The sequence below is a fragment of the Diplotaxodon limnothrissa genome, linkage group LG23 (genome assembly GCF_057381915.1).
Source record: "Diplotaxodon limnothrissa isolate DT_005_m linkage group LG23, D_limnothrissa_male_GT1.1, whole genome shotgun sequence".
In the NCBI taxonomy this organism is placed as follows: domain Eukaryota; kingdom Metazoa; phylum Chordata; class Actinopteri; order Cichliformes; family Cichlidae; genus Diplotaxodon; species Diplotaxodon limnothrissa.
Genome location: NC_140617.1, coordinates 8155138 through 8224679, shown reverse-complemented (window position 1 = coordinate 8224679; position 69542 = coordinate 8155138). Strand labels below are relative to the sequence as shown.

General features: G+C 41.6%; 7 protein-coding genes across 11 annotated transcripts in view; 3 read left to right on the top strand and 4 right to left on the bottom strand.

Annotated features, from left to right (window-relative positions):
* The first annotated feature begins 15354 nt into the window (after positions 1 to 15354).
* Positions 15355 to 20222, top strand: cracd (capping protein inhibiting regulator of actin dynamics). Of its 4 annotated transcripts, none has more exons than XM_085348386.1 (8): positions 15370 to 15411; positions 15497 to 15652; positions 15942 to 16154; positions 16254 to 16604; positions 16752 to 18816; positions 19371 to 19561; positions 19653 to 19815; positions 20062 to 20222. In XM_085348386.1, the coding sequence occupies exons 1-8, from the start codon at positions 15370 to 15372 to the stop codon at positions 20220 to 20222; spliced, it is 3342 nt and encodes a 1113-aa protein (XP_085204512.1). The 4 variants fall into 4 exon arrangements, with proteins under 4 accessions (XP_085204514.1, XP_085204512.1, XP_085204513.1 ...); XM_085348387.1 differs by having other exon boundaries at positions 15939 to 16154; positions 16254 to 16550; positions 16749 to 18816; XM_085348388.1 differs by having other exon boundaries at positions 15355 to 15411; positions 16254 to 18816.
* A 2207-nt stretch (positions 20223 to 22429) lies between these two features.
* Positions 22430 to 31320, bottom strand: aasdh (aminoadipate-semialdehyde dehydrogenase). The gene is made up of 14 exons (XM_085347965.1): positions 30981 to 31320; positions 30001 to 30121; positions 28941 to 29224; positions 28666 to 28858; positions 28348 to 28589; positions 28150 to 28256; positions 27892 to 28064; positions 25166 to 25502; positions 24957 to 25069; positions 24164 to 24863; positions 23899 to 24062; positions 23653 to 23778; positions 23112 to 23243; positions 22430 to 22865 (listed from the first exon to the last, which is right to left on the bottom strand). The coding sequence occupies exons 1-14, from the start codon at positions 31289 to 31291 to the stop codon at positions 22470 to 22472; spliced, it is 3399 nt and encodes a 1132-aa protein (XP_085204091.1). The 5' UTR covers positions 31292 to 31320; the 3' UTR covers positions 22430 to 22469.
* Positions 31321 to 31753: 433 nt separating this feature from the next.
* hjurp (Holliday junction recognition protein) lies at positions 31754 to 36669 on the top strand. Its single transcript, XM_085347884.1, has 8 exons — positions 31754 to 31831; positions 31933 to 31996; positions 33452 to 33507; positions 33604 to 33637; positions 33736 to 33761; positions 33838 to 33886; positions 34460 to 35977; positions 36623 to 36669. The coding sequence occupies exons 1-8, from the start codon at positions 31754 to 31756 to the stop codon at positions 36667 to 36669; spliced, it is 1872 nt and encodes a 623-aa protein (XP_085204010.1).
* Positions 36670 to 37436: 767 nt separating this feature from the next.
* ppat (phosphoribosyl pyrophosphate amidotransferase) lies at positions 37437 to 51215 on the bottom strand. 2 transcript variants are annotated; one of them, XM_085347113.1, is made up of 11 exons: positions 50947 to 51215; positions 43423 to 43489; positions 42899 to 43105; positions 40686 to 40798; positions 40435 to 40580; positions 40136 to 40211; positions 39314 to 39465; positions 39103 to 39230; positions 38785 to 39006; positions 37742 to 37862; positions 37437 to 37659 (listed from the first exon to the last, which is right to left on the bottom strand). In XM_085347113.1, exons 1-11 carry the CDS (start codon positions 51072 to 51074, stop codon positions 37487 to 37489), a joined length of 1533 nt encoding a protein of 510 aa, XP_085203239.1. In that variant the 5' UTR covers positions 51075 to 51215; the 3' UTR covers positions 37437 to 37486. The 2 variants fall into 2 exon arrangements, with proteins under 2 accessions (XP_085203239.1, XP_085203240.1); XM_085347114.1 differs by having other exon boundaries at positions 40136 to 40208.
* paics (phosphoribosylaminoimidazole carboxylase, phosphoribosylaminoimidazole succinocarboxamide synthetase) lies at positions 43979 to 54975 on the top strand. The gene is made up of 15 exons (XM_085347112.1): positions 43979 to 44348; positions 44583 to 45080; positions 45160 to 45219; positions 45313 to 45924; positions 46576 to 46653; positions 46903 to 47060; positions 51730 to 51769; positions 51848 to 52045; positions 53002 to 53180; positions 53267 to 53446; positions 53558 to 53671; positions 53758 to 53841; positions 54038 to 54218; positions 54305 to 54463; positions 54684 to 54975. Exons 1-15 carry the CDS (start codon positions 43979 to 43981, stop codon positions 54848 to 54850), a joined length of 3078 nt encoding a protein of 1025 aa, XP_085203238.1. The 3' UTR covers positions 54851 to 54975.
* Positions 54976 to 58998: 4023 nt separating this feature from the next.
* LOC146607489 (GTP-binding protein REM 2-like) lies at positions 58999 to 66568 on the bottom strand. Its single transcript, XM_085348369.1, has 5 exons — positions 66524 to 66568; positions 63039 to 63348; positions 62847 to 62920; positions 60872 to 61049; positions 58999 to 59291 (listed from the first exon to the last, which is right to left on the bottom strand). Exons 1-5 carry the CDS (start codon positions 66566 to 66568, stop codon positions 58999 to 59001), a joined length of 900 nt encoding a protein of 299 aa, XP_085204495.1.
* Positions 66569 to 69459: 2891 nt separating this feature from the next.
* Positions 69460 to 69542, bottom strand: part of nrl (neural retina leucine zipper) — a 2835-nt gene continuing 2752 nt past the window's right edge. Inside the window, exon 4 of the mRNA XM_085348443.1 lies at positions 69460 to 69542. This exon is cut by the window's right edge and continues 79 nt beyond it. Coding sequence (XP_085204569.1) covers positions 69460 to 69542 — 83 coding nt within the window.

The following is a 69542-nucleotide window of genomic DNA, read 5'->3' as shown; positions in this document are numbered from 1 at the left end:
CAATAGAACATAGAAAATATATTAAATGTTTAAATTGAGAAAATTTACCATTTTAAGAATAAGAAAAAAGCATTTAGCAATGATGATGCCTTTGCAATTCCACAAGGACTACTGCACCCCTTTACAATCAGAGGCTTTTAAACTGAGTGCTGATAGCAAACTGGACTGTCCTCCTCCTCTTTAGTCTGAAAATAAATGTAATCTTTGCCTCATCTGAACACACAGCAGTATTAAACTGAGTTTTAACAGAGGTTTTTCCCCAGAGCCGACAGTGGTTTTTCTAGATCATGTTCAGATATGGCTTCTTATTTGCATGATACAAGTTTAAACCTGCATTAGTGGAATGCACGGCTGTGTTCACAGGTGATTTATGGAGGTGTTCCTGAGTTCATGTCCATTTTTAATGCAGTGTCCAATATTGACTTTCAGCCTTGTCCTTTACGCACAGAGATTTTTTCAGTTTCTCAGACTCTTTAATAATATTGTGTACTGTAAACGATGACATGTTCAAAGTTGTGGCAATTTTACTTTGAGCAATGTTACTTTTAAAAAGTTCCACAATTTGTAGATCAGTGTTTTTGAAGATTGAACCTCTGCCCATCTTTACTTCTGAGAAATTCTGCCCCTCTAAAATGCTCTTTTTATACCTGTTTTTTCAGTCTTTTGTTACCTCTGTTGCAAAATTTTTGAGACATGTTGCTGCCATCAAATTCAAAATGGGTTAAATATTTTTTCATTAAATAGTAAAATGTCTTAAGTTTGAAAATTTTGTACGTTTTCTATGGTCTATCAAAGATAAAATATGAGTCTATGAGAATTGTAAATCGCTGTATTTATTTTGTACCCAACATTTTTTGGAAGTGAGGTTGTAAATATCGGTGCTACTGCATCATCCATAAGAACGTTTCCTTATGGCAGTTTTTTATCTTTTGTCAGTAGATTATGCCTTAGCTCTAACTCAGGCAAAAGTAGGTTTAGATCTAACTCGCACAACTGAGTATGTTCACTAACTCACATGGGGCTCTGGTTTCATGGCAGCAGAAACAGCATCAGCACATGTTGGTGTTTTGATGTTTATGTTTGTCTTCCTTAAGCCCTGTACAGCAAGTGTGGTACAAAGGTTGTAAGACGGGAGATTTGCATTAAAATTAGCTGCAAAAAAAGCTTAAAAAGACACATGTGGACTGAAATCAGCTTAGAGCATGGAGCTAATGGTTAATCCACCTTTAAATGCAAGTGAAAATGTGCAGCCCTGACAATAATGAAACTGCTAACAAATAATTTGATGAAATACTTTGCATCATCTTTAGATATTCAGGTTAAATTTAAAGTTGACTGTGACAGTAGAAGTCAAATGATCTGTAATTAACTCTGAATCCATCAGTGGACGACTGGATGGTCTGTATGAAAACCAGCCTGCTGCTGTAAAACCACTGCATTAGCAGGTGTAAGTGCGTCTGTCCACAGATATAGAAGACTGAAATAAAAAATAACAAATCAAAATAAGATTGTAGTACAAGTCACCAGCAGGTATTGATAAGCCATAGTCACTAGAAGTGTCAACAGTTTATGACCCTGGCGCCTTTTGCAGCATTTTCAATGCAACTGCCTAGCAAATTATATCTTTGCATACATATATACAGTGGGGCAAAAAAGTATTTAGTCAGCCACCGATTGTGCAAGTTCCCCCACTTAAAATGATGACAGAGGTCAGTAATTTGCACCAGAGGTACACTTCAACTGTGAGAGACAGAATGTGAAAAAAAAAATCCATGAATTCACATGGTAGGATTTGTAAAGAATTTATTCGTAAATCAGGGTGGAAAATAAGTATTTGGTCACATCAAACAAGGAAAATCTCTGGCTCTCACAGACCTGTAACGTCTTCTGTAAGACGCTTTTCTGTCCCCCACTCATTACCTGTATGAATGGCACCTGTTTGAACTCATCATCTGTATAAAAGACACCTGTCCACAGCCTCAAACAGTCAGACTCCAAACTCCGCCATGGCCAAGACCAAAGAGCTTTCGAATGACACCAGGAAAAGTATTGTAGACCTGCACCAGACTGGGAAGAGTGAATCTACAATAGGCAAGCAGCTTGGTGTGAAAAAATCAACTGTGGGAGCAATCATCAGAAAATGGAAGACATACAAGACCACTGATAATCTCCCTCGATCTGGGGCTCCACGCAAGATCTCATCCCGTGGGGTCAAAATGATCATGAGAACGGTGAGCAAAGATCCCAGAACCACACGGGGGGACCTGGTGAATGACCTGCAGAGAGCTGGGACCAAAGTAACAAAGGTCACCATCAGTAACACACTACAACGGCAGGGAATCAAATCCCGCAGTGCCAGACGTGTTCCGCTGCTGAAGCCAGTGCATGTCCAGGCCCGTCTGAAGTTTGCCAGAGAGCACATGGATGATACAGCAGAGGATTGGGAGAATGTCATGTGGTCAGATGAAACCAAAGTAGAACTTTTTGGTATAAACTCAACTCGTCGTGTTTGGAGGAAGAAGAATACTGAGTTGCGTCCCAAGAACACCATACCTACTGTGAAACATGGGGGTGGAAACATCATGCTATGGGGCTGTTTTTCTGCCAAGGGGACAGGATGACTGATCCGTGTTAAGGACAGAATGAATGGGGCCATGTATCGTGAGATTTTGAGCCAAAACCTCCTTCCATCAGTGAGAACTTTGAAGATGAAACGAGGCTGGGTCTTCCAACATGACAATGATCCAAAACACACCGCCCGGGCAACAAAGGAGTGGCTCCGTAAGAAGCATTTGAAAGTCCTGGAGTGGCCTAGCCAGTCTCCAGACCTCAACCCCATAGAAAATCTGTGGCGGGAGTTGAAAGTCCGTGTTGCTCGGCGACAGCCCCAAAACATCACTGCTCTCGAGAAGATCTGCATGGAGGAATGGGCCAAAATACCAGCTACTGTGTGTGCAAACCTGGTAAAGACCTATAGTAAACGTTTGACCTCTGTTATTGCCAACAAAGGTTATGTTACAAAGTATTGAGTTGTATTTTTGTTATTGACCAAATACTTATTTTCCACCCTGATTTAGGAATAAATTCTTTACAAATCCTACCATGTGGATTCATGGATTTTTTTTTCACATTCTGTCTCTCACAGTTGAAGTGTACCTCTGGTGCAAATTACTGACCTCTGTCATCATTTTAAGTGGGGGAACTTGCACAATCGGTGGCTGACTAAATACTTTTTTGCCCCACTGTAAGAGGTGTCTTTGTTTTTGGTATGCACCTATACAGCCTACGTCTGACTAGCTGGTGCTGTTTGGATTTTTTGGAACCATATTTGCATATTTGCTGCACCCATACTGTATATGGGTGCAGCAAATACGTACATGGAAAGCCACCTGCTAATTAATACTATGTAACAGCAACTAATAAAATTACAAGAATTTCCTTCACCAAAATTAAAGCACAAACTTCATAGATGAGCTGTACTTCTTAGTGGACCATGACATTTGCTCGATAGTTCCATTAAAAATTCTTCAAAAGGCGCCAACGCTACAAACGCAATAGCGAGGTCGTATTCAGTTATTCAGATCAGTGGAGTTGAGGCCTAGCAGGCAGCTGCTGTCTGTCTGTTTGGCACACCTGTCAAAGCTTTATGAAAAGTGCAATTGTTAAGAAAGGGGAAACTACACATAGAGATCAAAGCTATTTTTTGTAGCAGGCTGTAAATGTGATGTTAATTCTGTTAAACTGGTGATTTTATCATGGCTGCAAATTGCCACACCGCAAACTGCAGTTTTTGTCATTTCTGTGGCTTTCGGCTCACTTCATAGAAACATTTAACATGAGGAACTGATTACACCATTACACTTGCTTTGCCACTGATATTTATTTTAACCAATATAGGGTGCACTAGATAGCAAGTGCACATGCATGCTCCTTTTACTATCATTGCTTGCCACTTTGTGCTGCTCTGTGCAACTGTTCTTAAAACAACTACATCAGGAGAACCAGGAGCAGTGTTTGCACATATGCAGGTGTGCACCTAGAGAACCATTTCAGTCTATTTGTAGTGATAAGCACTTGTTCTGTGTACGTTCTCGGTCTCCTTTGGCCCTGCCTGTTTCTATGATTAGTATAGGCTGAGACACGATCGAAGTCCAAACCCTAAGGGCACCTAACAGATCTTGGGATTGCATCTCCTTCCTCATCCATCGCTTACCATCTCACTTTCCAATCCATGCTCCCATTCTTCAGTCTACACCTGATGCTTATACACCTAACAAACCCAGACCTGTTGTTTTGTCACTGCACTGTATTTATTTCACCGTTTTTCTCCCAAAGACACAGCGGAGGCAGCAGGAACATTCATCTGGGTAAAACGAGCTTTGTGCAAAAGGGCAGATCGATGTTCCCTAAGGTTTTACTGCAGTGGTGCGCAGCCATCTCGAGCTGCGCAGCTGAAATAGGTAAACTGTTAACACAGCTCCAACACGTTCGTCTGTCTGCTTTGTCAGCAAGCTACCTGTGCTGTGCGATTATGGCACATAGCTGCTACAACTCTGAGCTATGCCATCAGGACACTGGTAGCTGTCTGGCCTGAAGGATGTTGAGCTGCTGAGTCGTTCAAAAGCGCTGAGACGCAGCATCGTGTTATGCCACCGCCATACTATGATGCAGCTGTATCCTTGTCAAAGGCATTTCTCTGCTTCTGTAGAGCACATGGCTGCTCCTCGTGCTTCTCTCATCCCATCTCTGTCCTCTGCAGCAATCGGACTACACATAAACACGAAATAAAAGCTTCTCGGCACACAGACACTTTCTCAACATTGGCACAAGCAGCCAAACAGACAAACAATAAAACAAGATTCCACAATATCTCCGTTTATAGACACAAACACATGCAGTCTCTTTCCTCAAAACACGCTCTCTCTGTCTGTGTTCACACTCCTACTTCCAAACATGCTTGTTTGCTCCTTGTCCTGTGCTGGCTGGAGTCAGACAGGACAAAGAGCCTTTTTCTGGAGCGAGACATTTCTGAGAGAGTCTGTGCAGCTCTGTCACACTCAGGAAGGAAGCCCACGACATGCTGATCCCACTGGAGGCAGCGGGCTTCTCTCCAGCTCTCTCAGTACTGTCTCTGATATTCTCTGGTTTTATCCTGACCACTTGTGGTTTTTTACAACACAACACACATTCTGCTGTACATCAGAAAACCTCTGGCTCGGCCGGCGTGCTGCAGACAGGTGTTGACCAGAGGACGCTGGGGTTTCAGGGTTCAGGAAGCCATCTGTGGTGTGTTGGTTCCTGCCAGTTTAGGAGTTGCAAATAAGAGGTGGTTTGTGTGGATCTCTAATTATGAGGCAACTTATAATACCTGCATCTTAGCTGAGAACTGTTACTTTGGATAAACCTGAGTTGTTGGGGGTTTTAATCACTATTTTTGCAGCCACAGCAGAGAGACTTCAGAGAGCTCATCTTGTTTTTATCATACCCCAGGAAAGCCAATCACAAGAGCCATTCTGCAAGAGCTAACAAAGCCGACCTTTCTGATGAGAGTAAAATGGAAAGCGCACAGGCCCTTTCCTCTTCCTCCTTTTCCCTGAATTAAAATCTTAATAGCAGCATCCCCATGTTCACTTCCTTTTTTCTCTCATCACAGCCAAGGTGGGCAGTGATCATAGCAACGGACACCATGGAAACTAAGCATGACATGGTCCTAGAGGTAACCGAATCCAAAGGCCCAGGTAAAGTAGTTTTATAGACATCTTAAAGAGACGGCCTTTTAAAAAAACATGTTAGGTTCATCGCATCATGACCTTTTTTTTTTTACTGTCTCTTTAAGAACTGCATGGTGTGGTGATGGGTTTGACTTCATAGAAGAGATTTACTTCATTTGTGGTGTGGTGTGTCCACATTCTGACTTCTTTAATCGCCTTGTTCTTGCTTGTCTGTGATCCCTGCAAGGGTCACGATGACCCTCATGGAGAGTGAGTACAGCATAGTGCAAATTGAACAAAGTAACACATCAATGTTAAAACATCATGAAAACACATTTGTGTTCAGGAATTGCAAGTGTACAGATTCTGTACATTTATTGGTGGACATAATCGATAGCTGTCTTAATGATAATGTTAACAGATTCGACTATTTGACATATATGCTGTTTCAGTGGTGGATACTTTTACTCTTGGATCTTTGTGATGTCAGTGAGACTGGATATCCCTAATAAGGTCATCTTACAAACATGCAGTGCAAACCTTTTAGTTGTGAGGGGCAGCCAGTCAGCTGACAGGTGACTTTAAGTGAGAGCAGATAAAATGTCACATTTCAGACAAAGATAGAACCAAGAATGAGGGGGAAAGGGAGCTGAAAAGGCATAATAAGTGTATATAATAAAATATTATGGACACAAAATGAAAGAATTATCATGCCCTTTTTGCATGCACTATTTCCTGGCAGCGATCACAATTTGAAACTGGTTGTAAATAACATGTCCAGGAGTTTATAGTGGCTGTAAACCCCATCCTCTATAGGCAATTTGGGAGTTTTGAATGTTGCTTATTCTGAGAAATATTTTTTAAAAATGTCCCTCATCAGTTTCATACCGCTTATTAGTGACTGTAAGATGAAAACCATGGCTTTAATGGTTCACTGCTCTGCTGATGCTTTAAGTAAAAAAGCTACAAAACTCTACTTTATACTACCTGCCCAGCTATAGACAGTGCATATTTTTGCTGTTGTTATAAAAGCATAAAAACATTTGAAAAGATTAGACACTAGTTGGGTTTTTTGTAGTTTTTTGAATCTCCCAGCCTTCGATCAGGTAATTCATTTACAGCAGTTTGAAGCTTACAGATAAAACAAAAACAACAACAAAAAAGAAATGCACAGGAAAAAACTGAAGAAGAGCTGAAGAAACCAACTATTTAAAAGATGAAAAAATAGGAAAATAACTCATTAGATTATATATGGGAGTAAACTTTTCATCTTAAGGGTCTAGTGAAGAGATGGCTGCGGACATTAGGGAATGTACTAGTGTGAGATGATGTAAAGGGTGGGAACAATCAGACATGATGGGTTTTGCTTTCTTATGTAACTGCAGGGTTTTCAGTGCTGTTCCAGTTATTTTGCTGCAGATATTAATCACCTTATTCAGTATGTTTTCTGTTTGATCTCGAGAGACTGATTGCAAATGACAGCTTGGAAAGTGAGTTCAAATTCAATAAAAGAGAGATAAAGTGTTGTCACCAGGGCCCTGTCAACCTGGAGCTTGAGGAGTTTGTCGATATAAAAGAAACACTGTAGGTTTTCTTATTCTCATGTCAGTATTAATATTACTATTAGAGTGGACCTGTGATGCTTCATATTTTCTGCATTAGTGGTTAAACTTATATATATTAAATATGACTATATGTGTCAAGTGATGTACATTTTATTTCAGGTTTAACTTCAATAAACACTTAAATTAAAAAAAAAAAAAAAAAGGTATTATCACCTGAATATTACACAGCTGCTGTGTTTTGGTTTCCCCCTTACATTTATGGATCAAGGATCACAGACTGCATACTGCATAAATAGTTATTTTTAGCTTGCTTCCCCCTGCTTTGTTCTGCTTCCGTCTTTTACCTTCACCAGATGTGAAACAATCCCAGATCGAATGGCTAGAATGAAAAAGCAGCAGGATTTTGAATCCTGGATTACCAGGGTCAAAGCATCCTGCATTGCGAGCACATGGGAAGCAAGACGTAACCCTCAAAAATAGGTTGTGCTGCTGCACAGTCTTGTTCTCTGCAGAAAAAATGTGTCCTGCCTTGTTTCATGCATGAGTGTGTGAGCATGCCCATGGCGGTGTATTATGAGCTTTGTACCACTGGATTGGCCCTCATGCTGGAAGAGCGTGCTGCAGGGAAACAGAGCATCACCGTCGTACCCATAATATGAGTCGCTGCACTTGCACTGAGAGTGAACAGGTCGATGCCACCAATTTGATCAAAAAGAGACACAAGAATGGCATGAAAAGAAACAAAGCCAAGATAAAAAATATCAGAGGCCTCCTCATAATCACTCTGTAATATATCCCAAAAGTACTGCTTTGAGATTATCCACAGATTAGGCAGTCCACTATTCTGTCATTCAGTGAGCTGTTTTTTACCAAATTTAACCTGATTCCAAACTAGGGTGTTACAATAGTGGAAATTTACACTCAATACTGATAGAAAGGAATGTATTTGATTCTATTTTGAAAAACCACAGGGGACAAATGACAAAAACATAAGGTATTGCACAAAAAAAAAAAGATAACATCAGTGACAACACTTTTTAAGCTGTCTGGCGCAGTGCAAAAAAATGCTGTAACTGTAAGGTATCTTATTCTTTCGGCTGCTCTCTTTATGCGTCATCACAGTTGATCATCTGCCTCCATCTCACAGTCACACTAACCCTCTGCATGAACCTCCGCTCAGGTTTTCTCATTTTTCTCCTGCCTGGCACCTTGATATTCAACATCCTTTTTCCACCATCTTTGCACCATCCCTCCTCTGTACACGTCCAAATCATCTCACTCGTTCCTCTTTAACTCCCACTTGAGCTGAGCTGTCCCTCTGATATATTCACTTCTAATCTTGTTCATCCTGGTCACTCTCAGCGAAACTCCTAGCATCTTCAGCTTGGCCTCCATCTCCAAACTATACATCACAGCAGGTGTCTCTATCACCTTGCAACCCTTCCTTTTCATTCTTGCTTCTATCCTTCTGTCACAAATCACCCCTGACACTCAACTCCACCCACTCCACCCTGCTAGCACTCTCTTCTTCATGTCTCTTGCTTTTGATGTTTGACCCCGGGTATTGAAGCTCATCAACCTTTTCTTCCTCTACTACTGGCAGCTCAAACAGCTAACAGATCATCTGCAGAGGAATGGCTTATTTGAAGAGTTTCAGTCAGGTTTCAGAGCTCATCACAGCACAGAAACAGCTTTAGTGAAGGTTACAAATTATCTTCTTATGGCCTCTGACAGTAGACTCATCTCTGTGCTTGTCCTGCTAGAGCACGCTGTAGGTATTACAGATATTACAGGTACTGCAGTGGTTTGAATCATATCTATCAAATCGACTCCAATTTTCTGCACGTAAATGGAGAGTCCAATGGTCCTTTGGAGGTTTCTGTTTACATTACATATGCTTCCCTTAGGCAGTATCATTAGAAGACATAGTGTACATTTTCACTGCTATGCAGATGACACCCAACTATGTCAATCCATGAAGCCAGATAACACACACCAATTAGTTAAACTGCAGGAATGTCTTAAAGACATAAAGACCTGGATGGCCACTAACTTTCTGCTTCTTAATTCAGATAAAACTGAGGTTATTGAAAATCTTAGAAATATGGTATCTAACCAGATTCTTACTCTGGCATTACCTTGGCCTCCAGTAACGCTGTGAGGAACCTTGGAGTCATTTTTGACCAGGACATGTCCTTCAATGCACATATTAAACAAATATGTAAGACTGCTTTCTTCCATTTGTGCAACATCTCTAAAATTTGAAATATCCTGTCTCAGAGTGAAGCTTAAAAACTAGTTCATGCATTTATTACTTCCAGGCTGGACTACTGCAATTCATTATTATCAGGAAGTCCTAAAAACTCCCTGAAATGCCTTCAGTTAATCCAAAATGCTGCAGCAAGAGTACCGACAGGGACTAGAAAGAGAGAGCATATTTCTCCTGTTTTGGCTTCCCTTCATCGGCTTCCTGTTAAATCCAGAATTGAATTCAAAATCCTGCTCCTCACATACAAGGTCTTAAATAATCAGGGCCCATCTTATCTTAATGACCTTGTAGTACCATATCACCCTATTAGAGCACTTCACCCTTGCACTGCAGGCTTACTTGTTGTTCCTAGAGTATTTAAAAGTAGAATGGGAGGGAGAGCCTTCAGTTTTCAGGCCCCTCTTCTGTGGAACCAGCTTCCAGTTTGGATTCAGGAGACAGACACTATCTCTACTTCTAAGATTAGGCTTAAAACTTTCCTTTTTGCTAAAGCATATAGTTAGGGCTGGACCAGGTGACCCTGAATCCTCCTGGATTGAATTGTAACTGCTATTGATCTCTGTCTCTCCTCCACAGCATGTCTTTATCCTGTTTTCCTTCTCTCACCGCAACCGGTCGCAGCAGATGGCCGCCCCTCCCTGAAGGAGGTTTCTTCCTGTTAAAAGGGAGTTTTTTCCTTCCCACTGTCGCCAAAGTGCTTGCTCATAGGAGGTCAAATGATTGTTGGGTTTTTCTCTGTATCTATTATTGTAGGATCTACTGTACAATATAAAGTGCCTTGAGGCGACTGTTGTTGTGATTTGGCGCTATATAAATAAAATTAAATGGAATTGAATTGAATCCACTGTTACAGATCTCCCTCCCACTAACACACATGTATTCTGTCTTTAATTCCTCTTTTCTCTGGAGCAAGCCTCCAACTCTCCAGATATCCACCTGCTCCCACCACACTCCTACTGCTTACTTTAACTGTAAGGTATGACAAAATTATTGGACCACTTGTCATAAAAAACAAGAAAACACAAAGATTGTAGAAAACTGTTAAAAACCTCATGTTTTTATTAGGCATATAGCAAACTGAAATCTTGTTTTAATACCCAAATTTGAGCCAGCACTGGACTTCTTTGAGAAATCAAAAAGTAATTAAACATTCAACCGTTAAAACTAATTTTTCTGTTCAGGAATGCATTTAGTTTTAATCGCTAGCTTAACAGCTGTAACTATTATTATTATTAACAATAATAATAATAATGATAATAGATTTGTATAGTGCCTTTCAAAGGGCGCTTTACACAAGAGTAGAAAAAAAACGAAGGTTTTGTTGAAGAGGTGAGAATTTGGTAGCCTAATAAATAAAAAATACTAATAATAATGATGATGTGCTTTATGTCATGAGCTTTTTGGAAAACACAGCATTAAAATTTAGCATTAAAATGCATAATTTTGATTGAGGACCTTGTGCATATACTGGTGGTTGAACCTTAATAGAAATATTAAAAATTATTGCTTGATTTCTGGCAGCTGGGAATAAACCTTTCATTTGGTGGTCTAACAAATTTGTTGTCATTACTATATATTCTTATTATTTTACTTTTGCTTGAGGCAGTGCTGTACTTCTAGACCCTTACCTCCATATGTCGTTGCTCATCAATTAGAGCTGTTAAGGTAGGCTGCCAACGTTTCTGTCTACTTGCTGGTAGGCTTTTATCAGCTTCAATCTTTGACTTCAAGAGAAACACAACACTTTTTAGCTTAACAAAATGGGTTATTTTGTCAAATTCACGCTGTTTATTACCGTTACAGATCTGCAGGACTGATAACGCTTGCTACCTAACGTTCACATTAAGGTTTAGCCATAGCCGCTAGCTGCTACCGTAATACACGCTAATGTGGCTATCGGGTAATTGCTAGTAGTTAAACGGCTAAGATTAATATTTATAATTCATGAACTGTTTCACACTTAAAAGCATTAGTGACCTCTCGAAAGTTCTCGTATGTTTTTTTTTTTTCAGTGTTGTGAATCTAAACTACCTCAGCAGCTGTTGACAGGAGCAAAGACAGCGCTGTCAGTCTGGATGCAGATACAGGGACTCATGATTTTAGTTATCAATCCTATTCCACTTCCTCAAATATAAGAAATACCTAATACTTGTTTATTTTACGATTTTAATAGATTTGCGTATTGCTCAGAGTTAGATTTAGATACTAATCTAACTCTAATGTGTGTTTTGTAACCATTTTATCAAACGCACAGTTTAAACCCAAATCCATTTGACTCGTGTGGACATAATGTCTCGATTGATTGATTGATTTTATCAATTTTCTTCCATTTTGGTCATTTTAGGGTGCATTACATAACAAGAAGCCACGTTAGGCAGCAGAAACACAGATCAGCCACAATATTAAAAACAATAATTAAATTATTTATTTAGAGTACAAATGTTTTGTGCAGTAGACCTTGTTTTGTCTTGAATCCTTTACAAATCTTGACTTAAAAATTTGTTTAGGTTGAAAATTTATTTTATATTGAAGGGCGGTTTCGTAGCACAATGTCTGAAGGTGTTTTCTGTTCCTTCCTGTTTGCCTTTGGAGTAACATATGACAGATTGCACCTACATGTGCTATATCCATAAGAAACTGGGAAAAAAAAATACAAATATGATACAAAGTCATGTAAGCTCATTCATCATTTTCATAATATCATCGCTGACCAAAGACAATGACTGCTGGTGATTCACTGCTTTACAAGCAAACATCTACCTACAGGTTTTACACTTAAGTATTACTATGACAGAAGCAAATAAATATAAAATGCTGATTTGTGTGCCATGGATTTGCTAGTTATTATTATTATTATTATTATTATTATTATTATTATTATTATTATTATTATTATTCAATTTGGAAAGAGCCATGGTGGCAGTTTCTCCCATAGATTTAAGCTAAGCTTCACATTAAGTCATGAAAGTAGCTAAGTCTCGAAGTCTCTGCAAGAAAAGGAATGAACATGTTCTTCTTTGGGATCTGGGGCATCACAATGGAAGGTAACCCTGTCACATCCATGTTTTGAAGAAAAACAACAGTAGTTTTAAGTTTTTATAGAAAAAAATGGGAATAGTTTTTATCTTGGCTGATACTTGTGAACATTTTTCAAAAAGAAAATGAGGGTTATGTTTTTTAGGTAAGATTTAAGCTAGGGGACAGGGTAAAAAAGATAAGGTGTATATATAGATCTTTATATAGATCTTTTTTGGAATGATGGGGGACTTCAGCAGAGTCAAATATAAGATGAACAAGATGGAAACATCTGTCCCTTGACACTGAGTTTCTAAAATATTTTTTTGTGTAAACATGTCCTCTTTCATACACAAAAAAACCCTCGAGTTCTTCAGGGTCAAGGAGTGGGGAAATTAGTTTACTGTATCATTTCCCATCATGCCTTTCGTTTAGTGAGCAGCATGCAAAGTGAAATCCCACACCGGTTTCTACTTATAGCACTGAAAGGGATACCCGCAGAGCCCAGAGAATGCCTGTCTGCACAGTGGTGTAGAGTAGCTTTGTAGCTTTGTAACCTCACTCACTTAGTTCAGGGAGTGGACCTTCACAACTACACAAACACACAGAAGTAAGACACACAGCTGGGTAGCTGCTGTAGTTTTGAAGGAGAAATGTTCTGCAGTACTTGTTGAAACACCTCAACCAAGGCTGAAAAGTCCCTCCACTCTGTGGACAAACTGAATCCCTGGATCAGGAGAGAGAATCCAGATCCAGATTAGTTTGTGATATTAGCTTAAGAACATCAGGGGATGTCTCCCAATTTCAGTTAGGTATGTATTTGTGATGATATCACATAAAATGTCAAAGTTTTGCTCTATATCTCAATGATAAAGAATCTGCTAAAAAACTTCCTGGATCTAGCAAGAATCCAGGAAGTCTTTAGTGACTGGATTGACTCCAGAAGTTGAAGCAAGCCAAAACTCTCGTAATTTGTTTTTAACTATTTGATCCTGGTAACCAAGAGGAAAAAAAACAGGAAGCAATCACATTATTTTCTTGGAGGAGATCATTAAATTGTTTGTCTACAGTTTTAGCCGAAGAACCAATGAGCTCCTGCCATAATGTGTCATCCGTCCATGTTCAAATAGCAAGAATTGCTTCTCCTGCTACAGTAGTGGTCAGGATTTAATCACACTTAAACACAATTATCATCTAATGCATCTTCAATCAAATTGTGCTTAAGGTCAGAATCATAATTGTTTTGTTTTTTTATGCGCAATAAGCTTTGAATTATGATGGATCGCGAATTGCACGAGCTACTGTTTCAATGAGGTTCTGTTAAATGTTTTCAAGCAAACTTTTATTGTTATGTTATTGTTTGGATCCTGAGAAGAGAGCGCACAGACACGTTTTCGCGTTTACACATGGGAAAGTTTAGTGTAAGAGTTTATAACTTACTGGCATGAACAATGACGAGGTGGTAAAGATACCTACTGAAAGTCCAAAGTTAAATTCTTCGCTTTTGTCAAACACTTTCTCATGAATCAGCACTGATCTTGGTAGCAATAGCAGGGTTTATGACAGCTGCCCTGTTTTATTGTGTCTAAATCGACACACTTGAAGTGATTACCTCACAGACTGATAGATTAGCAAATCTTCCAGTGGTACCTGTGATATGTGTAGCCTTGAACTTTTATATTTACTGTAGTGCTGCACACATGTGGCTAGTTTGTAATAGCTTTTGGAGTTGTGACGATAACTGAGCTTTCCCTACTTTCAGTTGTGCATTTATTTTCAGTCTGTAAGTAGGGGAGCTAGTGACCTCCTCCTTTTTTTTTAATTGCTTTGGCTGTTGGTGCTCTATTTTTTATGTGTGGTGTCGATCTTTCACACTTCCTGTAAATACAAGTATGAACCAAAGAGCCAAGGTTTTCTTCTCATTCCATCTGCTGTTTTCTTCGTTTTCTTTTAACTCCGTCAAACACATTTCATTAAGTACACGCGTGTAACAATGAATATGCTCATAGGCACAGTCCTGCTCGTTATCTCGCCCGAGGGTGAGATATAAAGATTAATGATGTGATTGCATGTGGCTGTGGTTGTCATCCATTCTCCTTTCTACCGCCAGAGAGAAGGCGACAGGGCAAGTTCCAGCCGTTCAGACGACTGTTTGGGAAGAAGAAGAAAAGACAGGCGAGAGAGGGCTTTGATGGAGCAGAGCTAAAAACCAGTTTTTCCACAGGGGAAGTGTGCAATGGTGTTACATCTGATGAGGAGTCCGATCAAAATCTGAGGTTAGTACATGGATCAGTTTTTTTTAAAACATGTATTCATCTATACTATACACACAGAAACTGAGCTTATTGTCCATTCACTACACTACCAAAGGTTGGAATTTGTTGCTTTTTTAAAACAGTACATTGTTTTTTTTCTCTGCTAAAAGCAACTCAGCTTCTTATTCACTTCTAGACAAATGAAAGTGTTAAATCACGCGGTTGCAAAATGCTGCAAGGTGACATAATCTGTAAAGACAAAGGTGAGGCTGTGCTTTGAAATGACTTTAAAGGCAAAAGGCTTCACTGACAATACGAGCTTACCTGTAACGACTTGTAACAGGACTGCGGGGTCAATCATTTCACTGTGTAAAGTTTTTTGCTGCTGCAAGTTTGTGATAAATGCATGAATGACTGACAGATGACACGCTGCAGCACTGAAGAAAATCTCCTTCTCCTGCAGGGAGTTGAATCCCATCGGATCTCGAGCTCTCTCACACGACAGCATCTTCATTCCAGAGGAACCGGTGAAGGAGGCTGGTCTGGATCACAGCATGTCCCAGGAAAACGTGTCGGATAAAGTTAGGAATCTGCAGGTGGGCCGTGCAGAGGTGTACACTCACTTCTCTTTTTGCTCCAACTAGATATGTTGTAATCATTAATTGCTTTTTATCCTCACAGAGGCAGATAGCACAAGGTATAAAGTTTGGCCAAAGGCCTCCTTCTCTGAGAAGAAGTGAGGGAGATGAGGGCAGCTCAGATGAGGAAGAGGTTCCGCGTAGCCCTCTGAAAGTTTTGGCCCAGGTAGAAGCGGAGCCACCAGGAACAGAGCCAAAGGTATGAGTTGACTGACTGGTAGGTTTTCTGTTTGTTTTAAGTTTGATTAATTTAACACAACATTTGTTCTGTTTAAGTCTTGGGTAGCACTAAACATGTGAAGAAGTTGCTTAGAACCTTTTGTGATTCTGGTATATCACTCCACATCAGGGGATTGTATTAATATTAAATAAACACATAAATAAATAAACAACCTTATCACACCACGGACACCTCTGCTTTCTGTGTACTGTGTCTACAGAGATCTCTTTAAGTCGTAGTTTAATTGCTCTTACTGTGACATAAGCAGGTGCAGGGAGGTCAGCCATTTGGACCACACAGCCCCCCTGTGAAGTCTCCAAGGTCCAAACGAGTTCTTCCACTCACTGGCACGATTGAGTCCATCAACCTTGATGCCGTCCCTCAATCAGTTCCTCGCTTAGACAACGCTGCCGCCAAACATAAACTCTCCGTCAAGCCGAAAAACCAGAGGATTTCCCGCAAGCACAGACGATTCACACAGGTGAGTTTCTTTTAATGTGGGTTTGCATGTTTGTTTATTCTGTGACACCCTTTGTTATTGTTAAAAAAAGCTGACACTACTTGGACTTTTGCATTCCAGGACCTCCAAGAGGTATCCATTCCTGGTTTGGTCCAAGATGACCTCGAAGCAGCTGGCATCTCCACAGACGACCAGCGTAGAGCGTCTGTTGAGTCCCCTGAAAGCTTCAAGAAACAAAGACTCCATGAGGAGGAAAGACAGGAGGCGAGGAGGATGAGAGAGCTTGAGGAGCTGAGGTTCAGACAGGAGGAAGAAGAGAGGAAGAGGAGAGCAGAGGAGCTGAGGCTGCGTGAACTGGAGGAGGAGAGATATCGTATGCAACAGCAGGAAGAGGAGGCAAGGAGGCTGCGCGAGGAGGCAGACAAAAAGAGAATGGAGGAGGAGGAAAGGAGGATCAGAGAGGAAGAGGAAGCAAGGAGACTGCTAGAGGAGGCAGAGAAAAAGAGAATAGAGGAGGAGGAGGAAAGGAGGATCAGAGAAGAAGAGGAGGCAAGGAGGCTGCTAAAGGAGGCAGAAAGAAGGAGAATGGAGGAGGAAAGGAGGATCAGAGAGGAGGAGGAACGGAGGTTCAGAGAAGAAGAGGAAAGGAGGATCAGGGAGGAGGAGGAAAAGAGGATCAGAGAGGAGGAGGAAAGAAGGCAAGAGGAAGAGCGCATGAGAAGGCTGGAGGAGGAAAGGAGGATGCGAGAAGAGGAGGAGCGTCGGCAGAGGGAAGAAGAGGAAGAAAGGAGACGACTAGAAGAACAATGGAGAAAAGAGGAAGAGGACAGGAAGAGGCAAGAGAAGGAGGAAAGGAGGAAACATGAGGAAGAGGCAAGGAGGCAGCAGGAGCTTGAGGCTGAGAGGAGGAGGAAGCTGGTAGAAGAAGAGGAAAGAAAGAAAGAGGAGGAAGCAGAGAAACTGAGGTTGTGGGAAATGGAAGAAAAGAAGAAAAAGGTAGCAGAGGAGAAGAGGAAAAAGGAGGAAGAGGAGCAAAGAAGGATGTCATTGGAGGAGGCTGATGGGAAGTTTGATCCACAAGAGATGAAGAGAAGAGCTGAAGAGCTACGCTGGAGGGAGATGGAGGAGAGACAGAGGCCATTTACTTTTAAAGTGTCCTCTGGTGAGAAACAGATTCTCTTCCAGAAGGTCAATCTGACGCCTGTTACGCCGGCCTCCAGCCACCAGAGCGCTGCTGTCGCTTATCAAAGAGATGGAGCAAAGGCTTCCTCCTCTGAAGGACCAGACTCCCCCAACCTGCCAGCATCTCCATATGTCCCCCATACAGCTATCCTAGTGACAGGCGCCCAGCTATGTGGGACAGCTGTCAATTTAGACCAGATCAAAGACACCGCCTGCAAGTCCCTGCTGGGTTTGGGAGAGGATAGAAAGGCCCAAGGAACACCGCCAACAAAGAGCAAGACTTCCCCAGAACGCAAGTCTGGAAAAACCAAATCACTCAATGAGTCTGTGCTCTCTACCGATCAGTCCAATGCAGCTGTCCTGGCAGAATGGGCAAGCATCAGATCAAAGATATTCAAGGGGGTAGAAGAGGGGAAGTACGACGAGTACCCAGAGCCGAGCAGGAGCCAGTCTCAGTCCAGCGCTGAAGAACAGCCTCTGTTTGCCCACACGAACCTCAGGAAGACCATGTCTGCTAGCGCCAAGTTCTCCATCACCCCTGCAAGGAAGAAGTTTGGAGATTCAAATAGGAACTCTGAGGTGTTTGGTGCAGAAGATAAGGAAGCAGGAGAGGAGGTTGCTCCACCTGGAAGCCCCACTGTAGCCTCTCCTTCTCCATCAAGTAAACCTCAGAACAGGACAAGTAAAAGTGTCCGCATCATAGAAAGAGGGTCAGATGAGTGTATGTTTGCCAAAGACCTTCCTTCTTTCCTCGTTCCCAGTTCTGAAATTCAATCTGAAGAGGCAGAGTCGAAGAGCAGGGTTCAGAGTGAAACAGAGACATCTGAAAGCAGAGTGGAGGGAGAGGAGCAGGGCCAGGACAGTGAGGAGAAGCCTTCTCCTTTTGGCATAAAGCTGAGGAGGACCAACTACTCTCTGCGTTTTCACAGCGAGCAGTCCACAGAGAAAAAGAAGAAGCGCTACAGTGCTGGGGACAGCTTTGATGGCGTCCCCTCGCCTCTTACCCCCATTGAGCCAGACTCTGATGCCTCTTCTGTCTTTTCTGACAAATCAAGCCCCACGTCACCTCAGAAAGAAGGCGCGGTCAGCAAGTATTTACATGCATCTGCCTCTCCTGCATTCCCCCGGGGTAAACTGACTAAGTCTACCAGCCCGACTCCACACAGTGAGGGTGAGAAAGTGTTTTCCAAGCCACCGCTCTACCGCAGACCAGTGACATCACCTAAGCCTACAGGTGCAGCCCCAACACCTCCCCCATCACCACTACCTAAGGTAGCTCATGAGTCTCCCAGTGATGATTCAGTGGAGAGTACAATGGGTGTGGATTCATCCATCCAGGAGCAAGCCGGAAGGAGTGAGGAACCTTCAGCCCTGCTGCACAAGAGCAGCCAAAGTCATGTCCAAGGGGAAGAAGAGCCCAAGGAGAAGAGGTCATTCTTCCCCTCCATTAACATACCCTGGAGGGAAAAGGCAGACAGAAAGACAGAACTCATCAGGAAAGGTCAGCATCTTTGTTAGTTAGCTGAAATTATCACGTGAAATAACGAGCTTTAGATGAACCTGTAAGCTTATCTTGATACTTTTAGACAAAACTGTGTAAGCTGCTTCATCCCCAAGCATCTCCAGACCGTAGCTTCCTATTTAAGTAAAGAGACATAAGCAACAATCTTCTCATCTACATAATGCAAATCCATTTGATTTGCCAATACCTTGGCAACATTTACTGCTTAAAAGGATGTTCCATACCTAAATCAAATTACCATTTATCCATCTAGATTGTTTTGGCATGAGTTGGTGATATTGGCAGTAGAGATGTCTGCCTTCCCGTGAATATACTGGGACTAAATGATAAATCCGCAAGCAATTATGTGAATAGTTTTTATGTAAATGGCTATTTTCTTTCTACTAACCTACACGCATTGTCGGACAGAAAGAAAAAAAGGTCCTGTGGAAAAATTTGGAATATGATTTTGAGATGAATGTTTTGTTAAATTAAAAATAGTGTTTTGTAGTATCAAAGCTTTCCAACAACATCTATCGTGTGTTCATCTGCAGAAAAACCATCCCTACAGAGCAGGCACTCACTGGACAGTGCGAGGGTCCAGGAGAAGGAGGCTGGACCTTTGTGGATCACACTGGCTCTTCAGAAGCAGAAAGGCTTCAGGGAGCAGCAGCAGAACCGGGAGGAGCGTCGTAGCCAAAGAGAGGCCAAGCTGGCAGAAAAACAAGCTAAAGAGCGAGACAGTGTATGCCCCACAGATAAACGTTTACACACTTTCTCGTGATCTCCGTAACATACTGTCCATCTTCTGAATGGATCCCAAATCTCTTTTGCAGGTTACACTGGTGAGCCCCACAGACAGCAAAGGAAGTGGAAGCACCAGTCCTTCTTCTAAACCTCAGACGCCAGAGGAGCCCAAGAGACCAGAGAGCCTCCTGGGAAAATTTGAACGCCGGGAGCACCTAAAGAAGGCCAACACTCTACCGAGCTCTGTCACTGGTAAAATTGTCATATATCGTAGTAAAGTGAATATACTAAGTAGCTATTAGCGTCACAAACAACAGGATGAGCTCTTTTTCTGCGATTTCTGGTTATTCTGATTACAGTTGCTGTTATTAGTCAGGCAAATTTCTTTATTTCCAGAAGCTCTTCTTCAAAATTAATCTGTTTTTTAAAATGAGTTTAATAATGGGATATAGAAAGCAAACAGATTAGTAACACATTTTTACATGTTTGTTGTTGCAGTTGAGATTGCAGACTCTACACCGTCGCCACCTGCTGTCAAAGAGGTGTCAAAGCGCTTCCCCTCCAGTGACTCTCCGCAGGTTTCCACAGAGCCGGCCTGGCTTGCTCTGGCCAAACGAAAGGCCAAAGCCTGGAGCGACTGTCCTCAGATCATCAAATAACACCTCAAACCACCAGCTACACACGACACTCCCGCCTGCATCAAGAGTGTACACTGCCCACAGACTCTGAAACACTTGGAGTGTCACCATTAACTGTCCCCCCCCTCTGAGAACTCCACCTCTCACTTCTCACAATAAAAACTCTTCCCGACTGTGAAACCAGTAAAGCTCTCCATCTCCTCCTAACCCCCCCACATACACTGGTTGGTACTATTATCATGTTAAAGTGCGCTTCACATTCACTTAATCCGATACAGCCACACAGATATAAACAATTGATGCGAGCATGCACATACTGTATAAAAACATAAATTATATGTCTCTTAAACTCCTGCAGCCAATCGCAACCATGGTTGGCCACTGCAATAGCCAACCTTTTTCTTTTTTTTTTTAATTGTGTAGCCAACTGTGTCACCATGGTTGTAAATAAATCATTTGCTCAACACAATATAACACTTCTTTATTATAGAGGTGAAGCTCTGATCTATGACAGTGTTTAATCAACAGAGGATAACTGTCTGAATCATGTTTTAAGGGCTACCAGTTTAAACTCAGCACGAACCTGCTTCTGGAAGTGTTACAGGCATCCCCTCTGTCCTTCTTGGCGTTATTTATGTAAAGCAGCAGCTCTCCCTCTCCTGTGTCTTTTCTCTGAGCCTTGTTTTTCATCCACAAGAGATGCCTTTTTTTTATCAACACATACTGGAAAATCTTAGCTTAACAATTCTCACTGTGCCCGTGACGACTGTGATAGCTGTCCAAGGAGCTATTGTACAATTTTGCCATGATTTAAAAAGAAAAGAAACATGGTGGGTGCACCTAAACACAGCACTGAAGACCACAAGTGTTACTGGGCATTTATGGTGAACCTGCACCTCATCCTCACAGCTGTGTGCCGATGTAATTTGGATTTTTTATTTTTAGGCTTTGCTTATTGGAGACAGATGTGACACCTCCTAGCTGTAGACCTACGACTCTTATAGCTGTCCTCCTGTAACACGCTCGTCTTAGTAGGCTTGCGCCATCACTTTCTCTTAAATGTGATATGATCCTACATAATGTAAACATTTCCTCTATGAAGAAAAAAAAAACTTGATTCTTATTTCCTGCCACTCACTTAATGATCTGTATCTATGTAAGTATGTACTGTATGTAAGTGAAAGGCATTGCCGGAGGTTCGGTCAAAAAGAGGGCCCTAAAAGAGGTGGACTCAGTCATTTTGTTTCTAACTTTGGTCGTGCACAATAGTGTAGTGTACGCAGTGTTGTATGTAACAAAAAATGTTTGGTATTATTTGCACTTTTTTGTCCCACTTACAGATATGAAAAAAAAGATACAAAATGTTATGAATAATGTAAATTAAATACTGATGTCTGAACCACAGAACTGCCGTCTCATACTGTTCAAAATCACGAAGGGGAAAGTACTATGCTCATTACAAACTCCATATTTCTATTCTTGAAGTGGCTTTACATGATTCATAATTCAAATTAATCCGTTTACCTTACTGCTAAGTCTCGGTGCAGCCCTTGAGTTCATATTTGAATGAAACAAGCTGTTTTAGCTCGCTTCCTTCTCTGTTTTACATTATTCTAATTGGGACATAATCTAAAAATGGTTTTGATATACTTTTGGTAAACTATATCATCAAAAGTATTCACTCACCCATCCAAACCACTGAATTCGGGTGTTTCGATTACTTCCATGGCTACAGGTGCATAAAGCATGGTGCACAGAGGCCTGACCTCCACCCAACAGAACATCTTTGGGATGAATCAGAGTGGACACTGTGAGCTAGGGCTTCTCCTCCAACATTTATATGCATGTGAAGGCAGATGAGCAAATACTTTTGGCAATATAGTGTATGTTCACTAGATTTGTCCCAGTGTAAGTGTAACCCAGTGACCTGCGACGTGCAGTAATCAGCACAGCTGTTTCCATTTACAGCTCTGTGTGTTTTGGCGGGCCCCAACACCACCCTGGTTTAAACGGAAAGTGGGTGGGGCAGAGTGCATGCCTGAGATGGTCACATCAGGGATGTGGACTCCCTTTGAAATTATAAAGATTGATGAGTTCTAAAAAAATGCCTCAACTAAGCTTGTAATGTGTAACAATGTCTTGTTGGATCTCAGAAAACAAGTAGAATTGACTTAAAAATCCTATTTCCCAAAACACCTCACTTCACTGACAAACAAGTTGTGTTTATTGTTTTTTTTTAAAAAAGGTACAAAAATAAAATATATCCTTCTACGTTTCCTCTTTTACACTCAGGCTCAGACAATACACATAGTCATTACGACATCCGACTAGGAGTGACCTTTCCCACACCACCGGGGATGAAAACAGCTCCCCGGGAAAGGTATGCGAGGCCAACATCCGTCCGTCTTTTCCATCCAGGATCCAGACTGTGCCGTCAGTGGAGGCCAGGCCCACCAGTGAACCCCTTTTTCCCACAGCTGAGCCGTCAAACACAAATGGGGTGGAGTACACCTTGCCTGTCGTCTGAAAAGTCCAAACCAAAGAGCCATCTGCACAATTCAAACAGTACAGGCAACCGTCATGTGATCCACACAGAAGTCTCTGCTGGTCTGACGTGATGCATGGAGAGGAGAAAACTGGACCCTTTGTTAGAAACTGCCACAGCTGCAAATACACACAAGGGTCATACAGTTATGAATTACACAGAGGATTCAGAAAATAGCCAGGCCCCTTCCCCCCTTTTCACCATACGAGTACATTTGAATGTTGTCGTAATGAATGGTTGTGACTTTAATGTAAAAAAAACCAAAAAAAAAACCCAAAACCCCCGAAATCACTCAAATCTTCAGCAAATCAGGTTTTGTATATATAGTAACTGGAAAATATTATAACAAAAAGTGAGCTCCTTACAAGTTTCCCTGTGTTGCTGAAGCAGCAGATGTGTCCATCAACCGAGCCGATCACAATGTGCTCAGAGAAGCAGTTTGGTGAGGAGAAGAAAGGAGTGTCTCTGCAGTAAGACCACAAGACATCTCCACTGTCCTGGGAAAGAGAAACACACGTGAGACATGTAGGGCCATCACTCTTATTATTCTCCTTTTTTAATGTTTTATAGTCAGTAGCAAATTTCTCTTTTGAGACAAATGTGCACATAAGGGAAAGAGGAATGTTACAGAGAAAGTTCATGAATGTAGTGAAAATGGACATGCAGAGGGTTGACGTGACAGAGGAGGATGCTAGCGATAGTGTGAGATGGAGACAGATGATCTGCATGGCGACTCCTAAAGGGAACAGCTGAAAGATGAAGAGCTTTCTCATTTTAAACGTTAAACTAACACCCTCAAAGTCATCATAGAAATATTTTTACAAAAATTTGTGATTCAAACAGACTCGTGCCTCTTCCTTTCTTATTTCCACTTGTGCACCAAATGGCAAAACGACCTTCACTTACGATGCTGAGACAGAGCAGGCGTCCTCCCAGTGAAGCCGCGTACACCTGACGGCGTGACGCGTGAAGACGTGGAGAAGAAAACACAGCTCCTCCACCACAGTGACACTTCCAAACACACTTCTGAACCTGAAAACAGAAAATAGAGTGTCTGCTTCAAACACGTGAGACAGGTATCGAGTGCAACCATCAATCTGTGACTTTTCTGAATCATTCGAGTCCTTGTGTCTCTTTGCATCGAGCACTCACCTCTGAGTTTAGGGCGTAAACGTACCCATCGTGTGAGCCCACTACCACCAGACCAGTGAGAGGATCCACAGCAGGACAGCTCTTCACAGCATCTCCCGTCTCAAACACCCACTGTGTCTTTCCAGTTTCAGTGCATAAAAAATACACACAGCCGTCATAACATCCTGTGAAAGAACCCCCCGCCCCCCCAAAAAAAGGGTTAGATATAGAAATATAAAGTAATAAAACCTCCTGAACATTAGGTATTCACAAAGCTGACACTTACCTATTACAACAAGGGCGCCACAGTGAGACACGGCAGCAGAGGCCTCGATTCTGTCTCCAAGAACTCGCTCCCACATTAGGTTTCCGGTGGCGACCTCTAAAGCCTGGATCCTGTGGGAGTGTGAGCCGATAAACACTGTTGCTTTGAACAAATCTGACCTGTGCTCAGCTCTGTTTTGTACTAGAAGCACCGGGGAGGCGTCCACACATCTGCCTGTGTCTGAGGACCAGCTCAGACTGAGGCCCAAATCAGCTTCTCCACAAGACTCCCTTTCTCCAAGAAGTTGATTCTGCACGGTTTTATCATCTTCTGTATATCCGATGTTCATCTCTATCACCTCGCCCCCTCTTCTTATGACTTTCACAGCCTGTTTCTCCACCTGCAGACTCTCAGCTGCTGTCCAGTCTTTGCGCACTCTCTTTTCTAGTACCTGAGACGTGGATTCGACGTGCCGTCTCTTGGCCTGAGACGGCGTTGACTGGCTGTTCTCATGCTCCAAGATTCCTCTTGCTCTGGCAACATGATTCACGATGTCAGAGAAGGTCCCATCAAGTATAACCTCCAGGAGCTCTGGTGAGGTCACTCCCACAGCAGTGAGGATGTCTTCACAGAGACGCAGAGCCTTCAGAGAATCTCCTCCACTGAACAGGAACTTGGACTTCTCGTCAACGGTAACATCTACAGCAAGATTTAAAGTATCCTGTTGATAGATAGTTTAAAAGAGAATAAACATAAGGAGACAACGGTTTATTTAAATTTAGAGCATGAATGTTGTCATCAAAAATGAAAATACCCGCCACAGAGTCTGAAGAATTTGCCTCAGTTCACTGCGATTTCTCTGTGAAGACTCTAAACACTGTCTCTGTTTTTCATAAACTCTGACTAATGCCTCCATGTTGACTTTGCCTATCAAAAAACAACAGTTAGAAAGGTGAATGGATAAAGTGGTGAATGAATTAGCTGCTGTTTCTCCTCAGCAGTGACAGCGTGTCTAAAGCTCACCGTGAGCAGTCAGGCATAAAGCCGGGACAAGCACCAGCGTGTCAGGAACGCTGTGAGCAGGCAGCAGCAGAGACAACTGGCTCAGAATGAGCTTCTTCAGATCTCCGTCTGCACCGCCTGACTCCTCCAGGGGGGGGTTGACAGAAGAGGGTAGGTTCTCAGCATGCTCACCAAAAGCACAAGCAGAGGGAATTTGTTCTGCACGTTGCTGTACAGATGCGGAGGTGGAAGCTGCCTTCTGGTGTCCAGATGTGGATGCCACGACAAAGGCGAGAAGTCGAAATCCTTGGTGCAGACCCACAGCGCAGGCTTCCACCTGAGGGAGACTCAGCAGGACCTGCAGGAGGGGAGATGTAAATCAAAATCATAAAGGTGTTAAAAAGATGTTGAAAAGGTATTTTGTTTACAAAGAATTAATGAAAAGTATCCACATTAAAGTACAGCATTAAGAAAAGGTGCCACCAGTTTAAAAACGCAATTATTAATCAGCTAAAACTGCTTTTCTCTTGTTTGCTCTTTTTTTCTTATTGCTGTGTGTATGTGACAATAAATTGAAAAAATAGTCTTTCATTATTTTTAGTAACAGTGAATCTGAGTGAGGAAACTGGTTCATAACAGAGACACCAGATTTCTTTAGGGTGGGGGTTAAGGATTCAAATCTTTCCTTTAATTTACCACAATCAGTACATCAGCTTTGCCTTCAGTATGTTAAAAAAAGGATCCAGTTGAAGTGGCTCGAGAAACTGACTAAGGCGCCTCCCAGTTGAGGTATTCCAGGCATGTTCTAACAAGAACAGGCCCTGGAGCAGACCCAGGCCAGGCAGAGAGATTATATTTCTTGGCTAGCTCGGAAACACGTTGCTACAACTCTGACTGAGCTTGGGGAGGGTATTCTGGGGAGGTGGTCAAGCTCATCCCTCAGAAACCAAGGTCTGGGCTTCTCTGCTGACACTGTGACCTGGATAAGACGTAAAAGTTGTTGGATGTTAAAAGCACGAGTGATGTGTGTTCCTTCATGTGTCAGTCTTGGTCTAACATGAGGCTAAGCCAGTGGAATTATTTCTTTTTTGAATCAATCACATGACTTATAATTACATACAGTGGGGCAAAAAAGTATTTAGTCAGCCACCGATTGTGCAAGTTCCCCCACTTAAAATGATGACAGAGGTCAGTAATTTGCACCAGAGGTACACTTCAACTGTGAGAGACAGAATGTGAAAAAAAAAAAATCCATGAATCCACATGGTAGGATTTGTAAAGAATTTATTCGTAAATCAGGGTGGAAAATAAGTATTTGGTCACCTCAAACAAGGAGAATCTCTGGCTCTCACAGACCTGTAACGTCTTCTGTAAGAAGCTTTTCTGTCCCCCACTCGTTACCTGTATGAATGGCACCTGTTTGAACTCATCATCTGTATAAAAGACACCTGTCCACAGCCTCAAACAGTCAGACTCCAAACTCCGCCATGGCCAAGACCAAAGAGCTTTTGAAGGACACCAGGAAAAGTATTGTAGACCTGCACCAGACTGGGAAGAGTGAATCTACAATAGGCAAGCAGCTTGGTGTGAAAAAATCAACTGTGGGAGCAATCATCAGAAAATGGAAGACATACAAGACCACTGATAATCTCCTTCGATCTGGGGCTCCACGCAAGATCTCATCCCGTGGGGTCAAAATGATCATGAGAACGGTGAGCAAAGATCCCAGAACCACACGGGGGGACCTGGTGAATGACCTGCAGAGAGCTGGGACCAAAGTAACAAAGGTCACCATCAGTAACACACTACAACGGCAGGGAATCAAATCCCGCAGTGCCAGACGTGTTCCGCTGCTGAAGCCAGTGCATGTCCAGGCCCGTCTGAAGTTTGCCAGAGAGCACATGGATGATACAGCAGAGGATTGGGAGAATGTCATGTGGTCAGATGAAACCAAAGTAGAACTTTTTGGTATAAACTCAACTCGTCGTGTTTGGAGGAAGAAGAATACTGAGTTGCGTCCCAAGAACACCATACCTACTGTGAAGCATGGGGGTGGAAACATCATGCTATGGGGCTGTTTTTCTGCCAAGGGGACAGGACGACTGATCCGTGTTAAGGACAGAATGAATGGGGCCATGTATGGTGAGATTTTGAGCCAAAACCTCCTTCCATCAGTGAGAACTTTGAAGATGAAACGAGGCTGGGTCTTCCAACATGACAATGATCCAAAACACACCGCCCGGGCAACAAAGGAGTGGCTCCGTAAGAAGCATTTGAAAGTCCTGGAGTGGCCTAGCCAGTCTCCAGACCTCAACCCCATAGAAAATCTGTGGCGGGAGTTGAAAGTCCGTGTTGCTCGGCGACAGCCCCAAAACATCACTGCTCTCGAGAAGATCTGCATGGAGGAATGGGCCAAAATACCAGCTACTGTGTTTGCAAACCTGGTAAAGACCTATAGTAAACGTTTGACCTCTGTTATTGCCAACAAAGGTTATGTTACAAAGTATTGAGTTGTATTTTTGTTATTGACCAAATACTTATTTTCCACCCTGATTTACGAATAAATTCTTTACAAATCCTACCATGTGGATTCATGGATTTTTTTTTTCACATTCTGTCTCTCACAGTTGAAGTGTACCTCTGGTGCAAATTACTGACCTCTGTCATCATTTTAGGTGGGGGAACTTGCACAATCGGTGGCTGACTAAATACTTTTTTGCCCCACTGTACATCAGAAAACATCTTACTTGCTGCAGGCTGTCTAAGTTCACTCGTTTTCCATTGCGTTTGATCAGTCGGTCTCTCCGTCCCAGGTAGTGCAGCTGTCCATCTTTAACATTCACCCAGTCTCCTGTAGCCCTCATCGTCCCAGGGACAACAGTGTCTTCATCATCCAAGAGACACACTCGGTCCTCTCCACCTGCACAAACGATCATATGAATTCATGAGGTTTTTCTTCATCTCAATGTGATTAATTTGCAGAGAACTCACAGTGTTTTTCCTACCTATGAAGATCTGTCCTTCACCCTCTGAAACAACACAGCCATGTTCATCTCTGACTTCCACCACTGTGCCCATCAGAGGAGTCCCGAGAGGCACAGAAGACACCGTGCTGTGAGATGTTTGTAATGTTAGATAACTCCTACATCTGTAGGACAAACTTGTAGAAGTCATGAACATTTTAAAACGGGGGGTCCACTCACAGGTTACTTGACCGCAGCAGAGACTCTGGTATTCTGTAACAGCTGGCCCAGCAGGAAACCTCAGTGATCCCGTAGATGTTGTAGATTTTGGTTTTATTGTCCTCATGTCTCCAGCTCTCCAGCAGAGCGGGCGACGGGCAGGCTTCTCCACCCAGAGCCAACACCCGCAGTGAAGAGCTGCACGACAGCACGTCCTGTTTTAGAATACGATGGCCGAAGCGCAACAGCAGAGTGGGCGTGACCTGTGACAACAGTGAAAATGAAGCATTGCACAAACAAGGAATACTGCCTCACAAACACAACTGGCTCTACACTTGCCTGGAGGACAGTTGTCTTGTGATCGTTGAACAACAGTTCAGCTAGTCGATTGGGCATTTTCTTAATCACATTAGGGACAATGAGGAGTTGAGCCCCAGATGATAAGGCGAGAAAAATATCCACTACTGAGGGATCAAAGGTTAAAGGTGAGGCGAGGAAAACCACATCATCCGGCCTCATCTGAAACAAAGATCTGAGCAGAAAGAGAAGGGATTTGTCTTGGACTGAAAATGCCACTCTACAACAGGCAAAGGCATAAATGATTCCTTACTGACCTCAGATGCAGTATGTTGGGAAGTATACACCTGTGTGGTACCCTGACAGTCTTTGGAAAGCCTGTTGTTCCCGATGTGTGCAGCACATACGCCAACTCCCTGCGCCCAGCGTCGTCTTGCTCCACAGCTGAACCGCTGAGATCATTTACTGATGAAGTTTGTCCTGCTCCTCGTTCACGCTGGGCGACTCGCAGCGGCTCGATGTGAATCAGAGTCAGTTTGAACTTGAGCAGCTCCACACAAACTTCCACAGTTACGTGTTTGATGAGAGCTGCCTGAAATTGCTTTAAGTTGAAAAAAACAATAGCAATATAAATATTCACAAAAAAACACAATTCATTAACAAAGAATTTACAAAGGTGTTCTGATATTGCATTAAAAAAAAAAAACTCTTAATATTACAGACGAGTCATCTGTAGGAAACATACACTTGGAATATTTTTTGTTACTGCACAGGAGGGGATCTTGAATTGGGTTTTGTAAAGAAAAATTCAACCCAAACACCCCAAAATCCACAGTCATCTGGCTAGTAAGATGTTCTCAGGTTACGTAGCTGGATTAATTAATTAGAATCTTGGGTTGGCTATTGCACAGATTGTTATACTAGATGGACAGAATCAGACAGAATCAAAGTCCCACTGTGGAGCCCTTGTTGTAATAGGTCAGTGTCAGCTTTGTGAATATCTAATTTTATCATTATTTTATATTTCCATGTCTTTTGGGGTGGGGTTCTTTCTCAGGATGTCTCCATGGCTGTGTGTATTTTTATGTACTAAATCTGGAAAGACAAAGGTGGCTGTTGGCCTTAATAAATAAATAAGACCATGGCCTTTCTCGTGTGTTTTCATCGTCTGGATGGTTTAACCTTTTAACCCTCTCAAGGCAGGCGTTGCAGATTTGCAACAGTTAAAAACTAAAAACCTGATTACCCCACATACATATTTTTTATGAGTTTTTTTTTACTCTTTTACTCCGAGGGTTAAGTGAGGCCTGAGTATTACATTTGCAAAATTACTCACAGCTGTTGTATTAATGCTGATAAAATATGACAAAATTCAACCTGCAGGAGGTCGGTCTGTACAGCACAGTACTTGAGGCCACATTGGTTCATGACTCTGGCAGAGAGGAGTCCAGGAGATTCTGGGTCCAGTGGGACGTAAGCAGCAGAGGATTGCAAGATCCTGACAAACAAAGCAGAGTCATTTGTGAGTTATGATTTGTTATAGAGCAGTGAGGCACATGCAGCCATAACACACAAGAAGCACATAGGCACTGACAAATATTAAAATAATGAGAAGTTCTGAATATGACAGCTCTTCAGCTCTGTTCTAGGATGCCCTCTGGACCCAGTGGAGGTGGTGAATGATAGGAGAATGGTGGCTAAGCTGTCATCCCTGCTGGACAACATCTCCCACCCCATGCAGACTCTGACAGCACTGAGCAACTCCTTCAGTGGCAGGATGCGGCACCCACGATGTGGGACGGAGAGATTTGCAGGTCTTTCCTCCCCACTGCTGTCAGACACCACAACAAAGACTTCCAACTGACCAAACACACGCATGTGCAATAGCAATAAAACTAAGTGCAATACTCTTTTCTGACATCGTTGTATTATACTCAGTTGCATATAGCATTTGTTTTATTTTATTCTTTATTTTTAATTTTATTCTATTCTATTGTGTACAGTATCTTATCTTATTCTATTCCAGTGTTTTCTAAATTTTGCTATGTAACTTTGCACTGTCCACTTTCTGCTGTAACAAAACAAACTTTCCACATGTGGGACAACTAAAGGTTATCTTATCTTGTCACCTGCAAATTCTACTCTACTACATCCTTGAATCTTCTGTGTACTCTCTTTTATTAACATGCATTGTACCTGTCACATAAATAAGAATTCACTGTATATATTTTGATATAAATTATCGTAGCTTGGAATGACAACTTTCCTTTTTGCCTCAATTTCCGTCTCCTTGATTCTGATCACTAATATCGCCCATAAATAAATTACAGAGGTCGATCTCTAAGGTTTGCACTCACCCCAAAATCCAGACAGGTACAAACAAATCATCTCTGCAGTAAAGCCCGATCACCCCGCTCCTAGGAGAACAGTTATTTTGCAAAGCACGAGAGAATTCATCGGCGAGTTGAACCAGGTCTCTGTAGGTGAGGGACGCCGATGGTTTTCCGGACACCGAGTGTGTCACAGCCAGCCTGTCGGCGTGCAGGGAGGCAGCGGCGGCGACCAGCTCCTGCAGCGTCCGAGCAGACATGTTGAGAAGCCCTTTAGTGACCAAATGCTCATCTTCTGTCGGTGTACATTCTGGCAAAACCCGAAAATTTTTAAACATTCAAGTGTTGCTAATTTCAGAAGAAGCTGGATTTGTTTACAAGCACATTTGTCGAGGATTGATGACGCGGATTTTACAGTAAGCAATGAACGGTTATTTCAAATGCTCGTCTCAAAGCTCGGCCATAACAACAATTTGTCCTTAAATGTCGTTTTAAAATTTTGCTTACAAAATATTATTAATACTTGCAGTCATTTTCATATGAACAATAACCGCTACGTGTTATCACTGCTAACACAAAACAACAGTTTTCTATTTTAATTTTGTCTTTCAAATTAAACGCAATAAAGATACAACCGCAATTTCCTAGTATCAAGGAAGGCACCATATGTCCACTGTCCAATCACATTCCACTATTTTGTGACGTAGAATCTTTAAAATCGAAAGCGCCATTTTTCTTCTTCGTTTAGCTGTTCTCTTTCTTTGTCGTCTTTTTGATAAAAAATAATTTTATATGCAAACATGGATGAGCTTGTAAAGACACAATTGCAAAATAACAATTCAAAGTTCAAACTTTCCCTGGATCGAATCATAGACAAGGTGTGTGAATAAGGCTATGGACGGTTAGCATGAACGTAACTATCAGCGGGTTTTGCAAATGAAAGCAACAGAATTAACCAACCTCTGTTTCCTTCTGATAGTATTCAAAACTTCAGTACCAGGACGCGGGGACAGAGGTTGATCTCGACGATATAAGCCCCACGAGTAAGTGAGCCGGAAAGGTTTTAATAACATCGTCTGTGTTAGTAAAGGTAACCGAAAACTAACTAATTAGATGCGTTTGTAAGCTAGATCAATCACAGGACTTGTTTTCTTTCTGGAATAATGAAGTTCAGTATTATTTATATATTAATTCACAGCAATAGTCGCCTGAAGGGCCTTTTATTACAATAAAAACAATAGACTTTAATTATAAATCTTTGAAAAGTGTTTTGAGTTTGCAAAGCAGTTTGACAGACAAGCAAAAGCAAAATGCTAAATTCAGAAACAGTGAAAAACGGAAAACAAACATTGAGATGAGAGGACAATAAAGTGAGATAATAGTAGCTTGGAAATGTGGAGGTATGCTCTGGAGAGGACAGGATTAAAAGTCAGAAGCAAGATAGAATGTGTGTGGATGAAGATGCAACGAGTAGAGTTAAGGAAGGTAGATGAGTTTAAATATCTTGGGGTGCGTGAGTTTTGCAATGTGTACTTTAGAGGTGGTGACACTGACAAAAAGACGGGAAGCACAGCTGGAGGTGGCCGATTTGAAGATGTTAAGATTGTCATTGGGAGTCACCTGGATGAACATGATTTGAAATGAGAAAATCAGAGGGACAGCTCTGGTTTAGTGGTTTGGACATTATTTAAAGAGGCAAGGCTGAGATGGTTTGAGCAGAGGAGGTATAGTGGATATACTGGACAGAGGATGTGTTGAAGGAGGACATGCAGAGGGTTGATGTGATAGAGCAGAAAGATTGGCTGAGATGAAGGTAGATAATCTGCTAAAGATAATCCCTAAAGAGAGCAGCTGAAAAAAGAAGAACAAACAAGATAATATTTCTGCAAAGTATCTTGGAGACGAGATCAAAACATATCTTAAAAGTGATCAGTAAAACCTTAAAATCAAATGTACTGGGAACCAGTAGAGAGGAGCCAGGAACGGGGGTAATGCAATGCTATGTGCTAAGTCTTGCTGCTGCATTTTTAATTAGTTGAAGGTGAGATTTTTACCAGCAGTAAGAGATTTGAGGTGGTCTATCCCAGAAAAAACATAAACCTGGATGATTTGTTTTCCCAGATCTAATTTTGAGTGTTGTTTTAATTTTGGATTAAAGGTTTGGATATAATTTGAAAGAAGCAAAACTGCAGAGCTTTCCTTTAATGTCATTCAGACATTAAGGCCATGTCACATGATACATTTTACTGTTTCTGTCAGCTCCAATTAGAATATTAGTGGTTGATGCAATTTGCATGATTTGTGATTTTGATTGTATTTAATGGAAGAAAATGTTACGTCCTCCAGCTGTTATCTTCTTCACCAGATTTCAATTATAGGTATTTGTGTGTCCAATGGGTGAAGGCCTGATACCTGAAACACTGCTTAATATTTGACGATCTGTAATGTTCACTTTTTTTTGTTGTCTGACCACATTGTGTATATTTTCTGTCCTCAAGAGCTTGACAGCTACATGACGTTATCTAAAAAGAAGGTGATCTCACTGCAACTGAAGGTTTGGGTTACTAACAACGACCTTTGCAGCCATGCACGACACAAAATACCATAAGCTGCGTTTACTACTATTTAATCACCCACATTTTCTCCTCAGAGCTCGACAGATGTCAGAGAGGAGTCACTAAGAGGTAATTTCTCAGAATTAAGAGTTTAAATGACAACATGCATCTTTTTCTTTGCTTCACTGTGTAGTTCATCTAATACAACTTGAACATTTCTTACACAGCACAGGACCCCACAGGAGACTCTCAGGTAAATATACCTGCAATTACCTTCTGTATCAAAATATCTGGCATAACTTGAGTTAATGATGGTTTGTTTTTGACAGCTGGACTTGTCATCTGATACCAGCATCCAGCTGTCTATGGAAGATGGTGGTAAGAAAAAGGAAATCCTTTTGTTTCAGTGTTTTCCAGTCTTGGATTAAATTTGTGACAACAAAGAAATGCACAACAGAAATGCGTGATTGCTTTCTTAAATTACACATGCACGCTCTCTTTAATTATTAAATAATATATTTAATAAGTTTTGCCTCCACAAACATTTTGATTTCCCTGTACTTTGTGATAAATGAATAGTTGACCATTGTGGTAGTTTTAAGTGTTAGACTCCAACACCTTGAACAGCAGCTGGCAAAGGTAATCCTTGTTCTGCTCTTAGCTTTGGCGAGGGTTAATTAGAGTGGGCCTCCAGCTCACAGTGAACCCTCGGAGCAAAAGAAACACCACTATCGCCAACTGCAATCCAAGATAGAAGATTTGGAGTACATCCGGTTACCCCAGTTAGGTAACCTGGCCCGTGAGGCAGCTGGAAGCTGGTAGTGTGTGAACTTTCCAAATAAAACAGAGGGTTGTCCACTAGTGTATATATAAAGATTGTTCATCCAAGAGAAGCACTGAGTATATTATTTGTCTAATTCCCAATTTTGTTTCCCCTTGTGCATCACACAGGGATGACTAGAAGTGATGTGACTCAGCTGACTGTGAGCTCACTGGATGAGAGTCAGAGAAACTTTTCCAATGTGGACCTTCAACCTGAAGACCAAGATGAGGAGCTGGAAATGTCTCTTAGAAGTCATGGCAGTTCCTGGGTGGAGCTCTATCCAAGTATGATTAGTCGGATAAAGAGGGCCTGGGATCGGCAGCATGTCTCTACAGCCGCTGATTCTGTGCTGAGGAGGTACCGCAGATGGCGTCAACAATCAAACAGAAGTAACCTCAACAACACCTTTGTCGTCCCACTTAGACACACAAACAGCAAACCAAAGATGACCACAAAAGCATTTCCAGAGAAAAGCTCCAGCAGGCCTATGAAAGAGCAATTCACGAGGACCAAAACAACGCCTATGCAGACTGTGACCTGTCCTAGAGACTGGCACGAAATGCACCAATCTCCTGATAGGGAGGAAAACCTTATGAGCAGGCACCAGCATAAGCCTGTCCTTGTAATGGACTTCTCTGCTTCCTCTGTGTCCTTTAAACCAAAAGAGATACCATTAAACAAGACTTTCACTGTGTCTCAGCTGTCCTCTCGTAAACAAACCCAGCTGGAAGACCAGGCCTCTGCCTATAGCGTCAGTCCTTCACGACCTTGTGCTAAAGCCTCTGAGGAAAGATCAAGTCTTTCTCTATTAGAGACAGCTGGGAGCTCCATCCTTGCACCAGAATTCACTGCTGCAATACAGAGACCTGATATCTATGGCTCCCCAGTCAGGCAGGAGGCGCCGAGCTTTAGGGACAGGAGTCCCCTAAAAGCAAGAGTGGTGACCAGCCTGGGAAGATCACCTCATTTGTTTTCCAGAAGCCCCAGTGAATATTCTGTGACTTCCAGAGAGCCTATGAGGCCCAGATCACTCAAGGCCTCTCTGTTTTCCCCGACAAAAAGGCCTGTTTTGCCACCGAAGATGCTTTACTCTCAAAACTCCCAGCAGTCCTTCCTGCCACACTCACCGCAGTCAGCCTCAGCAGCAGGGGGTCATCGCAGGCTCGTACGACACCTCTCCATTGATTCCGTCCTGCCTTCATCCCCTGGCTCGTGCTCACCAAAACAAGTTGATGAGGATTTCATGAAACTTTACCACAAGTTTGTGTGTCAGAACAAGTCAACTTTCTTCAATGGCTCTCCATGCCGTCTCTGTGCTAGAAGCTCTGAGGCCAGCAGAGGTCACTCTTCATCAGCTCTGGCTGCTCTTGCACTGTCACCACACCGGTCTGTCCTGAGGAAACGCCACAGGGACCTAGACTGGAGCAGCCATCCACAGTCCAAACGCTTCAGGGAAGTGTATTGCACATACTCCCCAGGGTCCAAACGCCACAGCAGAGCGATGCTAAGGCCTTTGTCTGAACTGGAGCTGCCTCGTGGTGGTAGCTCCAGTAAGCACAACATGTTTCAAAGGTTCAGCAGCCAGCAGTATCCAGCACATGAGGAATATGTGGAGGCTGAATCTGCAGCGGATTTTTCTGGCATGGGTAAGCCTCATCCTTTTTTTAAGTCAAGTGATAGTGCTCAAATTATGTATTTTTGCATAGCTACAAAAGTGCAGTTAAGATGCCTCCTAAACATATCAGGTGCAGGCAGGTATTTTGGGAAGAGGACTTTGATGAGGACACACCCACTGAATTTGGATGCATGCATGCATGCATGATTGTGCATGTTTTTTCTAGGGTGCAGCTTTCTAAGGAACCACTCACCCAGACAACACAAACTAAAGAAGATACAAATATATAAACTGATTGTCAGCTTACTTTGTAAGAACCCCCAATATTTCTTTAAAGTTTGGGTTTTGAAATTACAAGTCAGACTTATTTTATGCAAGTTTAATCATCACAACTATGTAAAGAGTCTATCGACGTGTATTTTGTCAGTGAATTTCCACTTGGGGAAAGAGAAAGAGAGCACGCCTGTGTGTTTGTATGAGAGGCCGTACAAGCCAAAATTCATTCTCATACTGAGTGGAGCAGACAGAGGTCACTGTAGCATACAACTCGCACAAAAATGACAGCTACTAAATGACCAACACTGCACCTGTGAAGTTTGTCTGTCCCTTCACATCTGATCTTCATAGTTTTCTTGACTTGTTTCTGATTACCTAATCATTATGCTTTATTCAACAGGAAGTTCACTAGAGAGCAAAATGACCTGTGGCTTCTCTCCCAGGTGACTAAAATAATTCCCATGTACAAGATATTTTTGGCCTCTGGGGGTTGATGTGTTCTTACTCACCTTTTCCCGTCACATACAGAAAATGGCGATGAAGGGGATCATCAAGGAGATGGGCCGATGAAATTTAATGAAATGTATGACCATCTAGTTCTGCGATGGAAACCCGCTGATAATTAATCTCTGAACTATTTTTAATTGATTATAATTGTTCTTATATGTTCTATCATTTCTTGAATATGTGTTTGATGTCCATTTTTTCTGTCTATTCATTATTGAAATAAAATTGTCAATGGGAGAATGTAGTTATTTAAAAAAAAAAGAAAAAAAAAAGTACTTGTCATTGTAGTTATTGTTTATTATTCATACATCATATTCCTGTATTGTTCAAATTTGAGCAAACAGCCCAAAACCCAAACAAAACAGTCTTAAGTAAATAACAGAAATAAAGATGATTTAATGTTTTGGTCATTTATCGTGTGCGCTTTTTCTGGCATTGTAAATGCTTTGAATACATGTGGAAATCTACTTTTCAAATAAATGCAGCTGCAAAACAAAAACATACTTGTGTGGTAAGAAATACACACCTGGAATTAGTCACATCCAGGAACAGGAAAAGAAAAAAGCTTAGCCACCACAGGTGAGAAAAAGCATCACTTTTAGCTTCCTGAGGTTCTGAATAAAGTAACCTTCTGTAGTTGTGCAACATCTTAGTGTTCCGGCTGGCAATGTTGAGATAAACCATATGTAGAACAGGGGGGGGGGGGGTTTATTTAAAGTTTGCAGCACCATCCACAGTGCTACTGTTGGTGCAGCAGTTACCACTCCAGCTCCACTGGATATTTCCCAGTCAGACAGGCAGTGCAGTGGCCCACTTTCCTGTTGGACTTGTTATTGGAATTAATTTTGTCCTTTTCAATATGGAAAGCAATACCCTCCTGGACAGCAGATACGAGGCCCTCCACAGTCAGATATTTAACACTGTCAGCACCTGTAAACAGCGTTAGCATTAAACACAAGCTTTTGTTCTGACCAGGCAAAGAAATGAATGGTAGATGTGCATTTTTAAATACCAATATAACCAGCAATGTCCTGAAACTCCGGCTTGTTGGCAATGAGCTCCTCCTTGGTTGGGATGTTGATGCCCATGTAGCAAGGGAACCTGATTGGTGGAGAAGCCACCCTGATGTGGACCTGTCCAGAAGAATAATTAGGTTACTATAAACACAAAGTTAGTGTGTGACTATATTCTGGTCACACACAGTTAGGTGCCCTTTTCAGGACCAATATTTGTTCTTCAAATGGTCAGAAATAACAAAACAAAACGTATCTTCCGTTAATTCATGTAACAATGATTATTTACCTTTACTAAGTGTGGCAAAAATGTAGCATTTATCTATTCTTCTATACACATCAAGCACTTGATGTGTATAGAAGAAGAGACAATAAAGTGCTGCATGAATGTTTGGTTAAAATGTGAATTACGGTTCAGATCAGATTGACTAGTAGGCCCAAAAATGATGAATGAGAGTATGTTACTCATGCCATAAATCTGATTAGGGACCGATTTTCATAAAAATGGTTTACCAGACGTGGGGCTTGGCCCAACTTTTAAAAAAATCCAAAAGTTAATCACTTCCTATCTTTAGTATTACAAGATTAGATATTCCCAAATAAACATGTATCAATGAAATAATAACTGGGATGTTCAAGAAAATACCCCCAAAATTTGGATCCAGATATCCTGGATTTGGGGTTTTAATTCATGCATAGTGCGGAGGGAATTTTCTGTCTTATTGGAAATACAGTCTCAGACTGCTCTTGTGGTACGCCCACTTTTTTGAGTTGACAGTTAATGAGCCTAATATTTTCTATGAACCCCTGATGTAAGTATAGTACGCAATGTGACAAACACATGGGCTTTTCTCACTTATTCCACTTACTGCCATTAAAAGAAAAAAAAAAAAAAACTCCAGTTTTATGTTACTTTCCTGTGCTTCTAGTCTACTTACAGTCTGAATTATCAGACAATCCAAACCAACCAGTTTCTGAGCCACTCTGCCAAAATGTTGTGTGTGCTATATCAACAACTATTGCCAAACACTATTAAACGAACCTCTTTGGCACCCGCTTCCTTCAGCAGCTTAATAATAGGGGAAATTGTGTTGCCTCTGACGATGGAGTCGTCAATGAGCACCACTCGTTTCCCAGCAAAGTTGTCCGTCAGTGCTCCAAACTTCTTGGCCACTCCTAGCTGCCTCAAGCGGGTGTTTGGCTGGATAAAAGTTCTTCCAACATAGCGGTTTTTACACAGAACCTCAATGTATGGAAGACCAGACTGTGAGAAGAAGACAGAAGAAAAACTAGTGAGACTGTAAGTCCACCCGGTATATTATAAGATTACTGAGGTGGAGCAGACACACTGTAGACAGACCTGCTCAGCGTAGCCCAGAGCAGCAGGGGTTGCAGACTCTGGCACAGTGCTGACAACGTCTGCATCAGTCGGAGACTCGATGGCCAACTGCCGCCCACATCGCTGTCTGGCAGTATAGACCATCTGCCCTGTAGTACATTGATATTTCAGTATTAATACATTTAAGAAATGAGTAATCAGTAAGTGTGTTACCCATAATAAATATGCATACCTTCGAAAATAGAGTCTGGTCTGGCAAAATAAACATATTCAAAAATGCAGAAGGCTGGGAGGTCTCCCTCAGGTCGGGGCACAACACTCAGAGATTTGACACCATGTCTGGATATCTGGACTATCTCTCCTGGCAAGACCTCTCTGTAGTACCTGTTAATCAATAACGACAAAAAAGTACAATGAACGGATGGACTCAAGGAACACCATTTCACTGTTCATGCATTCAGATTCAGAAGAATTTATCCCCAAGGGGCAATTAAGAGACTGACCTTGCCAACCGTATATAAAATACACAAACATCACATTGGGGAGACAAGTCAGGCTAGGTAGCTGGCCGCACGAGCAGCGACCCGGAACCGAACAGCAATGGGCGTGCATCAAAAGCTATGTCGTTACCACTGGGAAACACCAGAACTATTACGATGGTCATTGAATCACGTCTTTACTAGAATATACTAAGGTGTCAAAACTAGGGCTGTCGGCATTAATCATGTCTGTCGTTAACGGAGATATGCTGCGTTAACGCGGTTTTGCCGTCAACGTCATTTTAACGCGATTAACACTGACAGCCCTAGTCAAAACTTGTCATTTAGGTTACAGGATTGTTATCGAAAGCCATCTTTATGGGAGGGGGGGGGAGAGAGTAAAGCGCCAAAATAGAAAAAAAAAAAAAAAAAGTACTCGTGGCCTAAGGCAAATGATATGAAACCTTTGGGAAAGAAAGAAAAATAAAAAAATAAGGTTATAAAAATGATTTACACCTGGCATTACGGTTCCTTTTATACTAAAGAATACTTTTGCAAAGGTAACAAATGCTTACTTGGCACCAATCGACTGGAAGCTGCACGACTCTGATGACACAACCCACCCCTCAGTGTCTTCCTCTTGAGCGCCTGCTTAAAAACAAAAACAAAAAACAAGAATCAAGTTAATCATTCACCAGCTTACACATCTGACCTCTGACAAAATCAAAAGGGCCAAAAGCTCTGCTGCAACCATTGACCTCTCGTGAGGCGTCCTTTTTATCAGTAAAGCTAGTCTTTTGAGAGCAAACATGCCTGTGTTCTGCAGTTGCACTAATTCTGATGCAACGGTCACATGCAACAACTGTGTAGATACCTGGATTGTGCAGTTTAGAGATGGGAACGAGCTGCCCAATGCACAGTGGCCTATTTCCATAAGGGTCACGCACTGCGTAGATTACATCTTTGAACATGACCAGCAGTGAGTATGATGTTGGCGTTTCAGTCATGAGGTTTTTAATTCTACAACAAAAAACAAAAAAAAACAAATAAAAACAGCATTAAAGTAATGTAAAGCAAAAATATTTATGCTTATATGCTTATGTATCATTAGGTCACAACAGTCACCTGGCAACCCAGTCAGGTGAGTCTAGCTCCTCCATAGGTGGAGTCAGTGCCAGCAGCTGGGTGATGAGCTCACTGTCTGAGCTGGTGGAGAGGCCGACACCATGGCGCATCACCTACAAGGCACATTTATAGTGACTGATTAATTATGGAATAATGTTATTTTCTGTGGAATAGCAGTCTTTGGAAAATTTTATAATGGAAATGGTTGTCACACCCCTGCCCTCAAAGAGCCACTCAACAGCCACTCTGGGAAAGAGACACAGGCCAATCATGTTGTTGCACTGACGTCTAGGCTCGCCTGATGTTCATGATAGTTTTAACTGCGCTTAGGCACAGCTGCTATATAATGACACAAAGATATACATAAGTCTACTTATTATTTTTCCTTCAATTATTGCATCTATAATGTGAGTCAGGACTCTGGAGAAAAGTGTTTTGTGTTTTTTACATTTTATTTCTAAATCAGTCCTGCTTTTACGTCTCAGCGGCCATCAAAATGAAATTTATGGGTTTTTCAGATCAGACAAAGCTACTTTAAGATTCTGGCTTGTCACAAGAGGTTGGCCACATGTTTAAGTTGGCAGAGATTTATACCGGCTGACTTTCTTGATGCACAAAGAGGATTTGTGTCTCTGGCTGGAAATGAAACAGTGACCTTTACTTGCCAACTGAATGTTATCAACTAAATCACTTTAAAATAATTGTCCACATAATCACCTGAAACAGTTTCCAAGATGGCTGCTGAGCATAAAGGACAACTAAGAGTATGAAGTTAATCCATTGGTCTATTGATGATCTATTTCACCGTCCAGTTCAATAGGTAGTACGTACTGTATATTCCATATAAAGGTCTGGCTTGTCTTAAAAAAAAAAACAAACAAAAACACAACACATATACATGACACACAGATTTTTGTTAGTGATCACAAAGTGCACTCGAGAAGGGACGTTGATGTGATCCAGCTGGACTGAGCATGTTTCAGTGCCACTTATGAATAGAGATACTGACTTCTTGTTAGGAAAAAGGGGAGGCAGTCTAAATTTACCTAAAGAATAGGACTTATTTGATGTAAAGCTTTAAATTTCCTTCTGAAAGGTTAGTTATGTATAATTGGTTAAAAACCAAATCCAGCTGACAAGGTCTGCGTTAAAAAAAAAAAAAAATCTTATTAATTCATCGTAATTGGTCGACTAGATATATAATATAAAGTGCATGGATTGTCATAAGATTACTTTAAAGAACAAAAAAAAAAAAAAAAAAAAAAAGAGGACAGTTATAAATATGCACTCAGTGAATGTGCAGGTTTGTATGAAAGCATAATCATAGAAATGGCAGTGTCGAACGAGCAGATTATGGTAATACAGCTTTCTCAAGATCCACTTATACAACCAGCATGAGTAAGTGTCTCAAATCACCTTTGACAAGGTAAATGTAATCGATTTACTGAACCATCAGAGTGATGGCAGAACTTCAAAAAGCCTGTTTGAGCGTTCAGACTTTTGAAATTTGGAGTGAAGTTTAAGAGAGCAGTTAATGATTTGGTACTGATTTTTCATGGCAAATCATGTGTGGAATTCTCACTCAGTGCACATTCTCATAAATATAGTCAAAACTTCCTGTGTATTTTAGCCTCAGATTGGAAGAGAGGTTGCTGAGAAAAAGACAGGATGGGAACACATTTGTTAAATTATGCTAAATGGCCTGTATTTGTATAGCGCTTTACTAGTCCCTAAGGACCCAAAAGCACTTTACACATCCAGTCATCCACCCATTCACACACTGGTGATGGCAAGCTACATTGTAGTCACAACCACCCTGGGGCAAAATCAGTTTAATATAGCTTACATTTTATAGATTGGGGGGTTTTTTTGGGGTTTTTTTTAGATTTTCAGCCTGAAATGTTCTTAAGAGATATACATTTTAAAAAGCTATTCATTTTGTTTCTCATTAATGCGAGCATTAACTGCAGATACAAATTCTTTTGAGAGCGCAAAACACTTAATAGTCAAACAAATCCTTTGACTGGATGATGGATGCAGCTCTGGTATGTGAAAGTGTTGACATCCAGCCCATAACCTTCGTTAAGATTGGATATAGCAAATAAATATTTCAGCAGAAAGAAAAACTGTGTCTGTGTGTGTTCAGTTCATTATTTTTATGTCACATTGATATGCGCAACATTCAGTGTGGACAAGCAGAGCCCCCTCCTCACCTTTTTCCGCAGGGCATGGGCATTAACCAGCTCTCCATTGTGTGCTACAGCAATCTTGCCATGCAGTGTATCCACCACAAAGGGCTGGCAGTTCTGCAGCTCTGAGATCCCAGTGGTTGAATAGCGTGTGTGGCAAATGCCGAGGTTACCATAGCGCAGTTTAGTGAGAGCCTCTGGTGAAAAAGCGGTGCTCACTAATCCCATTCCCTATAAAATGACAACATTGCTCTGTGAAGGTTTTAACTTGCACAAAAATATTTTAAAATAAATAAAAGTGATGTTAAAAAGCAGAAAATCAGCAAACAATGAGGATGTCTGAAGGCTTTAAAACATGTCTGTAAAGGCCAAACATTAAAGTGCTCAGTGTGATTCTGACCAGCTGGGTTGTTTTGATGTAACTGTGCCAAATGGAAATATATTCAGGACGCAACCCAAATACGTCCTGGGTCTGTTTTTGAGATGCTGGGTTAAACTGTGCTTCTGTTTTATCATATAAGAAGCTTCTGATCATGATTCAGTGTTACCTTGTGTGCTGTGTACGTGGGTGGACTGGCTCCATTACTTGTGACAATCCCAGCACTTTCCTGTCCCCTGAGTAGAGACACACACACACACACACACACACACACACACACACACACACACACACACAATTACAGTGTAAATTTTCATGTATTAGTGGGAAGTGTGTTTTTTTGCATGAATGATTTCTGTTTCTTCTCTGCAAGAATAAACTTGAGTCAGTTACGGTTGCCTTGAGGCAAATCAAAACTGGTTTAACGAGGGCCAAATGGAGCAGAAACAAAATCCCCCCACAAAAAAGGAAAAAGCAGATTTGCTTCCCTGCGGTGAGGCTGCCATATATGGAGAGTCGCCTTGCTGCAGTTTCAATCCATTACCAAGCTGCTTCTCAGATTACACTTAGTCCCGCCCCCTCAGCACACAGCTTAAGCCAGTGGTGAGGCTGCTTTTCAGCATGAAGGCGTTGCTTTCAGGCTTAACCGCCTGGTTGCCTAGGGAACCGGGCAGCAGAGACAGACAGGCTGGGGGAAAAGAAAGCGTTTCCAGGTCAGCTCAAACATGGAGAGAGGAGCAGAGAGACAAAGAGGAGGTGATAGTGAGGTGGGGGAGGAAAAAGGCTCAGTGGAGAGGCAGTGGGGGGAAGCAGAAGTGCTGGCTCTACTCTCAGTGTGGGACCAGGTTGGAGCTCAGCACGTAGTAGAGAGCAGAAGCACATTTGAGGTGATTTCAGAGCGTCTGAGGAGGCTCAGTGTTGTGCGCAACTGGAGGGAGTGTCAGGCCAAATGCAGAAGCATGAGACTTCAGAGCAGGAAGGCTGACGCAGGCACATCGGCAAACTACAGCCAAGGAGTGGAAGAAAGGCCGCTTGAAAGGCCATGGGAGGAAGAAGATGTGGATAATCAAAGAAGAATCTACCCAGTCCAGGAAGGTAAACATGTACAACACCACTGTACTATTGATGATAACAACATGACTTTTTCCACCTTGGGAAAAAACAAAAACTGGTATCCAAGGATAAACAGACACGCCAGTTAAAACTATTCTTAGCTTGCTTGTGCTAAAAAGTAATTCAAACACTTACATAAAAGTCATCTTGTTCTTCTTTGGGTTTTTTCTACATCAACATTTAGCCAAAATTTACAATGTTTTCATGTGTGCACAGGAATGAAGACTCGATTTCATTCAGCTGTTTCTTACTCTACTAATGTGGCTGAAGAGGGAGGCCGCCACTGGACGGATGACGAGGTTAGAGCGCTGCTGTGCGTCTGGGCTGACCGCAACATTCGGGAACGTTTGAAATGCACGCTGCGCAACAAATCCATATTCCAAGAGATGGCTCGTCAAATGCAGAGAAACTTTGGGGTGATACGGAACTGGAAACAATGCCGTACAAAATACAAGAATTTGAAATATGACTATAAGACTGCGAAAAGTGCACACGCTGCGGGAGGCAGCAGTGCAGGAAGCCCGGGGAAATACATGAAGTTTTTTGATGAAGTGGAGGCCATTCTACTGGACAAAGGACTGGAAAATGGGACCAGGGAAATGCAGAAGAGACTGTATGATGGTGAAATGGAAGCAGGGAGGCTACAAACAGCAGCAGGCCACACAGGGCAGATAACGGGCTCTGAGAGTGAGGTGGTCATTGAAATTGATGATGGTAAGCATCAAGTTTGCAAGCAGTTGTTTTAGATTCAAGACTTCGTGAAAATAATTTTCTTATGTATTTATCATTTAAGATGACAACAGTGACGATTACGACATGGATGGAGAAATGGAAGTAAAATGGAGAAGTGCAGGTATGCCGAAAAAGAAAAATCTGCCAAATCAACTGTGGAGTTTAGCAGCATAATTAAACTTTTCCTTCCATATCTGTTCTTCTTTTATCCCAGACGCCCATCTAGCACACACAGACTCCAGCTCTGACCAGTTCCAAGTAGTCACAGTGTCGGACACGGGTCGAAACTGGAGCGACCAAGAGGTGCGAGCCCTGATCCAAGTCTGGTCGGATGAGCGCATACGCAGGCAGCTGGAGAGCTCAACCAGAAAGAGGGACATCTTTGTCCAGATCTCGAACAGGTTAATGCAACAAGGCATTGAACGTGACTGGAAACAGTGCCACACAAAGTACAAGAACCTCAAGTACCTCTACAGGTCCCTTCAAAGGGGCAAGACTGATGAAGCTGACCCGAGACGCCTCATGAGGTTCTATGAGGAAGTGGACTCCATTATGAATCGCACGGCTAACGACTCTCTGCGAGACACAGGAGCAGCCGAGTCTGCAGATTCAGGCGGACTTACTACATCTGACAACTGTGATGAGAAAAATCACGTGGACGGCAAGTTGACAAACACGAGGAGAGCTGTGGAGGGAGCCTTGGAGGACAAAACCTGCACCTCTGATTCGGACTTATCAGTAACCATCGAGGCTACATCAAATGCTTATGAGCCAAAGCGACATAAAATTAAGGAGCATTATCTGGATCAAGAACACATGTTGATGAGTGAGCTGATCATTTAATCATCATCATTATTATCAGCATGAATTAGATGAAAAAGATTACATAATGCTTTCAGTGGTCAGTTACCATGAGTAAGATAATCAAGCAGGACCATCTTGGACAGCCAAAAACAAATGTGGTTTTTTTTTTTACATTATGTCTTAATACATTTCCCATACACAAAACAAACCGATGACATTTAGTTCAGGGTTCTCCCTGGCTCACAACAGACTTTTCTTGGTTTATGACACATGTATGCAAGATTAGCCCCAGCAAAGTCAAGGCACTGAATCTGTTACCAAATGTGATAGAAAATGCACAGATTTCTAACCACTTCATGAGAAATCAATCAATGCATCAGCTGAACTTTAGGTTCATTATCTTGCCCAAGGATACTTCAGTCCAGAGAAGTCGGACATCAAACCAACAACTTTCCAATTAGTAGACAACTTGGTCCAACTTGGTTTTAAAATATATTATTATATACATATAAAATATATTATTATTATAGTTTAAAGATTTTATTTAAAAAGGAGTCCCGAGGTGGTCTTAAGCCAGTCTTACTATGTTTAGTACCAAGACAATTCTTTTCTTTTGTAGCAAAAAATGCATATTTGTATTTTTGTAACTACCTTTAATATTATATTTTTGCAGGTGCTTCTGAGAGTGTGGTGGAAAGAGAGGATACTACTTCAACACACAGAAGAATCAAGAGGAAAGCTGTAGATGAAGGTCTGAAATATGTCTCCTTCTGTAATCCCTTTTAATGTCACGTGACATCCACAATTGACTGAAGCTTTTGTAATTTCTGGCTAAGTCCCATGATATGCCATGGCGCTTCATAATTAAATTATGGATAAGGATATGGTCATGACTTCTAATAAAATGCACAACTCGCATAACCCTACTAGGAGCTAACATGTTACACTAGTAGTACTTAAAAAGTAGGTTAATGTAAACCTTTGTCCTTCTTATTTCCAGACCCTGGACTGCACACACCACTAAAAAAGCTGAACATTGGGCCTCTCGTTGCTGAAAGACTCCACAGCCAGTGTAAAGAAGAGACGGACCATATTCCAATAATAAAGATCAACTCAGTCTGTTCAATGGCCACCCCTGCTCCGTCGCCAGAATTACAGGTAACATATACTGATCTCATGTGACCATTATAAAACTGAGGTATTTTTTAAATAATAAAAGCTGTTGTGGCAACTTTTTAAAAGCTACCCCAACTACTTGATTAATCGAGTGACAGATTATTTGGCGAACATTGTGATAATCAGTTAATCATTTTTTAAATAAAAATGCCGAACATTAAAATTATGATTGCAAACTTGAACATGTTTAGGTTTTAGATTGTTTCAGATTGCAAAAACAAAGGTGAACTGATTAATGCATATATCATAAAAAATAAAAATAAAAAAAAAGCTGCAGCTCTATTGCTTTTATGAATGAAAACTGTTATGTCTTAAGGGTTATTCACTAATCCATGTCAGAAAATCCCAGAAAGTTGATTTTCTTCATCTGGTCACAGCATTTTCAATGGAAATGTTTCATCGCTTATCCAGGTGACTTCTTCAGTATCGACTGACTGCAGTTTTCCACAACTTTACAGTACAGTACTTGAGCGGTATAGCTGCATAACAACTGAAACCAGCACCATTGACTAACAATGAGCCACAAATTCAGTTCCATGGTTGTTAGTATGCAAACTGTCATGACCATTGGTAGCATGAGTACCATTTAGACAGTGTTAGGAATTGGCTGCAATCACATCACTCTAAGATGATGAACAATAGTTCAAAGATGTCATCCCCTTTTCACATAACGGCTCGCCACTCAAACCAGGATGTGCACATCGTCACTGAAAGAGTGGCCACTGGCCTGTAGGTGTAAACAGCCCTGTCCTGATGGGCTAGCTCTTCTGCGCTGTCCAATCTGCTAACCGGAGGTTGTCGGGTTGGCTTTCTAAATTCAATGAAATTGGGAGAAAAAGAATGATATATTAAATTGCAAGCTAGATGAAGGAAACCAGGCCTTTTGGTTCTTGAAGACATTTCACCTCTCATGTGTGAAGCTTTTTCAGTTCCAAAAACAAAGTATTTTAACCCTTAGTGGGGTTGTGCTCTTGGAGGGTGTCCTGAGGATCGTTGACCCACCCGGTTTTTATGCAAGTCGTTAAGGGTCACATCAGTTGAGCTGACATGTGACTAAATGGATGGGTTATTTCGGTCACAAGACCTAAGTGTGAATTCTATGTGGGACAGCTTCATGAACCAAAAAAGAAATCCAGTTGCCTTCAACTCAGTAACTTAAAACTAGCATGGTCTCAACAACTGTATCGAATATTTCATCAGAACCAAGAATGTGGCAATCATATGATATGTTTTCAGAAAAGCTGCTTGATAAAATGTTGCTAACTACAGTGACACTTTAAAAGGTGTTTTGTGTTTCCACTGTACCAGAGTCGATGAGAAAACAAAAAATTGCTAACTGCTAGGCAATCAAATCTGGCTTTTATGAGTGTAGACTCAAAAATTGTACAAAAAAGAGAAAAGCTATTGAGTAGTCTTTTTCTCAGTGTGTGCTCAAGAAGAACAGAAGAAAGCAAGGCCTTCATTGCTTAAGAATGTATGCTTCAAGTATTTAGCCCAAGAACATTGAGCTTCAAGAGGTCATGCTTGGTAATATCAGAAACCTGTGCCAACTTCTTAAACACAAGGCAGAAGGTAAGACAGCCTTTCAAAAATGGCTAAAGACACAGCCTGAATTATGCCAGTCCTATGATGTAGAGCAAACTGTCAGGATGCAGGAGATCAGTTTGGAGAGCTACAAAATCTCAATATTTCTCTCCAAAGAACGTCACAAACCAACTCTGGTATGCAGGCTGTCTGTTGAGTCCCACACCGAGGCAAAAAAGGCAAAACTAATGATGCTTTCCAAAGCCTTTTTGAGAAGGCATCTACCATTGTGGTAGATCACAGTGCCACAAATCAGGCAACCACCCAAGTAAGTGATTGATGTTTTTCGCACAGCTTGCAAAGCATTTCAGCAAAATGGTCTACTGACACAGTAGAAACTGGAAAAAACCCTGCTTATTGAAAAAATTGATTCTGTGGTAGATAAATATCCAGAAATTGTCCTACCCGTGTTCAGGCTTTACTACCCAATCAGTCACAGGACAGAACCTGTAGAAATACAGGTTTTGCAGCAGAGTTTAAGGTTGTTGTTTATTATAACATTCACCTCCTCTGAATCGGGAAGGTACTTTACTGCGCTGAGCAAGTGGATGACCTGGCTGCATTCAGAAATATATAGCACTTTGTCATAACCACCAAAAAAGCTGGTTATCCCAAAAAGAAAGTTAGTGTGCAAAGAAGCATGTGGCATATTTGGTGCTTTTATATGAAGTAATCCAATGCCCACTCAGAAAGAGTTGAGTGCTTGGTTGCCAGAACATTGTAGAGAACCATGGTGTGGCTGCAGCTCTTTACACTTAACACAGCAATCCTTGCCTGGGATCCTCTAAGAATAACATGTCCTTCTAATATAGATAGCTAAGGGAATGTTCCATTTTGAAAACCAATAACACTGCAAGAATTATTACAAAACATTAGGGATTAAATATAGTCAAATTATGGTATAGCAATCAAATGGCTGAGTACTCTCCAATACTGGAACAACTAATTCATACATATGTTTTTTGGTTTTATACAAAGTGATTTTTTTTTTTGTTGTCCACAGTGTTGAACCTAAACTTATGCACATGTACATTTATATAGCTAAACCTTAGGAAATATGCAAAGCTCACTTTTATTCTTGCCTTAGTAATGTATTTACACATACATAAGTTTTTTTATAGTTTTCACTAGACATTGGCTGCTCTTTCACTCCTTTTCAGTGTAGACCTTGTCACTGAGCATTTTTAACTCTTCATGTTTTTCATTTTTCAAATGAACAAAAAATGTGTGTGTGTGTGTGTGGGGGGGGGGGGGGGGGGGGGGCTGTCAAAGGACCTAAGAGATGGATTTGGTTCTTCAGTGGTCAGTGGGAGGGTGTCTGTAAAGATGTCATTCTTAAGGAGGGGGAGCATGGAGGAAAAACTGAGGTATGCCAAATAACACAAGAACTGGACTGAAAAATCTGTGACGACAGTGATGTGATTAATTAATATTCAATTGTCGGTTCAAACTGCCATCAGTGTGTTAAAAAAAAACCAAGAGGTAAAATAGAGAGCCATCTTTAAAACACAGTGGAGGTTCTATCATGGTTGTATTGCCTCTGATTCAATTATAATAAAGAAAAATACTGACAGATTTTGATCTAGCATGGCGAGGAAGCATCTGATTGATGCCTCATTTTTCAGCACAGGAGTGATTCCAAACACACTGCCAATGCAGGAAATGCATACCTGGACAGAAAGAACACACACACAATGAAACATGGTCAGTCATGGATTGGCCTCTCCAGAGCCCAGCCTCAACATTTTTAAAGCAATGTGGGATGGCAGAATTGACAGACTGAGGGAAAACAGAACAAGGAAACAAACATCCAAAGACAAACTCTGAATGTCCTTCAACAAGCCAGGAGAACTAGTGTCGAAGGCTACTTACAGAAGTTACAAGAAAGTTTCCATAAGAGAATTCAGGTTGTGTTGAAGAATAAAGGTTGTCATACTAATATTTGCTTTGATGCTCTTTAGAGTAGTAAAAACTCAGTTTTTGTCATATACAGCCTATTTCTGTGCATATTTAAAAAGTCGCTACCGTTTTTTTCTAATTTCTCTGCAAAATATAAAGAAAAGGGGGAGCGGGGGTCAATATTTTTGCACAATACTGTAGATGCATGAGGTTGCTTTCTGCAAAAATTCACATCTTGCATTTTTGTTTTTCTTGCTCAAGTTTGGGTCAGATTCAAATTTAAACCAAACATTTCATCTAAAATGCAAAGCTTGGACGTCATTAACTAGTGTGGTAACTTTTCAGTCGTTACCAATTTTGGAGTAACTGGTTTTCCGTTACTTACCTGTGCTGTAACGCCACCAACCCCAAAGTTAAGACCTGAGCCACCTCCAGCTGTGTGGGCCACTCTCCCGCAGCGACACACCCAAAGACTCCGCACTCCTCTCCAATACCCGACTCCTCGAACTCCATGGGCTCGCCTGTCGCCGATGCCTCTCGTATAAACTGCGGTCTAGTCTCGCGCCTAGTTGTCCGTGAGCAATTACCGTGCGCGCGCGTGTTTGTATGAGCGCTTGCCTGATACACGTTCGTGACCAAACACGTGCTTGCAGCGATACAACGTGGTTTGTTAAAACATTACCAAACTCAGCTGACACTGCTGAATTGGGCATGAAATCACGAGTAACAGAGTTAAATCAGACTAGACACGTTTTAACCTAACAACCGGTCCGCCATAACTAAAATCATAACGAATTAAATGGAATACGTGGAATTTACGAATAATTCTAATCAAATTAATCGATTAGGTCAAAAACCACACTATTTAGTCCTGTTGGAGCTTTTGATAAGACAACCTTCTCATCAAAGAGTAAAAGGATGAACTTTGGTAGAAAAACCTCCAAAAGTTTTTTTCTTTTTCTTTTTTTTTTACGTCTTCTCTTGACGTTTGAGCGCTTCCCTTTCACGTGGTAACAGATGCGCCGCTGTGATTGGTTGTTTAGATGAGTTGAGAACTGTGATTGGCTCCCGGCGCAAGTATGACACGGCCCACTTCCCCTCCCCGGCTGCCTGCACACCTTCTGCTTCTCAATAAGTTAGCTGGCGTGTTTTGTGATTTGTCTTTCAGGACTGTTCAGGATCGACGAGCGCTATGGCATCCACCCCAGGTACTGCACGATCCTTAATACACACGTTAGCGCTTAAGTTAGATGTGCGTGTTTTAACTTTTTCCTCTTTTTTTTCAGAGTTGAAAGTCGGCCAAAAGCTCAATGAGGGCAAGACAAAACAGATTTTCGAGCTCTTGGACCAGCCGGGACTGGTTCTAGTCCAGTCTAAAGACCAGATCACGGCTGGGAATGCCGTGAGGAAAGATCAGATGGAGGGCAAAGCTGCCATTGCCAACAAAACTACGAGCTGCGTGTTCCAGCTGCTGCAGGAGTCTGGTGAGGACTTATTGAATGTTTGTAGGGGGGGGACAGTATTCTGCAGTCTGAGTGGGTTGGGGCAGTTCTGTCAAACGCATGTGTATAATTATTGCAGCTCTCTTTTTTTTCCCATTTAAAAAAAAAAAAAAAAAAGTCCCTTACACTTGGCCAGTATCTAGGCACATTGTTTCTGCAGAAGTTTTTGTGAGCAACAAACTATCAAAGGTAAATTGATTCAGTAGAGTTTACTGGAAAAAAACGAACTTTGGACTCATTGATCTTTTCAGTTTCAGTTAATGTGGGGGCTTAAATGTTAAGAAAATATAAAACGTTTGTCACACTTTGTCAGAGCCCTGGCTCACTTATTCAGTTTGCAGGATTTTTCTGAAATGCCATTGGATTTATTTAAATATCTCAGAAGTACATGGTAATCAGTTTTCCACACATGGGAAGCAGTTCGGCTCTTCTCATTTTTGCAACTTTTTAAAAATGACTTTTTTTTTTTTTTTAACCCTCTGAATGACAATCCACTAAGAACTGAATTTTATGTTGTGTTTCATGGATGGATGGGGGGTGAATTGAACAGAAATGACAATCTTGCAAAAATACTTAAATGTGAAGGGCATGCAAGATTTACATGATCCCAAAATTACTTTCCATATGACTTTAATTTATAAGCAATTGGCTAACTGTAACCATCTTGTGTGTGACGCGTAGGTCAGTCAAGCTGTAGTAATGGCTGCCTTGTGACTTGATGTGTTTCCACTTAGAATTAACCCGATCCAACCAGCCACATCCCATCCACTTGACCCTAATCAAAGATAGGTTTAAATCATGGTAACTTGAAGAGCCATCTGTGTGCCAGTGTATAAAAAATTAAATAAAATCTATATTTTTCTAATCTGACATGGTTGCACATATTGAAATTTGTCCATTAGTTTGAGGTTGCCCTAACATCCACCCTCCCCCCCCAGGCATTAAGACAGCTTTTGTTAAGCAGCACTCGGACACGGCGTTCATTGCAGCGCACTGTGAGATGATACCCATTGAGTGGGTATGTCGCAGAGTGGCGACTGGATCTTTCCTCAAGAGGAATCCAGGAGTCAAAGAGGGCTACCGCTTTTCTCCTCTAAAGATGGAGATGTTCTTTAAAGTGAGTCTTCCAGGCGTGCAGTGATTCTCTCGATGCATTTTCAGTCTGTGAGTGTTGCATGCAAACTCATCAATGATTGTTTTTAGGATGATGCCAACAATGATCCTCAGTGGTCAGAGGAGCAGCTGCTGGAGGCCAAATTCTGTCTGGCTGGGCTCACTATTGGTCAGTGTGAGGTGGACATAATGAATCGCAGCACTGTGGCCATTTTTGAGATTCTGGAGAAGGCCTGGGCCACTCAGAACTGCACCCTGGTGGACATGAAGGTAGGCTGTGCAGCACCTCCCCCTGCTGGTTAATTTCATATCTTGGTGCAATCACTTTTCTTCTGTACCTACAGCAGAACTACAATTAAGGACTTTTTTCTTTGCTTATAGATTGAATTTGGTGTCAATGTTAAAACTCAAGAGATTGTGCTCGCTGACGTGATTGATAATGATTCATGGAGGCTTTGGCCAGCTGGAGATCGGAGCCAGCAGAAAGATAAACAGGTCATGCATTGACTTTCATTTCATGCTGATATGAGGGGGGGGGAAAGATACAAGCCTTAAACTGTTTTTTTTCTTCCCCTTTGTAGGTGTACAGAGACCTGAAGGAGGTTACCCCAGAGGCAATGCAGATGGTGAAGAGGAATTTTGAGTGGGTCTCTGAAAGGGTCAAGGTACAGCAAACAAACTCTAAATTCTTCTTTATCTTGTAGGAGTATTTTGCTTTGAATATCTTAACCAACAGACATTGTTTAACATCACAAAAGCCTGCAGCTGCTTTTTATGCAATTCGGGGAAAAAAACGAGTACAATTTGAGCAGTCAAAAACTGAAATAAACTGATGATTCAATGGTTTCTGTGCATCTACAGTTGCTGCTGAAGCCCCAGGCAAGCAGCAGGGTGGTGGTTTTAATGGGTTCCACCTCAGACATGGCCCATTGTGAGAAGATAAGAAAGGCGTGCACCTCCTACGGGATCCCCTGCGTCCTCAGAGTCACCTCGGCACACAAGGGTCCAGATGAGACGCTCCGAATCAAGGCTGAATATGAAGGTGTGCTTTAATATTGACATAATTCCATCTTTAAACTGATCTAGGGATTCTTGATAATGTGATAATTTCTCTATGCTTTTTTGCAGGTGATGGGATACCCACTGTATTCGTGGCTGTGGCTGGGAGAAGTAACGGCCTCGGCCCAGTGATGTCTGGTAACACGGCTTACCCTGTTATCAACTGCCCTCCTCTCGCTCCAGACTGGGGATCGCAAGATGTATGGTCATCCCTCCGCATGCCAAGTGGTGAGAAGAGCTCTTTAGAATAGAATGCCTTTATTGTCACTATACAGATGTACAATGAGATACAGATGATCTCCTACTCGGTGCAAACATGTTGGAGAAGAAGGGGGGGGTGCATCGTTTCTGCAGCAATATATACATGTGCAGTGTGAATCATACATACGGTTTTAATTTTTTCCCACTTATGGTAACCAAGTCTTTCTCTACTTTATTTGTCCTGCAGGTCTTGGCTGCTCCACAGTATTGTCTCCAGAAGCTTCTGCCCAGTTTGCAGCGCAGATCTTCGGGTTGAGTGACCACCTGGTGTGGTGCAAACTGAGGGCATCCATGCTCAACACCTGGGTGTCTCTCAAGCTGGCTGACAAGAAGTTACAGGCCTGCAGCCTCTGAAGAGCCCAGCGTGCTTCACACTTTAACACACTGTCTTTGTTTACTATTAAAAACCCATTAAATGTAGTTGCTTGTCACACATATCATTCCATGAAGAGACAAATGATTAAAGCTTATATGTATTTCTGCGCATTTTCTTTCTTTAAGACTAATTTTTATGGGTTTATATACTCATATTCATGAATCCCATGATAGTTTGGAGGATTTCATGATTTCTTTGAACTTTTGTTTTTCCAAGGTTGTAATGAGTGCACTTCATATGTCCTTAATGATTTAAAAAAGGTGCAGAGCTTTGAGATAATTACCCAGGTTCTAAATTATACATACTGGCTCACCTACATACATGCATACAGATATGAGTGAGTGTATGCATGTATTTTTAAAAAAAAAAATGGAGTTGAAGGTTCTACGATGTCTTAAGCTGAAAATGCCAAGGCCTGTTAACTCCTTATTAGACCACTTCACATTATTGTCACTGTTTGGCTTTCAAGCGTAACACTGTACCAACTGTTGTGTGTCGGGGTGGTACTGTCATGCTCTCGGGCTGTTTTGTTGCCAGCAATACTGGCACATTGCACAAAAGCGATGGTATAATGGACTACCTCAAAATTCAACATTAGCTATATTTAACATCTATGGTTAAAACTTGGACCCAATTGGATGTTCCGACAGGGCAATGACCACAAATACACATTAAAGCTGTTCAAATAATACATGAAGCAAGCCAATATTAAACTGGCGTAATGGCCTTCCCAAATCCCTGACCTCTCCTCTACTAAAAATGTGCGGACTACGCTTAAAGGCTGGGTTAGTGCCAGGAAATAAACTCCACCAATCCAGCCAGTAAGAGTGGTCATATATCCCAACCAGAACTATGTAAGAAGCTTGTTGATGGCTACCAAAAGCCTGGTGAAAGTGCACCTTGCTAAGGGACATTAAATCAAACAGTAGTAGCCATGAAAATCTACATAAATTGAAAATTGTGTACCTAGTTCTTGTTTTAGATCTATGCTGTACAATCATTCAACCTTGTAAAATGAATAAATTACCAAGACATTTAATGTCATGGTATACATTTGGGAACAGTCAGATAACTTTAGGGCTATTTAAATCATTAATGTAGGGAGATGAGGAGGAGCAATTTTTACCTCAGTTTAAAACCAGAAGAAAGACAGTTTTTCTGCAGATACTTTCCCAATGGTTTTATCACCATGAGCAGGATTTCATCTTAAGAGATACAGACCACAGGCAGTAAGGATGGGCGGACATGTCTCAGCCTCCACCACTCTCAGCACTGGAGCCCCCCAGGGGTGTGTTCTGAGCCCCCTGCTGTACTCTTTGTACACATATGACTGTGTGGCCACTACCAGCTCCACCACCATCATCAAGTTTGCTGACGACACCGTCGTGGTGGGCCTGATCTCTGATAACAACGAGACGGCCTACCTGAAGGAGATTAGGAATCTGGAGAACTGGTGCCAGAGGAACAACCTCCTTCTAAACGTCAGTAAGACAAAGGAGCTGATAGTGGACTTCAGCACTAAGCAGGAGAGGAACTACCAGACCCCCGTCATCAACGAGTGCCCAGTGGAGAGAGTGGACAGCTTCAAATACCTCGGAGTTCACATCACACAGGACCTGTCATGGTCCTGTCACATCAACACTGTGGTGAAAAAGGCCCGACAGCGTCTCTACCACCTCAGACGCTTGAGAGACTTCCAACTGCCCTCCAAGGTGCTCAGGAACTTTTACTCGTGCACCATAGAGAGCATCCTGGCGGGAAACATCTTAACCTGGTTCAGGAACAGCACCATGCAGGACAGACGAGCTCTAGAGAGGGTTGTGCGGTCAGCTGAGCGCACCATCCGCTCCGAGCTCCCTGACCTGCACTCAATCTACAGCAGGCGGTGCTGGACCAAGGCCAGGAAGATCGTGAAGGACCTCAGCCATCCCAACAACAGACTGTTCTCTCTGCTGAGGTCAGGAAAGCGATTCCGCTCCCTGAAGACCAACACAGAGAGACTGAGGAGGAGCTTCTTCCCGCAGGCGATACGGTCTCTCAATCACACCACCACACAGTACTGACCCACACATACAGTTCTTACACACACACTGGACTTTCTGGACTTTGGTTTTGCACAACACTGGTCACTATATTCTTCATTTCCGGTTAATACTTGTACAGCTGCTGTTATTGTGTATATATTTATTTATATTTAGATTTCTTCATACATTCTTATATAGTTCTATATTGTGTATTGTGTATTTTGTTGTACAGTTATTTTATTTTCAACTTTAATTTATATATTTTATCTTATTCTTCCCAGTTAAATTTACCCTTCATTCTAATTTGTGTTGTACAGTTATTTCATTTTTAACCTTAATTTATATTTTATTCCTTCCTAGTTAAATTTACCCTTTTTAATTTTTCATATTTATTTCCTATCTTATTCATAGCCTTTTCCTTTTTTGTTTTCTTTAGGTCACGAGCAGTTGTCCAAGCATTTCACTACATATCGTACTGTGTATGACTGTGTACGTGACAAATAAAAATTTGAATTTGAATTTGAATTTGAATTTGGAGTAGCTTTGCTAAATATGGATAATTTCAACAGAGGACAAGTTAAAAATAAGCAAAATGTTGGGCATGGTATAAAAGACTAATGTTGGCACAGGTGCAACATCTTCATCTGCTCCTTACAGAGTCGCTGCATCCTTTTTATACCTACAATATCAGTCTAAGCACTTAAAGCATCTGTACTTGTATTTATTTTTAAAAATCAAAAGGGTTCCCGTGTGAATCTGCATGTAGTAAATATGGCGATTTGTTGCATGGAGGCATGCAAGATAGCTGCTTTTCACCTAAGCTAAGTAGCTTGCAAGCAAGTCATGAACTGGGATGCAGACTTCTTTTCTATTACTAAACCTTCACCTTATGTTTGCGTCTCATTCTTATGCCTAACTTCATGTTCTACATGCTGCAGGACCTGAAATCAGCCACACGAGGGAGCTTGCACCCCATGTTCACGATCCAAAATCTTAACCTTTCATTTCGTTCCAGTAGTTTGCAGCCAAGGGAATGAGTCAGAATATCATGCCACCATTTTATTTTTTACTTGTATTATAGCCCAGTTCTCCCTTTGATAACAAATGATGGGTATAATGACCTGTGATGTGCTAAATCTTTGTTCACGTGTGGGTGTCAGTGGGAGGATGGAAGTGCTGAGGGTTCCGAGCGTGGTTCACATGAGTGCATGGAGGCTGATATCTGATAATAATAATAATAATAATAATAAAAAGTCTTTGCATTTTAATTTGGATCGAATTCCATACTTAAAAATATGATTTGCTGCACGAATCATCCTTCTTCTCTCGCAGTCGACATGCACCAGAAAGGGTAGAGGTGCAGTCACAGAGCTGAAATGGACATAATGTGTAAGTCTCAACGATTCCAGGTTTCCTTGACAACAGTAACATGGCAACAATCACTCCATATACAATAATCTCCCTTTCCTTTTTCTGCTCCTTTTCTTATTCTCATGCTGGGCTCTTTGAGTCCATTTTTAAAAAAGAAAGCTCTTTAATTCCTGCCTGTCATCACTGGCCTTTCACTGTTTTACTGCGCACTATAATAGCTCACGAACAGTGAATGAATCATCAGAAAAGCATAACCTGTAAATGAGTTATGAAAATGTGTGGTCATGACTTTATCTGGGGCTTGGACTGTTTTTAATGTGATTTCCTATTCAGTGTATAAAACGCGTGGCAGATAGTAAAATAACAGACCTCAAGGCCACTGTGCACTCACTTTCTCAAGACTCAAAAAAGCAATTTATTTAGTTCTCAAAGCTGTGAAGGTTGCAGTTAAATGTCACTACTACAGTTTATTTACATGTTTCTACAACGGTATTTTATCATCTCCTTTTCTGTCTACAGAGTTTCTATATCATCCTATCAACAATTATCCTCTGATGAGTGAGCCTCACAACATTGTCCTGTTATCACTGTTTCCTTCACATTTTCTTAGTCACTCCTCCTGTCTTGTCTACTCATTTGCATCACTACATCTTTTTCTCTTTGTTGGTATAATACATCCCTTCCAGCTATCCCTGTTAACAATCTAACCACTTGCTCCCCGTGGGGCACCATCACAGCGCTCCCAGATCGTGGCAGGAGCGGGACTTCTGCCTCAGGAACTTCCCCACCTCTCGCTCTCGAGGGTACCGAGGCACCAGACTGGACAGGAAACGTTTGGCACGAGATGTGATGCTTTCACGTTGCCCTCCTCCGCTCATGTCCTCGGCGCTTGTCCCCGGAGGCCAGGGAGACTGGCCCCTGGCTAGTCGCACCGCACACTCCAGGAGTTCCACGGTACGGTGATCCAGAGAGGCGGAGATCTCCAGATACAGACAGTTGAAAAGGGCAGCGCTAGACATGGCCTCTGTGAGAGGAAAACAGGAGACGGAGGAGATCAGAAAAAAGGCAGCTGTCACAGCTTATATTCAGAGCCACATGTCTTTTCATCCATATAAACCTTTTGATACTCCTTCACCTGTAATAGATTGTTGGTAGTAGAGGTTCCAAGCCAGGGCACGTCTAAGAGGAAGAGCTGCATGTCAGCCTTCAGTGACGACTAAGAAGGCTACTCTTACAAAGCACAATACTTGGGAAATATGTGATAAAAATGTTCCCGCTTAAGGTGGAAACAACAAACATGTTTCACCACTTGAGGCAAAAACACACCAGGGAATACAACCAGATGTCCAACACAAAAACAAATGAGTGACTCCACTGAGATTTACTAACAACACTCAGTACATGCACTCCATGTACTGAGTCAGGCAAGCATTAAGAAAATGTTCAGTTTAAAAAATATATATACTGTCACAAATATTATGGTCACAAAACCTTCTTGAAATGTTGAGCACTACGTTGCAGGTTTATGATCCGTGCCTTAATCTGTGTTCAGAATACAGAAAAAGGCCATTATAACAACATAAACCATCACACGAACCTGGCCTTAAGCAACAAAAGGGTGCCCATTTATCCCAGGCCCACCGCTGTTTCCAGTCAGCACATCGTAAAACACACTGTAAAGTATGGCTGAATAAATGAAATAGATTTGTGTGTACACAGCTGAATCAATAAGGACAGGTAGCTGTAAATATTGTGATTACACCGTAAGTCATTAGCAACCATGATATGTTGTGTATCATCTAAGGCTTGTAGCTGGGGTTATGGAAGGATCTTCTACTCAAAGGAGCAATTACCCTTTAAAAGTGAAAATTTCAGGGTTAAAGTCTCAAAAAGATAACTAAAACAGCAAGAGCAAGCTTTTATCTCTTGGTAATGAAAACTGTGCTGGAGGGAAGATGTCTGCATGCTAAGTGAGATATCTTTCATAGTTTTCCAACTGTGCAAAACACGCAATACGAAGTATGTCATCAAGAGGTTTATACAACGACTGGATCGCCTGTGATAGTGATAGTTAATATTTACTGATTAAGTAAACAGGACAGAGCTTGTATAAAGTAAGCTAAATCAAGCTGGAATTTTTTGCTTTAGTTTCTTTATATAGTTCTGTAGCACATTTGTCTTTAGTTTCATCTTCAATGCAGACCATGATCTCCCTCTGCAGTATTGGTCTGCAGGGTCATTTAAATAAGGAAGAATGGCATACACTGGGTTGAAAAGTATGTAGTTTCATAGCCTGTGTGATATAAAACTGTGGCGTGTGGACAAGCAGCGTAGTCACGGTGAACAGGCTTTTGCTTTAACTGTAATTAAACTCCCACACTGCAATAAAGCATGACATTCACATTTACGTTGTTTATGGAGAGAAAGAAAGAGCGTAAAATGTCAATGTCAAGTGTAATGAAGAAAGCCAAAACAGAACTAAACTGTGAAAAGAATCTGCTCCCAAAGGAAATGCTTATACTTTATATGAAAGAGTAATGTAAAGTGTAATGTATCAAAAAAAATATTTTTTTTTAGGTGACTTGGAAAAGATAATCGTCTCACCTTGAGAGGTGACCTCACGCGTGCGAACGAGGTCACTCTTATTACCAACGAGGATTATTGGAGTCTGGGGCTGAGTCTCTCTCAGGAGAAGCCGAAGTTGCGCGGTACGGTGGAAGCTACGCCTGTCAGTCACCGAAAACACCAAGACGCACACCTCACTCTGCAGAGCCGACAGGTCCTTAATGACAAGCACAGGGACAGAGGATGATGCATTTTTGTTCTTTGTGAAATATAAGACACTAAAATAGAAATGAAATTTAAAAAACCCAAAACAAACTCAAAGATTCTAATTCAAACTGATGTAGTGTTTTGCATATGAATCAAAATCTTTTTCCTTCATAATGTTTTACTTTCCAGTGCTCTGATGAATATTTCCACCAACCCTAAAAATACAGAAAAGAGAAAGATTGTGTTTGAAGAACCAGCAGGTGGCTGATCTGTCTTTTTAACTTTACCTGAAACCCTTGTTAGTCAACAGCTGCACACTCCTCTTCCAGCAGCAAAGGGACTCCAAAAATATCAAATTCCTGAGTGATTTTTTCACACAAACTGAACTCACCATCACTTTGTCTTTAGTCAGTGCTGCCATGGTCCACTGAGTTTTCATTAAATTTTAATTAAGTCTACAACTGAGCACAGACCAAAAGGAACGTATGAACCCTAATGGTGTAACTGGGAAATTAGATAAGTAGATTCCTTGGTGTGGTAGTTAGCGCTGCAACCTCACGGCAGATTTGAATCCATGTGCCAACTGAGGCCTTTCTGTGTGGCATTTGCATGTTGTCCCCGTGCCTGCGTGGGTTCTCACAAGGTACTCCAACTTCCTCCCAGGGTTCAAAGCCATAATTGGCGTTTCTAAATTGGCTGTAGGTGTTAATGCGAGCATAAATAGTAAATTTGTCTCGCTATGTAAAATCTACAACAGACTGGTGACCTGTCCAAGCTGTACCCAACCTCTCTTGCCCCACAACAGCTGGGGTAAGCTCCTGCCACAACCCTAAATTGGACAAGTAGTTAGAAGGATGGACGGATGGAGATTCCTTATAAAGCCACAGTTTTAGTGTGTTTTAGCATTTCTCACATCTGGTAGCACAAGGAGTAACACATTATAATCCCCCACATCAGAAAAGACAGATTGTGCCACAAGAGTGTAGCTTCAGCGTTTTCGCACATGCACCTACAGTAAATCAGAAACATTAATGTAGTCATTTGGCACACCAGCTCTGTGGGCGACTCCTTCTCTGTCTTTCTGTATGTTTCTCTCTCTCCTATTCACATCCTCACGCTGATGCCTCAGAGCTGCACTCACGGGAAAATAAGAAAGTGTGGAAAACAACCTGATAATGAGCTTTCCTTCAGTCGACCAGATGCAGATGCTGCAGATTGACTGTCCCCTTTTTGTCCAACAGTTCTCTGAGCTTGACAGTTTTTGTTACAGTGATGGCAATAAACAATACAGGGTGCTCCAAATACTGTGCACACTGTGAGCAGATCAAATGCTAAATATGCAGTAAGCATTTGTTTATATATTGTAACTGAACCATTTTTTATGTCAAATGTAAGCTGTATTAGTAATCTATCAGAGGCAGTCTACCCTGCCCCCAACAATAAAATTGTGCTCACGAGTGCTGTGATATACTTGTGTTCATGCATTAATATGCTGTCAGTTCTGCTTGCAAATTTCTCTACACGCTCTTTCAAACTCTTTTTCTATTACCCCAGTTAATCTCTTAATACAGCGAAGCTTTATTCCTCCCAGCACACAGAGTTCTTCAAATACTGAAAAGCAAATGAAACCAAGTGCTGAAAAATCTAAACTGCAAAGGAGCAATTTAAGCTTCTTCTTCTTAAAGCAGTCCAAGTATTCAGCACAGAGGAGCAGCTGAACACACTGTATACAGCTGCACAGAGGGCTCACTGGCCTAATGAGGGAGCAGGAAGCAGAGTGGGAGCTATGAAGTGTTGTTTGGCTCACCTGTCTCCAGTTGTCATAGATAATGATGGTGCTCTCCTCATCATCCACGGTAACTGTGTGCACATAACCCTCCCCTAAGGACAAAGGGAGCAGCAGTTAGGTCTCAGGAGGGAAATGGGCACTGTGATTTATTTACTTGCTGCTCACTTACTCCACTGCAATACATTGCTCTGCATACAAACAGCACTGTACCATCAGAATCCACAGATGCAGTCCTGTCCATGTCTCCCGCGAGGGCCAGGGCCAGAGAGGACTTCCCGACGCCATTCTGCCCCAGGAGAGCAATCCTTAGTGGCCCGTCAGGTCTGCCCTCCACAGTCACGGTTGGAGTATCATCCAAGGCAGGGCTGAAACTGTTTGGGGACACCGAAGGCCCGGCCGCACCTGACGCCCAGTCGCATTCATCGTGGACGGCTTCTTCTCGCCTGAGCTGGTGCTTAATCGGCAGAGGAGTGCTTCCTCTGCGAACGGTTGGAGTGCTGGGCAGAGTCATACTGTCACACTGGTGGGAAAGAAGAACATAGACAGACAGTGTAACACTCGTGAAATAGTGATTCCCACATGCCAACCAGAGCAAATCCCAAAACCTGATCTACATGAACCTCTCCTTATTTTTTCCCTATATCTTTACTGTTGTGGATTCTATGTGCAAAAATGTTTGTGATCATAAAGCTCGGGCTCTAGGTTGTAGATATCCCTGATAGGATCATCAGGCACACAGCACTGGCTGTGGCTTTGCCCTAAGGTTTGGGATAAAAATAAATAAGGATTATTCTGAACTGGAAAGAATGTAGTTTTAAAAATGAGCAGTTCCCCTTAAATGGACTTCAAAGACAGAAAGAACTTCTTTTTAAAACCCTGAAATTTCAAAGAGTGCACAGGGAGATATACTTATTAGTCACTAACACAAGTGAAGCATTGGAAATCCTTGCTTCAATAAATCTCATAATGACAACACAGCAATACTAGGATGGAGTAGAACCTGACTAACCGCTGGCCTGATATTACTCTTTGCAAGCAGCCCAAGCGGAACACATTACATATATAATGAATTATGACATGGCTATTGTCTATAGACTTTTTAGCAATGCATTTGATTAAGTAGTGAAATAGCCTACACAAAGACAAGTTTGCTTAACTGTAATACATAGTCTGCTATTTGTGCAGTAAAATCCCCAAAGTAGTCAAACTATGTGATGATACTATTTCAAATTGATCCAGTCCATCATATTCTTCATGATATTCTGTGAAAATGTTTCTCACATTAGCAACACACACATACTGTGAAGTTTGGGTTCACGTTTTAACACCTAGAGAAACCGTTTAGTGTCAACCTGACAGCTGACTAAGGTCAGCGAAAGGAGGCAAGCAATGTGGCCTCACAATAAATAGACTCTGGATATAAATATGCAGATTCTGTGGGCAAGAGCTTTGGTACTGAAAGCTTTTTGGTTTTTGTTTGCAGTGCTGAGCAATCATGTTTGAGTAGATTTGGGTTGCATGGAAATAAACAAACCCTGCAAAGAGCAAAAGAGAGATTATATTTGCTTAGATTAAATTTCAAGACCATCAGCTGTCATGTGATGAAGAGTTATGTCTTTATTAGGTTTTTTAAAAACAAATTTATCGTATTTATCTTCATTATCAAACAATTACAGGTGCACAGAACAGGAATTCTTGGCCCAAATAGGCTTTGTTGTCCCAAAGGCTGAGTCATCAGATGATAACACATGGGTATCTGGGTTAGGTAGCAGGTGTTGTAATCTTAGCTTTTCTTCTCCTGCTACTATTTATTGATTTACCTTTGAGCAAAAATTGAGAGTTGTGTTATAAGACACCCTTTTCAAAAGGTTTACAACTATGCCTTACAATTTTTTCCACCATTGTCACTGGCATGACACCACAGGGCAGATTTGGCTGTAAGTCTTAAAGATATTAAATGAGTGTTGGATGGGTTTAAATGCAATGCCAAGTTATTCTGACATCAATAAACTTGTTACACATTGAATCAGCTGGGATCAAATTTGGCATTCTGTTTGTGCTATAGATTGTCTATAAAAGCTATCCTGCCATTGCCTTTTAGTTTATGAAGTCCTGTGAATTCATCCCAATTTAGCACTTTGAACCAGATGTGATGAGTGAGGGTGGGATTCAATGGAGAAACCAAAAAAACACTGTAAATGACCTCTCAGTCATAAGGTAGACCGGCCCTAAAGCTCTGCTTAATTGTCTCTCTGTATCTAATTAGAGCCATTATTTAAAAAAAAAAATGAAGACCCTGGTGTATTTAACATGATTTGAGACAAGCAACTGGGACCATGACTCACCAGAAACATCTTAAATGGGACCATAGAGCAAGAGAGCATTATGGTCTATTTCCTACAGACTTCTTTTCAATGGCAACCAGATGACTCAGCCTCTGCTGGTGTTTGGAAATAATGCAGGCCTAAGGCACTGTGACTGTCTTAAATCTCAGTCCATTTAGAACCTACCTCAGTCTTTTAGATATATTTGCGATATTGCATGGATCCAATGCCAAGTAAATAGAGGGCCAGTATTGCTGATACCGATAGCGATACTGATAACTTTAACCTATAAAGGCAGCTTATGTAGGTGAGATCAGTATGTCATGTTTTATGAGATCACCTCTAAATCCCTGTGGTTTTTATTTTCCATAATAATAAGTTAACACAACAAAACAGGCCTTTCAGCTTTTCATGTATTTTGAAACTGGATTTCTTTTTTTGGAGACCTGAAATGTAAATGTGTGCTGCATACTGAATCCTAGTGGTTAGAAATAAAGTATCCTTTCTATTGCGCTAGTATCGATCAGATACCGATAGCACCGTATGTATATCGATAAACTATTGGTATTCGGATCAGTTCTCCCACCTCTAATATTTAGTGTAGATTTATGTCCATCTGACAATATTTATTCTTGTTTTAGCTGTTTCTGAAATTCTTAAAGAGAAAAATTTGGCATTTTAGCTGCTAAATTCTACTGTGTCGATTATTTAGCCAGAGGGTGTTTTAAAACACACCAAATTATTTTATCTACTGAGTGGTATAATTTTTTTTTTCATTTTTAGTGGCTGCCTTGACAACAATGGCAACTTAATAAGTAATTTTTGAAAATGCATATATTTTCAGAAATTAATAAATCGATTTATTGGTTGGATTTCTGAGGATTAATGTTAATTAATGGGGTAAACCTGTTGCTTAAAGGATAACCTTCAGTTCTTGGAACTGAGCAACAACCATAACACAGCAGATCCCGCCCTCCCTGCAAATAGACGTAACTAAGAATTGAGAAGTGGTGACAATTAACCTGAGATTAAAGGTTGAATGAAAACCAAAATCAGTCGAAAGGCGACATAAAGTTCTTGGAGGGCTGAAATGACATTTAAAGTTTGAGCTGCACTAAGCCACCGAGTGAGTTAATTATTGAGCACCATTATAATCGGTTGTTTATTGCATTGTGGTTAAAATTAGTCATTGTAGCCGTAACTCCATTATAAACTGACTCCTTGTATTTTGTAATGCAGGACACCCCCTCCCTGCACCACCACCACCTACCTACAACACTCACACACACACACAGAGATTCAGCAAGAATACCATACACCGTCAGCACATAACCTCAGTTCCCTTCTTTTTTTTCTTTTCCTGCACCTTACCGTGGCCGCATTCTCCTCGCTGTCTTCGGGCACATCTGTCGGCATCTGCAAACTGAAATCAAGCGATCGGAAATGAGGACTCCAGAAGATATACAGGGAAGAGCATCATCACCATTCTTCCTCCTCACCCATGCCACCCCCACCCACCACTCTCACTTTATGAACCCCTTATCAAACAGCCCGGTATGATCTCTCACCTGTCAGGTGGTTATCAGCTACTAAAAAGTAAGCACTAAGCGCGGTCTCTCTCTCTTTCTCAATCTTCCCTCCCTAGCGCGCTCTCTCTCTCTCTCTCTCTCGCTCTCTCTCTCTCACTCTCTCCCCCCCTCTCTCTATCTCTCTCTCACTCTCTCTCTCTCTCTTCATTTCGCTCTTCGCTGTCATTCTGTGTTCTCAGGTTAGGGCCCAGGTCCAGATCGGTAAGTCAGTACTACCATTCATCATCAGCACTCCACAGACTGACTACTGTGACTCACTGACTTGACGCCTAAAAAGCTCTCCAGATCTTGATTTGCTGCCTAGAGAGGAGAGGTGACACCACTACCACGTGCTGGAAATGTTTACTGCAGGTGCATGCAGCCCGGTGATAGCAGTGAAGCGTGATGCATGCGTGCATGTAGGGAGCAGTGCTGTAGGAAGATGCTCAGAGTCACGAAGCATTCACTGACCTCTGGTAGATGGAGGCGATGCAGGAAGCGGTCGCTAGGGGGCATTATAACATAAGTAATCACATTCCTAATTGACTTTTTTGTGTGTGTGTGTGAGAATGTTTAAAATGTGTTATTAGGTTATCCCTGCTGTAAAACAGAGACTTGATTGCCTACCCATTTGCTTACAAAGTTTAATAGCCCTATTTTTTTTATTTTCTTTGAAGACACTCAATATTTTATTTGACAGATTAATTTCCAGTTCACCAAAGTATTTTCTAGTCTGTTATCGAAGGAGTGTATATGAACATGTTTTCTGTCAGAGTGCGAACATGGCCATGAGCAGTGGTGTGTCCCTCCCACACAAAGCCACAATAGACTCCGGCAGTGAGCAGCCAGGGCGCTATTATAGCCCTAATCCTGCTCCTATTATACAGGCCAGAGAGAGAGCGAGAGACACAGAGAGGGAGGTAGAGCTGAAGATGAGGTCATCCCAAACAGCACACACCCAGGGTCACTGCCTCACTATAGAGGGGCAGAGATAAAGAGAGAGATGGAGCCGGACATGGTGCTGCAGAGAAAAGGCTTCCAGGAGATTGACAGTGGCAGATGCTAGGATAGGTGAATCGAGAGATGAGGTTTAAACCTGTGTGCAAGGTGTTAAAAAAAACCCTGACACATCACAGGGATGGTAAAGTAATTGGTTTATTGTATATGCATATGAAACCACACTACAACAGGAGCAGGAAACCATGATAAGGGCCTTTGTTGTAAAATAATGTTAATTCTAATCACAAATGAATAAAAGAATAAACTGTAGGAAAGTAAAAATACACGCTAATGGAATAAAACCAAAAAAATAATTAGAATCAGTACATAAATAAACAATAAATACCAAATAAATAAGTGAATAAATAAAACAACAATTTATGTAACCTATACCCAAACAAAATAAATAACTCTAATGCATTAACCCTGGCAATAAATTCATGGGACAATTAAGAATGTGTCTCCATGAAGATTTTCTTTTAAATCTTTTTTTTGCATTTTTTTTCATCCCTGCACCATAAATTTTCTGTTGCATCAGTAGCCCACAGTACCCGAGTCCACAGTGACCAGCTCTGTGGTGCTGCATGTTGTAGTAATATGAAAATGATCTGTGTTTTCACAGAGCAATGCTTTTTCCTTTTTTCTCTCTCTCTTTTTTTTTAACAGAGGTATTCCTTCTGCCCAAAAATAGCTTCCTAGTCTGAAGAACTGGACACAACCACACAAATCATGCCACACTTTTTTTTCTTTTTGCTTGCTGAAATGGGTTGCCTCTTTTTTCATTTGCAGTTGCTTGAGTTAAGCACACTACCATCCCCGTGTCTCTGTATGTAAAAACCCATTCTCGAGAGCACACAGCAAGTCTGTTAATGGCTGAAATTTGCCAATTCCAACTGGCAAAAGTACATTTCTTTTCTAAAACAAAAGGTCAGTTTCCCCGCTATTCATTTAACACAATCACTGGAAGATATTCTTGTACATTCTTTAATCTATGATTATTAATCTTACAAAGAATACCAGGTCTTGGTGAGCTTAAACACTTTGGTAGGCAACTGTGAAATATTAGCTTAACTGCATGCCATGGATACTTTATCCAAGCCCATACCACTCCACATCCAACACCACTGCACTACTCAGACCTCTGCAGCTTTAGCAGCTTAATATAAAAAGAAAAGAAAAAAAGAAAAAACAACTACACTGAGCCTCAATCACTCACTTGCAAAGTACATTGCAAATATGTAATATTGCATAGATAACAATATCAGACACTATAATAGTTTTATTGCAAGATAAAGCTGTTTTTTAAAATCCATTTTCAGAGTACTGTTTGTCACCTGTTGCACTGATATCACCAGCAGAAGCTCTCAGGAAACTCTCAGTCAGTTTTTTGTGCAACCATGATTCACATTTAAGTAAATCTGAGCCTGTGAAGCAGCCCAGGGCTGAGTCTAACCCTATCAATTAACAGTCAGTTCCCCTTTAGTCATTCAAGGGTGGTTTTCACAGTTGTATGATCCCCAAAACAGCCTTCCAAAGTCTCTCTTCCATTTTCTCTTTCACACACACACACACACACACACACACACACACACACACACACACACACACACACACACACACACACACACACACACACACACACACACGTGTTCTTGTTTCTTCGCTCCAAGTCTGATTACTCATTATTGATTGCTCCACGCTGGCTTGTCTATTTTCTTTGTGCACCCCTGTGGATTAAACTCAGAGGAAGTAGTCAGGGGGCGGGGAAGGTGGGTTGCTGGTGTGGGTCGGCTGGGCGTCACCACCGGTACCATGGTTTGTGC

Coding starts and splice junctions, on each gene's coding strand:
- cracd (XM_085348385.1), top strand. CDS start 15,370: ATGTCCCAGGAAAACGTGTCGGATAAAGTTAGGAATCTGCAG. Junction 15,412..15,496: donor ATAAAGTTAGGAATCTGCAG/GTGGGCCGTGCA, acceptor TTATCCTCACAG/AGGCAGATAGCACAAGGTAT. Junction 18,817..19,370: donor GACAGAACTCATCAGGAAAG/GTCAGCATCTTT, acceptor GTTCATCTGCAG/AAAAACCATCCCTACAGAGC.
- aasdh (XM_085347965.1), bottom strand. CDS start 31,291: ATGTTTAAAAATTTTCGGGTTTTGCCAGAATGTACACCGACAGAAGAT. Junction 29,225..30,000: donor TACAGACCGACCTCCTGCAG/GTTGAATTTTGT, acceptor TTCAACTTAAAG/CAATTTCAGGCAGCTCTCAT. Junction 24,063..24,163: donor TGGCGCCCTTGTTGTAATAG/GTAAGTGTCAGC, acceptor GTTCTTTCACAG/GATGTTATGACGGCTGTGTG.
- hjurp (XM_085347884.1), top strand. CDS start 31,754: ATGGATGAGCTTGTAAAGACACAATTGCAAAATAACAATTCAAAGTTC. Junction 31,832..31,932: donor TGGATCGAATCATAGACAAG/GTGTGTGAATAA, acceptor TCCTTCTGATAG/TATTCAAAACTTCAGTACCA. Junction 33,887..34,459: donor GCTGTCTATGGAAGATGGTG/GTAAGAAAAAGG, acceptor TGCATCACACAG/GGATGACTAGAAGTGATGTG.
- paics (XM_085347112.1), top strand. CDS start 43,979: ATGGAGAGAGGAGCAGAGAGACAAAGAGGAGGTGATAGTGAGGTGGGG. Junction 52,046..53,001: donor CCAGCTGCTGCAGGAGTCTG/GTGAGGACTTAT, acceptor CTCCCCCCCCAG/GCATTAAGACAGCTTTTGTT. Junction 54,219..54,304: donor AATCAAGGCTGAATATGAAG/GTGTGCTTTAAT, acceptor GCTTTTTTGCAG/GTGATGGGATACCCACTGTA.
- ppat (XM_085347113.1), bottom strand. CDS start 51,074: ATGGAGTTCGAGGAGTCGGGTATTGGAGAGGAGTGCGGAGTCTTTGGG. Junction 40,212..40,434: donor CTCTAAACTGCACAATCCAG/GTATCTACACAG, acceptor TTTGTTTTTAAG/CAGGCGCTCAAGAGGAAGAC. Junction 37,863..38,784: donor AGGAAGCGGGTGCCAAAGAG/GTTCGTTTAATA, acceptor TCTTCTGGACAG/GTCCACATCAGGGTGGCTTC.
- LOC146607489 (XM_085348369.1), bottom strand. CDS start 66,568: ATGCCGACAGATGTGCCCGAAGACAGCGAGGAGAATGCGGCCACG. Junction 62,921..63,038: donor TGCATCTGTGGATTCTGATG/GTACAGTGCTGT, acceptor CTTTGTCCTTAG/GGGAGGGTTATGTGCACACA. Junction 61,050..62,846: donor TCTATGACAACTGGAGACAG/GTGAGCCAAACA, acceptor CTTGTCATTAAG/GACCTGTCGGCTCTGCAGAG.